The following is a 62,067-nucleotide window of genomic DNA, read 5'->3' as shown; positions in this document are numbered from 1 at the left end:
CTTTGACTACTAAGATTCTTTAGATATATATGTACATAAAGATACATACAAAATGAGCCCAGGCCCATGCTGAACCACCTGACCCATTTGTCTATGTTCCCACAAGGCCCACCAGCCACAATGCCCATGCCAAACTCCCTTGTATAAAATGAATAATCTTTCAAAGAAAGTTATAAACCATGGCTTACAAACTACTTGTTTTTATAACTTCATTGATTTTCTTTCATTGTCTTGTTACATGCTCCCCTAATTTTATCGCGTTTTCGGTCAAGGTTAGAAGTCAACCAAGAAGATTGTTGGGCTCTTCTAGCAATTCGGGCCCATTAGGTGCGGCAATGAACGAGTATGTGACCGGCTCGGTGGAAGCTAGTTTAAGGAAACGCCCACCAACTGCTCCAAACCCGACACAAAACTAGTGATCGATCGATGTTGAGATTTGAGAAAGTGTAATCATAATTTTGTCTTTGATTCTAGTCATAGTTATCTTTTTAGTTATGATAGGAAGGTGAGTATAATGTATAAAGTCTTGATTGGAACTAATATTATTCCTCACAATGTGATTTTGCTAATGCTAAATACACCTGTTGAAACTAACCTACTGTCATTTTAACAACCGAAACTTTCGGTTATAGTGAAAATTCACTTTTAATAATCTGTCAATGAGCTGGTGGTGAAGTGATAAAGGAGAGACATGGGTTTCCAAGAGACCTAGGTACGATTCCTGCGCCCCCCCCCCCCCCCCCCCCCCCCCCCCCGCAATTAGTTTCGGCGACACCGGGTGATGATGGGGGAGACTAAGCAATTAGGCGGCGATCTGAACAGTTTTTACCTCACAACATTGTCGTGCCTTCGGGCGAGCGTTCACTGGCTTCAGCCCTAGGTGATGGTTTTTTCCTGGTTCGGAGGCGAGTGTATCTCGTTGTGATAAATTTCGTCAGTAGCTCATTTTATAGGATTCGTTGGCCGTTTATAACCTTAATAATAATATTGAAAATTTGAGTTTTATATTTATGAATTAATAATCTTTATTGTGTGTGCTTTTTCTGCAACTTCTGAAACTTTCTCCATACCAGGCATAACTTTAAGCCAAGGTTTTATAAAGTGTAGAAATGGACAAATCATGTAAAGCTATGCATCTCATTCATTGCTTGAAGTATAAGTAACTATATTTTTTAAAAAGAGTGTTTACAGTAAATGGATGGTTTCTTTATTGGGAAAATCACTAAATATTAAAAAAAAACTAGATTTTTTGACGTCGCGCGTTTCGGCGAAATCGAGCAAATAATAATGTAAAACAAATGTGTTTTGAAAATAAAGCATGTTATTTAGAAAATCAAACCATTAGAACAGTTTAGTTTATCATTGTACTGTTTTATGAAACAAAAAAAATACATTTTATTTTGAATACAACTTCGTTTTTAACAAAACTTATAACGGAATGTCAAGTGAAAAAATCAAGCACGACTACGTACTTAAGTTTTTAGAAAAAAGTTATAAATGTAAATTATTAAAAAAATATTTAATTATTTGATAAATTAATATATGTTCTAATAAAAGAAAAAAAGAATTATTAAAAAATGGTAAAGGAAATATATGGTTTTAAAAAAGGAAAAATAAAATAAAATATGTTATTAAAAGTAAATATAATAATAAAACAATTATAATATATTAAATAAAAAATAATAAAAAATATATATTATTTTAAAAATAAACGGTAAAGGAAATATATGGTTTTAAAAAAGAAAAAATAAAATAAAATATGTTATTAAAAGTAAATATTATAATAAACAATTATAATATATTAAATAAAAAATAATAAAAAGCTATCGATTATTTTAAAAATAAAGTTACTATTTATCGTCCCTCGTTAACTCTATATATATATATATATATATATATATATATATATATATATATATATATATATATATATATATATATATATATAATGGCATTGTCTTATTTACTTCATATTAATAAGTTTGGCTTAAAAAATTAATGCGAATGGGGACCAATGGTACAATAAAAACCAATAGGATTAAATATTTTGTGCACGGAAAAAAAATTATAATAATTATTAAATAAAAAAAAATCAACTTTTTCTACGTAGGGCCGATCCTGAGAATTCCGGTGCCCTGTTTGAGCCCAGAAAAAACGTGTCCCTTAGACCTGAACGAAATGTATAATGTAAATAAGTTTTTTAAACAATGATTAAAGTTATAGCAATAAACAATGCAATTATCAAAATGACATAATCATATTGTTTGAATGATTGAATAACATATAGTATTTAATCGATGATAGCATTCTTGATAGCTAACCGGTTTGTGACTTGACCGTTTCTTCAACTCGTTTTCTGTTTTTACGTTTTTGAACAAAACCCCAATTTCTAACAAAGTTTCTAAATTCTAACAATTAACGTTCACCTAATTCTAACAGAACACTCAAAATAATTGACAATTAATGACTAAGGCCAAATAATCATGTGTATACTCAGTGCTGTAGAGCCTTGCGAGTTATGAGACTGTGAGTCAGTAAGTCAGAGTTGTGTGGAAGACGACGTTTGCGTCGGCCCTGGGTTGTTTGTGGAAGACGTTTGAGCCTGTGATGCTCGCAATCACCAATTAGAGAGAAGAGTGGGACGGTGGTGGCCTTGTGTAATTTTAGTGTTTCAAGTTTGATGTTTGCCGCCCAAAGAAAATATGTTATTATGGATTAGGATCAAATACAAAGGCTCCTAATTGTAAGAAGGGTACAAAGGTTTCTAAAAAAACGCATTACAAAAAAAAAAAAAAAAAAAACTAAACAACCCCCACCCCCTTCACCCACCCCGAATTTTATTTTTATTTTTTTTCGAGAGGGGGGTGGGGGGTTTAGGTTTTTGGGTGGTGGAGGGGTGGGGTGGGTGTTTAGGTTTTGGGTGGTGGTGTAGTGGGTTTAGGTTTTAGCTTATTGGACACTTGTCACTCTATAAATTCTTCTTACACTTCTTAAATTAGGAGTATTTGTAGAATAACTTAACCCATGTTATTTTTATTTTGAAAATCATGTTGTTATTATTATTATTATTATTATTATTATTATTATTATTATTATTATTATTATTATTATTATTATTATTTTTAAAATCAAATGGATATTCAGCTAAACCTAATGGGCTAAGTTATAAAAATTAAGATTGATTTTTAAATGGACCAAACGTATAACTTGATGTTTTTTTTTAAATATGTGCCCCTCGGAAAACACGTGTCTTGCCCGGTCTTCTCTGCACCACCAACTCTTGAGCTGATTTTTAAATATTCTACGGACAACACATCTCCTATGCTGACTTGGACAACTCTTGAGCTGATAAGACATCTCTAGCACCGACAAATGACCTAAAGTCGTCACCACTACACCACCAACAACTTTGTCTCTCGTTGTAGAATAGGTTTGTGGAATACTCATTCAACAACTACATTAGTGGAGAGTTTATAACAACACAAGATATGCGAATAAAGAGCGATTTCGTTTGTTTTTAAACGGTTTCGGCTTGTTAATCAGTTTTAACCGAATATTGAACACCCATAAATCATGAATTTAATCGTCACTCAAATGAACTCAGTAATTCTACGCCTGTGTTTTCTCTCTACTACTTTTACAAACAGTTGAAAGTACCAGACTACGCCTGTGTTTTCTCTCTACTACTTTTACAAACAGTAGTTGAAAGTACCGCATGCAAAAAAGAAAGATCACTCTATGTCACAAATTTACAATAATAAAGTGTCTATAAAAGTAGGGAACCAGCCACAAAAATGTCTAGATGTTTTACCTACACATAAAAAGTATGGCCAAGACAATGAGACTTGAGAGTACAAATCTATAGATAGTGAAACAAATGAGTGTGGAAATCTATTTTAAATTATTTGTAACAAATTTTTATGTAGGTAAAAAATAATACTTTTTACCATACATTTATAAACGTATCGCTACAAACTCATGTATAGCAACACTTCTTTTCAGTGTCACTCTTACCTACCAAGTTGCACTTTCAATATAGGGTATGTTTGGCAAAAGTAGCTGGTGGCTGTTGCTGAAAGTTGGAAGCTGGTGGCTGGAAGCTAGTAGCTGTAGCTGGTAGTTAGTAGCTGTAGCTTTTTATATATATTTGGTGTTTGGTAGAGTAGCTGGAGCTTTTAATAAAATGCATAAAATTACCAAAATGGACATAACTAAAAATTTAGAAAGTTGGTGCATTAAAAAGTTTCTTATTTTGAGAGGTTAAAATAGTCTTTTTTCCCTAAAAACTTGTAACTTCTTCTAAACGCTACTAGTAGTAGCGTTTAACCAAAAGCTTCAAGCTCCTAACCTAAAAGCTTAAAGCTCCTTCAACCAAACAAGACTTTTTATTAAGTAGAAGTTTTTTCTTAAAAGCTTAAAGCTAGAAGCTCCTAAAAGCTTCATGCTAAACATACCCATAGTGTCATGAAACATATAACATTGTTGGTGACCATCGTATTTGACAAATTTAAGAATAGGGTTGGTCATGTGTGGAAAAACATCTAGACTGGTCCGAAGTGAATCGGACTAAGAGCGAAGCTTATGATATATTCAAACTCTGGTGGCAAATCTAGAAAAAAATTCAGGGGTATCTTAATATTTGTTAAAGAGTATACGATACATAAAATGGTGAAGAAAAATAAGTTTTTGCACTAATTTTGCACTTCATCGACAAAGTTGAGGGATAGCCCGGGCTATCCTTAATTACATGCTAGCTCCACCCATGCAAACTGTGTCAGCCTTGGTTGATGCTATTTTGGGTCGGCCAAGTCTCCAATTTGGTCTCAAATAAGTGTTTTCATGACTTGTATGGTATGCTTGATATTTGTCACACCCCGATTTCCACGTGTATCACCGGTGGGCTCGGTGGGGGATTACCGTGACGTAGTTGGCAACAATATAGTCAAACCACACAATTATATAAATGCACAGTGGAAGCTTAAAGATAAATATATACTTCAACCTCTGGTTGTAATATCAAATGTATTACAGAAGTCGAATGTATCCACAGCGGATCAAAATAATAAAATATTGTTCATTCAGATACGGCATCGAGTTTGCGAGACTATTCGTGATGCTTAGGAAGCTAATACCAGCCAATTTCGTATAGTACCTGCACTTAATCTTTTTGGGGAAAATACGTCAGTTTACACTGGTAAATACATTCAACTGACACATTTGAAAATGTTTATTAAAATTGATTTGAATGCACAAGGCACAAACTCTTTTATAACTTGGGAAAATTATTAAAATCTTGTGAACGTATTACATGTTCTTTTATGCGTTCAGTAGCCCGGATCGTGTCGGGTTAAAGATTAATAGACACACCACATTGCGTAAAACCGTAGTATAGAAACCAACGGCTACGTCTTTTAATTAAATGTCGACAATATATACCGGGTGTACGCCTACACCGGGATGTCGATGGTCGTGGCCATTTCGTAAAATGATGCCAAGGATATCCGGGACAACGGTCATTAACCCCCCAAAGGCTTTTAAGAAACAAAACTGTTTAAATGAGCCGATCACATTATACAAATTAACCACCTCAGCGATGGAAGATATGATGCTCAATCAAGCGGTATTATTATACCGTATCCCAAGCCCGTATAGGGAAAATAAGTTAAAAGTATTTACCTTTCAAGTATATTCCTTAATTTGATTAAATCACCGATAGCTTTTACTGGGGCTCCTAATCTGGAACGAAGGTTTTAATCAACCTCTTAGAATCCTAACGGGTCTCATATTAGCCGTAGCCTAGACCGGTTGGTTCCGATATATAGGTATGGTTTAATCGCGTGAAAGGCGAAAACCGAGAATGGAGTGTGATTATGCCCCATCAAGTTCAGAGACTTGTTTTATATAGGTTTAAGGTTCACACTCTGGATTTTGGGGTTCAAATAATATAATTTGACCCGTATCGGCTAATTTATGAAAACTAGTTCCATAAGCCGAACCGTGCGCGCAATAGGCGAAACGGTTAACCATGAGAGTCTTACGCTTATTTCCTAAGTCAATATGCCTTAAAGAGGTTGTGGTATCAGTAGGATACCTTCCGTGATGCCCGTAACGAGTTTAAGTTTATATTATGCCCCGTAGGGGTTTTTCGGTCATTTTAAAGACTTTTAAAGGGCTTTTCGAGTTCTACAGGAAATCTGAGTTTCCCGAACAGTTTATAAAGTCTAAAATACTTTATTTATTATTTAAAATCAATGGCAACTGGAATCGGGTCAAAAGACCTCGTAGAACTCAAGTTTTGGCCGAAAAGGGTATATTCGGTATTTACCGAACCGTAGCCATAACCGCAGGTTATGAGCAAGGTAAAAATTATTAAAAATCTTTAAAATTCCAAAAATATTATTTTACTACAGTGGGTAAAAGTTTTGGAGACGAAATCTTGGTTTAGATGGGTGTTATGCTAATTGCGCCGTTTATTACAAAAGTTTCTTATAATTGCGCTATTTAGCATAACTCTCATTCTAGACCTCGGATTGACGTGAAACTTTAAGGACATGCTTATAATTTAGTAAGCAAGGTTATGGTCCGTTCACGTATCCGAAATACTCATTTTATTTTAAAAAGGCCGTTACGGTCAACTTTTAGGCGATTAACGGAAATGCGTAAAAGACTCGGACAATTCATGAACCGATCACAGAGGTCTATACCATCATGTAACCTGGTCCTAAGAGAGTCCTAAGGCATATCTATACCTTACTAAAACGGGTCAGAACTGAAGTCAAAGCAAAAGTCAAACTTTTGCGACATTCGGCTCCGAACCGGGTCAATATAGCAAATGGTCGATTCAAACGAGCGTAAACAAGTTTATATACTTAATATCATGTTTTATGAGTGCCAAAACAGGTTCCATAGCATATACATTACAGATTATGTATAAAACGGCAAAATAGCTTTCTGTTGACTTTTTAAGTGCACGTTTGACCCGACATTTGACATAGTTAGAGTGGTGATCAGAGGGAACCCTTTTAGGGGTTTATTACCCACATAAATACCAACTCATAACTACTTTTGATCCGACAATTCACTGGGCCATTTGTGAATTATCGCTATAACAACCGTTAGTTACGACGGTTTGGTTTATAAGCTAAATCTATGGAAAAACAAGACCACAATGGATGTGAACGACTTACAGAAGTTGTGTCTTGCTTAGAGAGCAGAGAAGAATGCTTGAGAGCTTCTTAGAATGATCAGTTGTGTGTATTTGAGTTGTGTGATTGTTATGAACACAACATGGCTATTTATAGTGAAAAATGAGCTCCAAGATCATTCCACATTGGTCTATACTGATCATGGATGATGGGCAGGTGTCCCATAGAGCTATGGGTCGAGTAGGGGTGCCCATGCCTCATTTATTGATGTTTGATCGTTCACAAGCTCAAAAGGCATGCAATTACAAACTTTCTGCATCTGGGCGTCCAATGCGGCCCGCATGGAGGATCCATGCATGTTTTAATGCGGGCCGCCTGAGATTCAAACTTCAGGCGCGTAAAGGAGGTGGCTCGCGGCCCGCCTCCACTTAACCCAAAACACAACGCGGGTCGCGAGAGGCTTGATTTTCAGGTTTTTAAAATCTTTTATAATCATTACGAAATCCTGGTAATTAATAACGAAATCTTTCGTAATTATTAACCTGACCTTTCGGGTTTGAAGGGGTAACTTTGCGGTTTGGCCCTCGATTATTTACAACTAAGGGCCTCGTGTTATTTACCCGCGTTGTTAAGTCCCCGGTTAGTTTATTAATTATTCAGAAAGCCTTAACTTTCACTGTTGACGCTCTTAACCCTTCTCATATGAATTCGATCATAACTTTCTCGTTTTAAAACGGAACTTCGCGGAATTTATACAGTATATTCTAGTGAGCGTATAATACTGTTACAAAGCCTCGGGAGCGTTAAAGGGTCACTCAGAGGTATAATTAAACATGTTGACACAGTTAACCCCTGTAGCTTGTAATCTCTCACTTTCTTCCGCGTTTCGCTTCCGTACGATCCATGATTCATTCGTTTGAAGGTACAAGCACCACTTAGGGTTACTATACAGTATATTTACCCTTGTTTGACATTTATAACCCTCGAATTTATATACATTCAAGGTTTGTCAATATTGGTCCTTTATTTAATATCAATGCCACGTGTAATCAAATGACACGTGTTAACACATCATTGGACACAAAAATTCAAGGTGTTACATCCTCACCCCCTTAAAATAAATCTCGACCCGAGATTTACTCAAATAAATAGGGGTACTTTTCTTTCATTGTGGCTTCGACTTCCCACGTATATTCGGGACCTCTACGAGCATCCCATTTGACCTTTACAATCGGTACGTGCTTTCTTCGAAGCTTCTTAACCTGTCGATCTTCAATCGACAAAGGTTTTTCTACAAACTTTAAGCTCTCATCTATATGCACATCTGTGTGTGGAATCACCAATGATTCGTCGGCGAAGCACTTTTTGAGATTGCAGATGTGGAACACATTGTGAATTCCATTGAGCTCTTCAGGCAAGTTCAACTTATAGGCAACTGACCCGACACGTTCAATGACCTCAAAAGGTCCTATGTACCTCGGACTCAGCTTGCCCTTCTTGCCGAAACGCATCACCCCTTTCCAGGGCGACACTTTAAGCAATACCTTTTCACCTACATCAAAGTGAAGGTCCATACGCTTTGGATCAGCGTAGCTTTTCTGCCTATCACGGGCAGCCTTGAGACGTTCCCGTATCTGGACAATCTTGTCCGTTGTCTGGAAAACTATCTCTGGTCACGATAATTGGACCTCTCCCACTTCCGCCCAACAAACAGGCGATCTACATTTCCTACCGTATAATGCCTCGAAAGGCGCAGCCTTTATGCTGGTATGGTAGCTATTATTGTAGGAGAATTCGATTAGGGGTAGGTTCTTATCCCAGTTACCACCTAAATCGATTGCACATGCACGAAGCATGTCTTCTAGCGTTTGGATAGTACGCTCACTTTGACCGTCCGTCTGTGGATGGTAAGCCGTACTAAAGTTTAAACGCGTGCCCAAAGATTGCTGGAAACTCTTCCAGAAATGTGACGTGTATCTAGTATCCCTGTCGGAGATAATAGTCACAGGTATGCCGTGTAAGGCTACAATCTTATCAACATACAGTTGGGCTAACATATCGGAGCTATACGTCTCCTTGATGGGTAGAAAATGAGCTGATTTAGTTAGCCTATCGACTATAACCCATATTGTATCGTTTCCTTTCCTGGTTTTTGGTAACTTGGTTATGAAGTCCATAGTTACGCATTCCCACTTCCACTCGGGAAGCTCAGGCTGTTGTAGCAAGCCAGACGGCTTTTGGTGCTCGGCTTTGACTTGAGCACAAGTCAAGCACTTTGCTACGTGGGCGGCTACAGACTTTTTCAAGCCTATCCACCAATAGTTTGCCTTTAAGTCTTGATACATTTTATCTGCACCAGGATGGACCGAATATTTGGAACTATGGGCTTCCTGGAGGATAACATCTCGTAGTCCCCCATACATCGGAACCCATATACGTCCGTTCAGTCTAAGGATTCCATCCTTGCTAAGAGTCAACTGCTCCTCAGTTACTCCTAACTTTTCATTAGGATAATTAGCTTCCAACACAGCCTCTCGTTGTGCAGCTAATATCCTTTCAATTAAATTGTTCTTGACCTCAATGCTCTTGGCATTGATTCGAATAGGTTTTACCCTTTCTTTTCTGCTCAGGGCATCGGCGACTACATTCGCCTTGCCGGGATGGTACCTGATCTCGCAATCATAGTCATTCAAGGTTTCCATCCAACGACGCTGCCTCATGTTCAACTCTTTCTGATTGAACAGGTGCTGGAGGCTTTTGTGATCAGAATAAATCACAAATTTAATACCATAAAGGTAATGCCTCCACAATTTCAGTGCAAATACAACGGCACCCAACTCCAAATCATGGGTGGTGTAATTTTTTTCGTGCACCTTTAATTGCCTTGAAGCATAGGCAATCACCTTGCCCTTCTGCATAAGCACACACCCCATGCCTGTGTGTGATGCATCGCAGTAAACTACGAATTCATCTGTACCTTCAGGTAGTGTCAACACAGGTGCGTTGCTTAGCTTCTGCTTCAGAACTTCGAAGGACTCTTGCTGCTTTGGGCCCCAAATAAATTTTTCTTTCTTCTTGGTTAAGGAAGTCAGGGGCGCAGCAATCCTTGAAAAATTCTCAATAAATCTCCTGTAGTATCCTGCTAATCCCAGGAAACTACGAATTTCGGTAGGCGTCTTTGGCTCTTGCCAGTTCATGACTGCCTCTACCTTAGCGGGATCCACTTGGATACCACGCTCACTTACAACGTGACCTAAAAACTGAACCTCTCGTAGCCAGAATTCACATTTCGAGAATTTGGCGTAGAGTTTCTCACGCTGTAGTAATTCGAGAATGCAACGGAGGTGCTTCTCGTGGTCAGCTTGGCTTTTGGAATATATAAGAATATCGTCGATGAAGACGATGACAAATTTGTCCAAATACGGCTTGCAGACGCGATTCATGAGATCCATGAACGTAGCCGGTGCATTTGTGAGCCCAAAAGGCATCACTAGGAACTCGTAATGACCATAGCGAGTCCTAAATGCTGTCTTATGTACATCTTCATCTCTGACCCTTAGCTGATGATAGCCCGACCTCAAGTCGATTTTTGAGAAGTAGCTTGCTCCTTGCAGCTGATCGAACAGATCGTCGATCCTTGGCAAAGGATATCTATTCTTTATGGTAACTTTGTTTAGCTCTCGGTAATCGATGCACAAACGCATCGATCCGTCCTTCTTCTTTACGAACAGGACAGGTGCTCCCCAGGGAGACGAACTAGGTCTGATAAAACCTTTTCCCAACAGTTCATCCAACTGGGTTCTTAGTTCCTTCATTTCAGTAGGAGCTAGCCTGTAAGGTGCTCTAGCTATAGGAGCTGCTCCTGGTATGATATCTATTCTGAATTCCACTTGTCTATCTGGTGGTAGACCAGGTAGTTCTTCGGGGAAAACCTCAGGATATTCAGAAATGACAGGAAGATCCTCTATCTTCGGCTTAGGCTCTTCAATTATCACCTGAGCCATGTAAATGACACAGCCTCTGTTCAAACACCTAGAAGCTTTGAGCATAGATACATCTTCGGGCAATCCGTACTGTGTATCTCCTCGAATGGTAAGCGATTCACCATTCGGAGTTTTTAACACTATATGCCTTTTGCCGCAAATGATTTGGGCCTGATTACGGGATAACCAGTCCATGCCTAGAACAATGTCGAAACCCGCTAGTTTGAAGGGAAGTAGAGATAGAGGAAAAGAATGGTTCTTAATGGACATTTCACATCCCTCTAGAACAGTGGAGACGGTTTCTATCGTGCCGTCTGCTAACTCTACCTCGTATTTCACATCTAGGGTTTTGATAGGCATATTTAATAGTTGGAAAATTTTTTGGTCTACAAAGGATTTATCGGCGCCTGAATCGAAAAGTACTCTTGCAAATATATTATTTACGAGAAAAGTACCTGTAAGCACATTGTCGTTCAGCACAGCCTCCTTTGCATCCATGCGGAAGACTCTCGCATTTGTCTTTTTGGTCTCCTCCGCCTTCCTGGCATTCTTAGGGCAGTTGCTCTTGATATGCCCCTTTTCATTGCAACCGTAGCAGTTGCGTCCTTGATTTTCTTACAATCTACAGTCTTATGATCCTTGGACTTGCATAGTCCACAGGAAAAAGCCTTTGGCTGAGACTGTGAATTCGACCCAAACCTACATTTCCCAGAGTGGGGTTTCTTGCAGATTTTGCAATTGGGTCTTTCACCAGTTTGCCCATCTTTCTTCGTCTCCGACCCTCTTTTGCCATCACCGTTTCCACGGTGCTTCTTTCCTGACCTTCGTGAGGTATCATCCTCACGTTTCCTCTTCTCAACCTCCTTGCTCCTTAGCGTCCTCAGACGGACAGCATCTAAAGTGAGAGAAAGGAGAGGTCAGTAACTGACCTGAAGGTCGTCGGCCGAGAGGCCTTCACGCTAGCCTTTATCGCAGGCTCCAAGCCCCCAATGAAACGGGCGATTCTTCTAGACTCTGGTGTCACAAGGTACGGAACCAGGCGAGACATCGTATTGAAGCTCGTCAAATAAGCCTGGCAGTCCAGGTTCGTCATCACCAGTGACACAAAGTCAACCTCGATCTTCTCAACCTCATGCTGAGGGCAGTAGTTTTCCTTAATGAGAGCAATAAATTCCTCCCATATCATCTTGTACAGAGCAGACTTACCCGATGCTTGTACCAACGCTCTCCACCATGCCAGGGCCTCGCCCTTAAATGACTGGGACACAAACTTCACCACATCCTTCTCCGCACACCCACTGATGTCCACAATAGTGTCCATCTCGTCCAGCCAGGTGATACAATCGACATCACCCTTTTCCCCTGTGAATTCCCGGGGCTTACAAGACACGAAGTACTTGTAGGTGCAGCCCTTGGCACCGGACGCATCAGTATATTCTCGTTCACGACGAATACTATTCTCAGCGGACGAGTGGTTATCATCATCTTTCTTGGGTTTGGAGAGTGGTTTGGATTGTGACTTTGGTTTGGAGGGTGGTTTTGATACGGTTCTGCCTTGGGACTCAGTATATTGACGATCCAGAGCTGCCTGAACAGCATTGTCAATTAGAGCCTTTAACTGTGCGCCTGTCAAATGCACTGGCGCATTGTCGTAGTCATCTTCATTAGTATGGCTATTCTCTCCATTGGGATCCGTCATTGTAAATTGAATCTGTTACAGAAGATAACAAAATTTTATTCAGGAGATTATTATATAATTGTCTTTTATGACAATTTGTCAACCATGGTAACAGAGACCATATTTGGTTAACTTATTACTCATTTAATCTTAGGATTTGAATATATCCTATTTTAGCTATATCAATAATATTGGCGGCATAAAGCCTAATCACGAGGATGTTTTATAATATTAGCCGAGATTTCAGAGAATCAAAGGCATAGAGGTTTGAACCGTAGTTCTCTTACCCCTTTCTGGCAGGGAGTCATAGACCACCACTGTCTTTTGTCTTTATAAGACAATTATTACGGCCCATAGGCACTACACCACTAATGGATGTTTTAATAAGGTTGGCCCGTAGGCACTACATCACAAATGGATGTTTAATATGATTGGCCCGTAGGCACTACATCACTAATGGATGTTTAAATAAGGTTGGCCCGTAGGCACTACATCACTAATGGATGTTTTAATAAGATTGATCACCTTCATTGGTGATTTAACCCACGATTTTTAAATCATTTAGTTGGGTTTGAAATCCTTAAAGGATTATTGTATGAGAATGACGCGTGTGATTTTAACGAATCACATCTGCCATGAATGTCAACATGCTTGCAGAGGTTAACATGGAATCTGAATCTTTTAATTAAGTCCTACCATCTTGGCCGGATCTTAAAAGACACCAGGCTAGGTTTCACTCTTAAGATTCCTTATTTAGGCAGATCAATTTAAAAGGAATGGTTTTGATTTATTTCATACATATTAAAACAAAACTCATAACATACATTCCATAATCTCAAATACAATCACATATTGCCCTAAATGGGTCTTTCAAATAGTACATACCTCCATAGAGGTTTAAAATAAGTGACAAGTCCACGCAGGGACTAACATAAAATAAGTGTCCATGCAAGGACTAAAAGATAAGCCCACGTAGGGACGGAAATACGATAAGTGTCCACGCAGGGACTTATTTCAAAGTAGAGATTACATTAGTACAACTATTAAGGGCTAGTGGTCACGTTTCTTCTTTTTGCCCTTTAGTAGGTTCGCCAAGCCTTTGAGAAATCCTCGGTGGCTCTTTTTCTCTTCCTCGAACTCTCTCTCCACACGATCTAGTCGATGGAGTATCTCTTCCTGTTCAGAAGGAGAGAAACGTGGTTGTGGCGCTTGTTGCGGAACTGGAGGTCTGGGAGGTATTGGATACCCATGAGCTGAGTAGTCCGGTGCTCCCATGTTCCCATGAGCTCCGTCAGGGTAGCGTGCATTATATCTAGCCGACACCACATATGGGTCGCGCTCATAATTGTAGTTGTAATGTGCTTGCGACGGTTCGAACGGGTTGTAAGCCGTTGGACCCGTGTAAGCAGGTATGGGTTGGTCGTACCCAAATGGTGGTGAATTTGGTGCAGCTGGTGCGGAGTTCGCCTCCTGTATAGGACTTGAAGGTCCTTCTTCTTGTAGTGGCGGATAGTGGCTACTACTAGAGTGTCGAGGGGTGCTGAAGTGGATACCCCCTCCTCCTCGTGTGGACATACGAGCATTCGTCCTCCTACGCCTTGGCGGATCAGGCATTACTGGTTGTGCCGGTGGCGGAGGTGGTGGCGTAACTGCCACAAAGCGTGAATCCTCAGAGGGATCCTGTGGATGTCGCGGTTGTTGTGATGTCTGTTGAGGTGGTGATGCGTGTTGGTGTGTATATAATTTTGATGAGTATTTAAGCCCCTTTTTACACTTTTAGCCAAGTTTTAAATTTATAAAACACGATATTTACTAACACTAAACACACATATGGGCAAGTGCACCCATCGTGGACGTAGTATAGTGTTGGTAAGATACCGAGGTCGTCCAAGGACACAAGAGCTTTTAGTACCGGTTTATCCTCAACGTCTAATCAAATCAAAAAGGTTAGAAAAATGTTTTTAAACTAAGAAAATAAAAACTAACTAAATGCTGAAAAATAAAAATAAAATAAAAACAGATAGACAAGATGAATCACTTGGATCCGACATGTGTATTAGTATAACCTTTGATTATTTTTGCACTTTTACACTTGTTTAAGAGATTATCTTAGTTATTGTAGTAGGCCCCTCTTTTGAAGGCGACGTTACCCTCAACCCAGTAGTTTGAGTCAGCAAGGATACAATCCTAAAGGGTCGGATTATTGAAAGATAATGAATTAAGTTATTAATGCAAATTGTGGTAGGCCCCGCTTTTGGCGGTGACGTTACCCTCGGCTAAGTAGTCTGAGTCAGCAGGGATACAGTCCTAAATAGCCGGGTTATAGTATTAATAGTAGTTAACTTATGAGGGGGTCAAAGAGTTTGGATCCCCGCCATCCAATACCTATGGGCATTGAAGGAGATCCTACTAAATTTGACCCAGGTCCCAAGCAGGACCTCTAAACGCTGAACAAGGTCAAGACACATGACAGGCTTAAAGGAACTTCTGAAGAATTTTTGTTTTATTGATGGTGATTACGTGTCATTCACTGGAGATGAAAAGGGAGGGAAGATCGTTGGAATAGGAGATGTTGTATTTGAAGCACTTACTTTGGAAAATGTCAACTATGTTCTAGAATTGTGCTACAATCTCATGAGCGTATCACAAGTCAGTGATAAAGGAATAGCGGTGCTTTTCAACGACATGGAATGTTTGTTTCTCAAGCCTGAATATGTCGTTCCTGCAGAAATGATCATGCTCACTGTTACATGACAAAACAAGACATACGTGCTCAACATGAAAAATGCCATGACAAATGATAAAACCCGATTCAACCAGCTGGTAACCTGGTTGGAAATGGTTGATTTCCTTGAGTGGAAATGAATCTTGTGATCCAAAATCATTTGTAAATACTCTATCTTTTGTCAATATTAAAAAAAACGTTTGTTGAAAGAAAAACAAGTATCGTGAAGCGTCGCCCACCAAAAAGATTTTCTGACTTTTAAAATTTTATTTTCAGGCAACGGACTTTCGAAAATAAAGATTTTAGGGGGGGGTATTCCAGAAAATCCAATATTAGATGCTTGTGTCTGACTCCTGTTAGAAGAAATGATAGAAAATCGCTAACACTTTGTCATTTCTTGCAAAGCAGAAAACAAAAAGAAATCGGGGTACCAAGCAACGACGTGTCGGTAGATTCAGCAACACCGACGAGTAAACTGCTGTTAGGGAGCAAAACATAATGTCTACACAAGAATTCTGGCTTTTCTCAGGCATTACGCATCTCAGTGGGTAACACGTTGCGGCATATGGCTTAATGGTCTTGAATCTTGCGTTGACAGATTGCCAAAGTCTGAGATTTCGGGTCTTTATATTGGTATTTCATTCGGATGATATTATAGTTGTTCTTCTGCTGCATCCAGATACATGCTGACCTAGACGCTATGATATTCTCTCAATAATAAGTGCCTTAAAAAAAGGCCAAACTGATGCGTGTCAGTGTGTATATATTTTTGATGTATATTTAAGCCCTTTTTACACTTTTAGCCAAGTTTTAAATTTATAAAACACGATATTCACTAACACTAAACACACATATGGGCAAGTGCACCCATCGTGGACGTAGTATAGTGTTGGTAAGATACCGAGGTCGTCCAAGGACACAAGAGCTTTTAATACCGGTTTATCCTCAACGTCTAATCAAATCAAAAAGGTTAGAAAAATGTTTTAAACTAAGAAAAATAAAAACTAACTAAATGCTGAAAATAAAAATAAAATAAAAACAGATAGACAAGATGAATCACTTGGATCCGACACGTGTATTAGTATAACCTTTGATTATTTTCGCACTTTTGCACTTGTTTAAGAGATTATCTTAGTTATTGTAGTAGGCCCCTCTTTTGAAGGCGACGTTACCCTCAACCCAGTAGTTTGAGTCAGCAAGGATACAATCCTAAAGGGTCGGATTATTGAAAGATAATGAATTAAGTTATTAATGCAAATTATGGTAGGCCCCGCTTTTGGCGGCGACGTTACCCTCGGCTAAGTAGTCTGAGTCAGCAGGGATACAGTCCTAAATAGCCGGGTTATAGTATTAATAGTAGTTAACTTATGAGGGGGTCAAAGAGTTTGGATCCCCGCCATCCAATACCTATGGGCATTGAAGGAGATCCTACTAAATTTGACCCAGGTCCCAAGCAGGACCTCTAAACGCTGAACAAGGGCAAGACCCTTACCAAACCGTTCCCTTAACCCCCGACCAGGTAGCCAACATACCTCCATATAGACCGTGGAGATATGAATGGTGAAAATCTTTTATTTTATATAGACAGTAAAATAACGCCAAGACACCACGGACAAACGATAAGGAAAGATCACCTTCAACATAAGTAACTAGTTATTAAAGTCATTAATACAAAACCAAATAAAAAGTGCAAAAGATTAAAAATAAAAAGTATTATACTAAACACTTGTCTTCACCAAGTGATGTAAGAGACTTAGGCAAACATGGCCTTGAATGTCAAGAACTCTTACGATCAATCTTGGATCCCCGAGACGACTCACACACTCTACGATGGACAATGGATGATGGTGGTGGATGATGGTGTTATGGTGGTGGTGGGTGGTGGATGAGGTGTGAGAGAGGTGGTGTGCCAAGGGATGAGAGAGAATGAATCCAAGCTCCTCTATTTATAGGCTGAACAGAAGGCTGGACACGGCCCCGTGTCCGCTGGACACGGCCCCGTGCCCGCCTGACACTCTCTCTCTTCATTAATTGTAATTGCGAATTACAATTAATGCGCCTGCTGTACTTTCACCACGCCCCCGTGCCCGCTGGACACGGCCCCGTGGTGGGCAATGGAAGCTTCTACTGGTTTGTCTTTTCTGCTGCTTCCTGGGCACGCCCCCGTGTTCGCTGGACACGGGGCGTGTTCAGACTCTGTTTCTTCTCCTTTGCTTTGGGAGGTGCCGTTGAGGGTCCGGGCAGTCTACTTTTGTTCCTTTTCTTGTATTTATGGTAGAATTAGTTGTCTTTTTGCTTCTTTTGTGATTTTGAGCTCATTTCATCCTGAAAATACAAAAGGAAGACAAAAACACTCTTTTTCCAACATTAGTACTTAAAAAGGGTTAGTTTTATGCCTTAATTGATGTGATTTATATGTTGCATTTTACACACATCAAATACCCCCACACTTGAACTTTTGCTTGTCCTCAAGCAAAACTCTTTAAATGTGGCTTACACTCCCAAATGGAATAGGTAGAAGAGAAGTTTTTTAGCTTGTCCTAGAGTGTCGGGAATCCAAGGTTTTTATAGGTTTTATTTTTATTTATTTACAATCCTATTCGTTATGATTTATTTTGAACTTTTCATAAGATAAATTACTTATTTGGGCATAGCATGCCTTATTAAAATTCCATTTATATACAAGTTCACATACCTCACGGGAGATCACTCAACACTCGGCTGAAGGTGTATATTTTAGTGAATCACTCGAGAGCGGCACGGAACTTACGCCTTCCATAGGCTTGCCAAGCAATCAATCCTCCTCCTTTTTAACTTTTTACCTTTGTAAATATCAAGAGGACTTTTGGGTGAAGGGTTAGGCTTGGGTAAAAGGTGGGTGGTTGGGTTAGTGGTTAGTAAAAAGGGCGAAAATCGTAAAAAGCGTCGGTTTTCGTAAAATACCTTGTTTTTATTTTGAAGTATTTCTCCAAACAAGCTTTTTTTATAGCTTTTGTTTGTTTTTGACTTCATCATCATTTTTTTTTCAAGGAAAGGCGAGTTTACGAAAAACCGAGCTTGTTACTAAAATAAAGGGTGAAAAATAAAAAGGTTTTTGGTGGGTAAAAAGGGTTTTTGGGGTAATGAAATGAAAGGTTTAGGCTCAAAGGGGCTATCTAGGGGGATTTTGGGTAGGTAAAAAAAATGAAAAATAATGGTTTTGAAAGAAAAATGGTTAGTCCTAATGCCTCCATCATTTACTTACTTGGGTTTAAGTTGGTAAGGACCGGGAATGTATCGTCGTGGCAAGTTCTAGATTTGTAAGAACCGAGCGGCTATTCACACAAGAAATGAAAAATGAGCATTTAGTCTAAATATCTATATTTTTATGCTCAATAAAGGCTCAAAACTCACTTTTGTGGGAATGGGTTTTTAATGTGACCAAGTATATATAATCAAAATTTTAACTAGACTTGTTATGCCCTTTCATAATTTTCTTATGTTGGTTCTTTTTTTATCACGACGCTATCGGTTGTAAACTTGTAAAAAATATAACCTTTTTAGAACTTGTTATTCCCAACTTAAACTAAGACAAGTAAATAAAAAAAATGAAAAAGTTTTTGAAAAAAATTGGGGTGTTTAGCGGTTCCAATAGAGTTTTGTGTAAGGCTTGTGTTTAGGATTTTGCAAAATTTCAAGGTTTTAGCATCCCCCCCACACTTAAATTACACATTGTCCTCAATGTGTCCAAAAATAAAGTTTTTGGTTGATTAGAATGTGTAAAAGTGGGTTTAAAAGCAAAGTTTTGTGTTACTGGCATCCTGGACATGGCCCCGTGTTGACCGGGCACGGCCCCGTGGTCAAGTGCCAGTAACAAAAATTAGAGAATTGAAACAGAAGCCTGGACACGGGGGCGTGTCCGCTGAACACGGCCCGTGTCCAGTTACCTGAACTGGGTGATTTTCTGCAGGGGGCTCAACACGGGGCCGTGTTGGTTGGGCACGGCCCGTGTTGAGCCTTCTGTGATGGAGATTTTTGTCGGGTTGCTCTGTTCTTTGTGCATGGTTTCATTTTTCTCGTTCCCTTTTTCATCCATTACCACCATGAGTGTGTTTTATACTCAAGACAACCATCAATCATAAAAACCATCATAACATTACTAATCATAGAGGGACATTACATAAAGATAAAGATAAAAATTACATAAATATTAAACTTATGGAGTTCTAGCCCTATGTTTTATTTTAATTTAGCAAAATTTCCAAGAAGCTACTAATCTTGGTTAGATAAGGCTTTGTAGAACTCCTACTTCCGGGTGTGGTTCTCCTCATATGTCGGCAAGCCACTCCTCTACCTCCCTTGGAAGGAGAAAAGAGGGCTCGTTCGCATTAGTTTGAGGAGTTTCAACTTCCGCTGGAACTTCTTGTGGGTTTTCCATGGGAGGTTCTGCGGGAAAGTCTCCCCACCCGGTAGGGTTGTTAACACCGAGTGCCAAGTTCCAATCTTGTTGTGGAAGGACTGGTTCCATAGGAGGTGCTACCAAAATGGTCGTACCACGAGCAGGTTCTGTTGGATCAGTATCTTCATCCATATGGTCTTCGGAGAAGTGATCTTGTGGCCCTAATGGAACAAAGCCTGAAGGTTCCTGTATATAGTCAGCTGGATTAAACTGACCTATGAAGTATGGAGTAGGGTCGTCGTAATTTCGGTGCGATACCGAACGTTGTAGAGGTATGAAGGAAGGTTGTGGGTTGTTGGGATCATTCTCTGAGTTTGGCCCAAAGGAGTGCCGGTATGATGGCGTCGAGCTGTGCGAGGTGGAATGCCTCGCAGGTTCGTAAAGATCTCTTCGTCGTTGTGGTTCTTCGCTCCTTGTCATTGAAGGAGGTCTTGTACCTGACGGTCCAGCTTCGTGATCGTGATGCGTCACGATATCTCCTCTGCCTCTTCTTCCCCTTCCTCTTCCTCGAAATATAACAGGTGGCATTTTTCCTGCTTTATAAAACTTTAAATACCAATAATAAAAGAAAAAGACAAAATTGGAATAACAATTCGAATTTGTCCTAAGTTCTTGTCTAGACTCAAGTATGTGCAATTGTGTCACTGAGATTAAACACATTGCCAAACGTGTTTAATTCACTCAATGTTGGCTCTGATACCAACCTGTCACACCCCGATTTCCACGTGTATCACCGGTGGGCCCGGTGGGGGATTACCGTGACGTAGTTGGCAACAATATAGTCAAACCACACAATTATATAAATGCACAGCAGAAGCTTAAAGATAAATATATACTTCAACCTCTGGTTGTAATATCAAATGTATTACAGAAGTCGAATGTATCCACAGCGGATCAAAATAATAAAATATTGTTCATTCAGATACGGCATCGAGTTTGCGAGACTATTCGTGATGCTTAGGAAGCTAATACCAGCCAATTTCGTATAGTACCTGCACTTAATCTTTTTGGGGAAAATACGTCAGTTTACACTGGTAAATACATTCAACTGACACATTTGAAAATGTTTATTAAAATTGATTTGAATGCACAAGGCACAAACTCTTTTATAACTTGGGAAAATTATTAAAATCTTGTGAACGTATTACATGTTCTTTTATGCGTTCAGTAGCCCGGATCGTGCCGGGTTAAAGATTAATAGACACACCACATTGCGTAAAACCGTAGTATAGAAACCAACGGCTACGTCTTTTAATTAAATGTCGACAATATATACGGGTGTACGCCTACACCGGGATGTCGATGGTCGTGGCCATTTCGTAAAATGATGCCAAGGATATCCGGGACAACGGTCATTAACCCCCCAAAGGCTTTTAAGAAACAAAACTGTTTAAATGAGCCGATCACATTATACAAATTAACCACCTCAGCGATGGAAGATATGATGCTCAATCAAGCGGTATTATTATACCGTATCCCAAGCCCGTATAGGGAAAATAAGTTAAAAGTATTTACCTTTGCAAGTATATTCCTTAATTTGATTAAATCACCGATAGCTTTTACTGGGGCTCCTAATCTGGAACGAAGGTTTTAATCAACCTCTTAGAATCCTAACGGGTCTCATATTAGCCGTAGCCTAGACCGGTTGGTTCCGATATATAGGTATGGTTTAATCGCGTGAAAGGCGAAAACCGAGAATGGAGTGTGATTATGCCCCATCAAGTTCAGAGACTTGTTTTATATAGGTTTAAGGTTCACACTCTGGATTTTGGGGTTCAAATAATATAATTTGACCCGTATCGGCTAATTTATGAAAACTAGTTCCATAAGCCGAACCGTGCGCGCAATAGGCGAAACGGTTAACCATGAGAGTCTTACGCTTATTTCCTAAGTCAATATGCCTTAAAGAGGTTGTGGTATCAGTAGGATACCTTCCGTGATGCCCGTAACGAGTTTAAGTTTATATTATGCCCCGTAGGGGTTTTTCGGTCATTTTAAAGACTTTTAAAGGGCTTTTCGAGTTCTACAGGAAATCTGAGTTTCCCGAACAGTTTATAAAGTCTAAAATACTTTATTTATTATTTAAAATCAATGGCAACTGGAATCGGGTCAAAAGACCTCGTAGAACTCAAGTTTTGGCCGAAAAGGGTATATTCGGTATTTACCAAACTGTAGCCATAACCGCATGTTATGAGCAAGGTAAAAATTATTAAAAATCTTTAAAATTCCAAAAATATTATTTTACTACAGTGGGTAAAAGTTTTGGAGACGAAATCTTGGTTTAGATGGGTGTTATGCTAATTGCGCCGTTTATTACAAAAGTTTCTTATAATTGCGCTATTTAGCATAACTCTCATTCTAGACCTCGGATTGACGTGAAACTTTAAGGACATGCTTATAATTTAGTAAGCAAGGTTATGGTCCGTTCACGTGTCCGAAATACTCGTTTTATTTTAAAAAGGCTGTTACGGTCAACTTTTAGGCGATTAACGGAAATGCGTAAAAGACTCGGACAATTCATGAACCGATCACAGAGGTCTATACCATCATGTAACCTGGTCCTAAGAGAGTCCTAAGGCATATCTATACCTTACTAAAACGGGTCAGAACTGAAGTCAAAGCAAAAGTCAAACTTTTACGACATTCGGCTCCGAACCGGGTCAATATAGCAAATGGTCGATTCAAACGAGCATAAACAAGTTTATATACTTAATATCATGTTTTACGAGTGCCAAAACAAGTTTCATAGCATATACATTACAGATTATGTATAAAACGGCAAAATAGCTTTCTGTTGACTTTTTAAGTGCACGTTTGACCCGACATTTGACATAGTTAGAGTGGTGATCAGAGGGAACCCTTTTAGGGGTTTATTACCCACATAAATACCAACTCATAACTACTTTTGATCCGACAATTCACTAGACCATTTATGAATTATCGCTATAACAACCGTTAGTTACGACGGTTTGGTTTATAAGCTAAATCTATGGAAAAACAAGACCACAATGGATGTGAACGACTTACAGAAGTTGTGTCTTGCTTAGAGAGCAGAGAAGAATGCTTGAGAGCTTCTTAGAATGATCAGTTGTGTGTATTTGAGTTGTGTGATTGTTATGAACACAACATGGCTATTTATAGTGAAAAATGAGCTCCAAGATCATTCCACATTGGTCTATACTGATCATGGATGATGGGCAGGTGTCCCATAGAGCTATGGGTCGAGTAGGGGTGCCCATGCCTCATTTATTGATGTTTGATCGTTCACAAGCTCAAAAGGCATGCAATTACAAACTTTCTGCATCTGGGCGTCCAATGCGGCCCGCATGGAGGATCCATGCATGTTTTAATGCGGGCCGCCTGAGATTCAAACTTCAGGCGCGTAAAGGAGGTGGCTCGCGGCCCGCCTCCACTTAACCCAAAACACAACGCGGGTCGCGAGAGGCTTGATTTTCAGGTTTTTAAAATCTTTTATAATCATTACGAAATCCTGGTAATTAATAACGAAATCTTTCGTAATTATTAACCTGACCTTTCGGGTTTGAAGGGGTAACTTTGCGGTTTGGCCCTCGATTATTTACAACTAAGGGCCTCGTGTTATTTACCTGCGTTGTTAAGTCCCCGGTTAGTTTATTAATTATTCAGAAAGCCTTAACTTTCACTGTTGACGCTCTTAACCCTTCTCATACGAATTCGATCATAACTTTCTCGTTTTAAAACAGAACTTCGCGGAATTTATACAGTATATTCTAGTGAGCGTATAATACTGTTACAAAGCCTCGGGAGCGTTAAAGGGTCACTCAGAGGTATAATTAAACATGTTGACACAGTTAACCCCTGTAGCTTGTAATCTCTCACTTTCTTCCGCGTTTCGCTTCCGTACGATCCATGATTCATTCGTTTGAAGGTACAAGCACCACTTAGGGTTACTATACAGTATATTTACCCTTGTTTGACATTTATAACCCTCGAATTTATATACATTCAAGGTTTGTCAATATTGGTCCTTTATTTAATATCAATGCCACGTGTAATCAAATGACACGTGTTAACACATCATTGGACACAAAAATTCGAGGTGTTACAATATTCATGTCGTACGCGTACTATTGCAACATAAATCTACGCTATTGGGTTACGTATCTAAAACATTGCAAGGGGTTGAGACGTTTACGTTTTGAAATAGTCTCAGTTGTTAGTGTTGTGTTGCTTCTTGTCTTCCCGAGCCAAAAACAAGGTTGTAAACACCATAAAAAATGTTAGAAGAGTAGAAGACACATAAACAAACAATATATGTAGTATGTACGTGACGACGGGCCAATGGATTGCTCCATTTACCCGGTTTGGGCTGATGCCACAAAAGCCCAACACATAAGGCCCACAGATGAATTTACTTCTCCATTAAGGCTTTCCCCATATGAATACGAGCGGGAAATAAGAATTTAGAAAAGAAAAGGAGCATTTAATGTCCGATGTAAATGGCATCTTGGCTGGCACGGTACTTCTCCAGCCGTAAACATTAAATGAGGCTATCATCTCGCCGCTGGGGGTCAGACACGTGTCTGAGCCCCCCGAAGACTATCAGAAACCGTTGGATCACCTTAACCAATATCCCACATGCAAGATAAGGTTACTTGCTTATATAAGAAGAGGAAAATGGTAACAAGAAGGTATGAACACATTTAACACACTCTCATTTACTCTCCTTTCATTGGTTCCGACCAATATTCTTACACATTAAACACACTCAAGCATTTATTAGATTTACACCTTGGAGGAACTATTCCGGTGATCATACTCATCGGAATAAACTCCTTTCATTCTCCGGCAAGTTTACTTACTCTTACGCCAGAGCTTGGTCACGGATCCCCCTCCCGGGGTCCCCCGTGGCGAGGCTAACGGTTTATTCTTTTGTAGCAACGAAGACAGAGGCATCTTGACATCAGCGAAGATCCATTTAGCGTCAACCGGGATTTGGGTATTCGACATTGGCGCCATCCGTGGGACACCAGTCTGACCGGTGTTTCCACACTAAACTCCGACGTTAAGGATAGCCCTTTTCACAAGCAGCAGTATGTCAACCCCACCCAACACACGTACCATCCAGACGGCACAAAGTGATCATGATAAGGTCACAGTAGAAGATATAACTCATGAAGAAGGAAATGAGAATCAAGTGGAAAATCTGGAAAGAGAGGAACCTATCACTCCAGATTTCGTAGCCATGCACAGGGAGAAGTTAAAAAAGTGTCTTGAAGATTTGGAGAGGCAAGAGAAGCTTAACAGCCTTATGGCTAGATTTTCCTTTGATACACCTTCCAAGCAGGAAGGGACGGACCCTCAAAACAGGGGCATCGGTGATGACCCACTAGAAACGTTCATGACAGCTCTTCGACAGATGTCCTCGGAGGAAAGGGAGGATCTCATCACGGGAAAGAAACCGAAAGGAAAAGAGAAAGAAAAGGAAAACCAAAATGATGATGGCTTGGATCAACCCTACCTCCCACGAGACTTAGCTGAAGTCTCAAAATTCCCACGAGACTTAGCTGAAGTCTGACGCCCTTAGTAAGCTGGCCTCAATAGCATTCGACCACCTAGCAAGAGAAGTCAAAATGGAAGTCCTGACTTCCCCCTCCCTCGGCGCAGAAGAGGTGGCTGCAGTTGAAAATACACAAGAAACATGGATGACACCAATTATAAAGTTCCTCAGAGACGGAACCCTACCTGAGAGGGATTAGGCAGCCAGAAAGGTGAGGGTCAAGGCCCTGCAATATGAGCTGATTGATGGGGAGCTGTATCGAAGATCATACCTGGGCCCGTCCCTGAAATGTGTTGACATAGAAGAGGCTGAGTATGTGATTAGGGAAATACATGAAGGGATTTGCGGAATGCATTCGGGGCCAAGGACGGTAGTAGCAAAGGCAATGAATGCAGGGTTCTATTGGCCTCAAATGTATGAGACAACTTCCAAAGAAATCAAGAAATATGACAACTGCCAGGTACAAGCACCTATGACCCATCGACATAAGCATCCAATGATACCCGTCTCAACATCCTGGCCCTTCCAGAAGTGGGCCATTGACATAATAGGGCCGTTTTCGGAGGGTCCAGGAGGGGTCAAATATGTGGTAGTCGCCATCGATTATTTTACTAAGTGGATAGAAGCAAGACCCTTAGCAAAAATAACCGGGGAACAGATGAGGCGATTTGTACTAGACAACATCATTTGTAGATACGGGGTCCCAAAAGAGCTGGTAAGTGACAACGGCGTCCAATTTGCGGGAAGGCCCTTCAGACCCTGGTGTGAACAGATGCACATACAGCAGGTATTTACCTCCATCACCCACGCTCAAAGCAATGGATTGGTAGAAAGAGCCAATCAAAGCATTATCAAGGGAATGAAAGCGAGACTCGGGAGGAAGCAAAAAGGATGGCTGTAGGAACTACCATTTGTATTATGGGCATATAGGACCACTCCTAAAGATTGCAACGGGGAGACTCCTTTCAGCCTAACTTACGGGACGGAAGCTGTTATCCCGGCTGAAATAGGATCCCCAACTGCCCGAATGAAGCTCAGGGAGGAGGAGAACGAGCAGGACCTCCGGATGAACCTAAACCTTTTGGAGGAAAGTAGAGAGGTGGCAGCAATCAGTGAGGCCAAATACAAGAAGCAGCTGGAAAGTTATTACAACGCCAAGATGAAAAAGCTCAGCCTCGTCCCAGGGGATTTGGTTCTAAGAGCAAACGAAGCCAGCCTACAGGAGAACACCGGAAAACTAGACCCCAATTGGGAAGGACCCTACCGAGTTGTATGGGCAAACGACAAGGGAAGCTGCAAATTGGAAACACTCCAAGGCAAGGAGGTCCCCAGAACATGGAACCTCATGCAACTTAGGAAGTACCACATATGAGGGGTAAACCCCCGGAAAAACGGCCAAGGAGCCACTTTTGTAATATTTAACTATTAATCTGGGGCTTGCCCCCAAGGACAGATCTTTTGTAACAACTTATGCTGGGAAGTTTAATCCCCAAATGTATGAAAAATGGCCAACTAGCCTGTCCTCTTTTGACAAAATAACAGGTATTATATCTAGGCAGACGTGCCCAAAAACACTATAAAACCTAACTAAATAAATGAGCACACGTGTACAAGGTATATCAAACATGCCAAAAGCCCGGCCATGGGGCAAAATTGGGTCTAGCTAACCCAAAGAAAGCGGACAAAACAAACCAAAAACATAATATCATATTATAAACTTGTCCGACTATTGGCCTCGAACAGACAATCCTGGTTTACCAGGCAAACCATAAGCACAACGCATCTCTGTAAATAAACTACAAAAAGAGACCATTCTTTATTCATTCGCAGAACAAATGTACAAGGAAAAGCCTTCATAACTTTGGCAAAAGCAGCTAAAATACAAGGCAATAAACACAACAAATTCAACCAAAAAAGACCAAAGCACAGCTTCCCGCAAAACAGCCCAAGGATCCTCAGGGAAGCACCAACTCGATCCTCGGCAAAGATTCCTGTAAGACAGAAAACACAACAAAGAGCAAGCAAGAGACGGGATAACAACATACAGTCATAAGTCATACGATTAGATACTAAGGAGAACCCCCACACAAAGGTTCCCCTTCCAAACATCAAAAAGTTTAAAGTGTTCCAGGGAAAGTAATTATCCGTATTACAACCACATCGAAAGAAGCAAATGTTTAGAAATTACCGAGGGGCATCCCCAGACAAAGACGGCGGAGACGAGGGACCAGCAGAGGAAAATAGGGCCTTCAATTCATCTATCGATATCATGGGATGCTCCAGGATCTTCTTAAGAATGGCCGGGGTCTTGCTCCCAAACTCCTCATCTAGCTTGGATAGTCTCTTCTTAGCCTTGGAGTTGTACAGCGGGGTCTCCTTCCTACCCAGACCCTGAGCAGAATAAGCATAGCCATCCTTCAGCCCAGCCTGGTAGCCAACGTCCCGGTAGGCCCTATATATCTCTTCCAAGCCACTCTTAAACTCCTCTGACTGAGAAACGGTAATAAGAAAAACCCCAAAGCCTTCAGTGATCAACCAGTGTTTCTCCTTAGCCAGCCGCTGGTTGTCATCAGAGGTTATCCCATAGTCGGCATACATGGTATTCAACTGCTCCTGGGAAACAGAGCCAACTTCCTTTAGATGATTTAACTCAGCAACCAGCTCTTCCTTCTCCTCCACCAACGTCGCCATCTCCTTCTCCCAAGCTTGTTCCTTTCGCTCCAGCAAGGCTCCAGCCCCCTGACCTGGAAACACCATAAAAAGTCTAAAACAGTTGTAAAATAAAAAAAAAGAAGGAAGGAGGAGGGAGAAGCTATGTACCTTCTCCTCCTGCAATTTTCTCTCAGCATCGACCACCTGGCACCTAAGTGCGGCAGCAATAGATTGGGAGGACTTGAGCTCAACCTTGAGTCCTTCATTCACCCTCCTTAAATCATCGATCCGCTGCAGCATGCCAGCACCCCTGAAAAAGCTCTCACAAAGAGACATGTTATACTGATCCTCAAAAAGATCATCCCTCAAAGCAGAGTTCACAAACTTATGGGAGGGAGGAACAACATGAGTAAGAAAGTCCCTAGCAGCCTCAGGAGTCCCTATCACTGAAGAATGAGATACTTTCCATTTGGGGACATATGTGAGAGGGATAACATCAGCAAACAAAGGAGCCAAAGAGGACCGATGAGCAGGACCTTCAAGGAGAGTGGGTTTACTGGTCCCCGTAGCATGAGAAGGTGAAAGTTCAAAAGGTGAAGAAAAACTAGCTATGCCCACCTCTGAAGTCTTATCCCGAACACGGGAAGAAGAGGGACCAGTGGGGATTTCTATGGGATCATGAGAACTTCCCTGCACAACAAGATGAAAAACATCAAAAACAAGACAGAGGGCAAATAGGCAGGAGAAAGAAGAGAGCAGGAGGAAAAAGAAACCTACAAACAAAGGTGCGTTCACAAGACTTGAAGACCTCAGGTGTTTGGACAAGGAACCCTTGATTCCAACAGGGGGAAGATCGGAAACAGCCTTCGACGAAGGAGGAAGCTTCTGTCCGCTAGCACTCCGGAGCCTTTGCCGGATATCACAGGGAGCAGGGGTTGGCCTAGGACTTGCGGCGTTCCTCTTACGAACTAAACGAACCTCCAGAGCTTCATCATCACTTTGATCAGAATGCCGAACAGGGGGGAGATCAGGGGAACTCTCCTCCCCATCGGAAAGGACCCCTCATCGCCTCCCACAGCGACAGAACCCCCAGCCTGGGCAGAACCCCCGGTAACCTGTATCTCCACATTCCAGCCAGGATCAACTTCATCACCAACTATAAACTTGACATCCCTGGAATCGCTTTGAAGCAACCTCCACAAAGTTAACTCTGCACAAGAAAAACACTAAAGATGATTGCACAAATACCAAGGCACAAAAGAAAACAACAGCAAATCCAGAATAAAAGACACCTTTTTTGCCAAAAAAGGCCTTGGGACGAACCGGGTAGGAAGGGCTCAACCCCCCCATGGCAAGAATCCCCTCGGAAAAGGTAAAGGCCCTCGTTGGGTTTTCGTACATCCGTTTCCACTGAACGGTTTCGGTAGCAGACAGGGTAGGAACAGCATCCTCAATAACGGCCTCAGCATCTCTTGGCAGTGGAGATTCCGGTATCATGGCAGCAGAGACAAAAATAAACCTACTCTTCCAATCCTTCGGGTAGGTAGAAGTTGGCATAAAGGAGTAACAGGGTTTCGACACGCTGTTCTGTCGCTTGGCAAAAGTAAACCAATCTCCGTCAGAGATTATTTTATAGAACATGCAGAACAAAGGGACAGAGGGCTCGCCGGAAACGGCTGCACAAGACAACTCGAAGTGCACCACTCTCATAAAACCTAAGGGATGCAACTGAGAGAAGTGAACCCCAAAGTGGCGAAGCAAAGCAACCTTGAAAGGTGAAAGAGGATACCGGACTCCACAAGAGGAAAATGCCAGTGTATAAAGAGGAATTCTGTCCGGCGTACATTCAGCCGATTCATTAGGGCCCGACAAGGAGGGAGAAAACTGCTCGGGAATGTTGTATGTCTCGACAAAGGACTTCAAGTCCTTCGCTGTCAAGACCGATCTTATCGCTGAACGGCCGGAGCGACTCATGACAGATAAAGAAAAATGGCGATCGGAGAAATGTTAAGAGAATGAGAAACAGAGGATGATAATGGAAACAGGACGAGAATTCAAGAAGGCTAAGAGGGTATTTAAAGAGATAATTGATAGTGGTGATAACCGTCACATCAACGCCCCTTCAAAATTCAAATAAGGGGGCACGTGTATTGATGGGATTAAACCCCGCCATTAATATTCGGCAGACTAGTAGGGGATAAATAATGATCACTTGAGATACGGGCCCACATGTTCTAGCCAAAGGATTACCTTTTGAAAAACAGGTATAGCTCAGCCCCGGATCATGAGCCTTGGGACTCAGAGCCAGGGACTAAAGATGACTTGACGACGGGCCAATGGATTGCTCCATTTACCCGGTTTGGGCTGATGCCACAAAAGCCCAATACATAAGGCCCACAGATGAATTTACTTCTCCATTAAGGCTTTCCCCATATGAATACGAGTGGGAAATAAGAATTTAGAAAAGAAAAGGAGCATTTAATGTCCGATGTAAATGGCATCTTGGCTGGCAAGGTACTTCTCCAGCCGTAAACATTAAATGAGGCTATCATCTCGCCGCTGGGGGGTCAGACACGTGTCTGAGCCCCCTGAAGACTATCAGAAACCGTTGGATCACCTTAACCAATATCCCACATGCAAGATAAGGTTACTTGCTTATATAAGAAGAGGAAAATGGTAACAAGAAGGTATGAACACATTTAACACACTCTCATTTACTCTCCTTTCATTGGTTCCGACCAATATTCTTACACATTAAACACACTCAAGCATTTATTAGATTCACACCTTGGGGGAACTATTCCGGTGTCGGAATAAACTCCTTTCGTTCTCCGGCAAGTTTACTTACTCTTACGCCGGAGCTTGGTCACGGATCCCCCTCCCGGGGTCCCCCGTGGCGAGGCTAACGGTTTATTCTTTTGTAGCAACGAATACAGAGGCATCTTGACGTCAGCGAAGATCCATTTAACGTCAACCGGGATTTGGGTATTCGACAGTACGTATGATCTCTATAAATGTATGTAAATAGTTTCCATCGGTGAATTTCAACAGGTCTGGACCGTCCGGGTTCAACAGTTTCACATAGAGGTGTACAAAAAACCGGTTTTAGGACCAAAACCGGGAAAAAAAACCGAAACCGATTTTTTTTTTTAAAAAACCGGTTTCAACCCGAACTGAACCGGCGGTTTGTATACCGGTTAGTACTCTTGATCTTTGAAATCGATTAAAAACTGAAACCGGTTTTTTGTCCTAAATCGGTTAAAAAACCAAACCGGTTTTCAAGAAACGGTTTAAAAAAACCGATTTAAAAAATAAAACCGATTTGTATTTTCACATCTGTTTTTTCACATCAAAAAATACAAAAATGTTGTTTGTTTAATTTTGGCAACCGTCCAATAATTTGGGGAACAAAAAAAACATCACATTTTGAAAAAAAATGTACTAAATACAAATTGACCAATAAAAGATAGTGTTGACCATAGATTTATTACATGTCTATTATATAAATTGATGAGTTTATAATAAAAACTAATAAGCCAATGAGATGGTGGTGGAGTGGTAAGGGAGAGACTTGGTGTTCTAAGCACTGTCGTGCCTTCGGGAGAGTGTTCACGGGCTTCGGCTCTAGGTGAGAGTTTTCTCCTGTTCGGAGGCGAGTGTAACCCGATGTGGTGAATTTCGCTAGTAACTCGTTTGGAGGATTCGTTAACCGTTAAAAAAATAAAAACTAATAAATAAAATATTTTTTAATTAAATAATAATTTATTTATTATTACATCAAATCTACCATAGTAAATATGCATACTTTTTCGGTTTTTCCAAGATTCACCAAATCTACCCCTATAACCTTGTCTTTAGATTTGGACTTAACTAACACCCCTTTCATTTTCCAAACTAAATTCCCATCTACACATTCATTAACCAATCAAACAACACAACACAACACAACACATATCTTCTTCCTCTTCTTCATCATTACACTTCAACACCTACTTTCCCAAAATCACCATCTTTCTTGATCTATTTTCCAAGACATGCTTCTTTATTAACTTCAAACACTCTATTCCCTCACATGGTTAGTAGTTCTTCATCATACATATTCTAGTATCTTGGATCTTGTTTTTCACTTCATGTTTTTCATCTTCATGGTTCTTTCTACTTCAAGTTGTTGAAATTTTCACTTGAAACTAACACTTGTTTTGGTTATCTTGACAGAAGTTGTTACTAGTTTTATAAGTTTTACAAGTTTCTTGATTGGTTAACATATGGGTAGGGGTAGGGGGAAAGGGAAGAAGTTGAGTTTAACATACAACAATGGTGATCCTGCAAATGAAGAAGATAAACAAAAGGGTAGGCTTGAAAAGCCATTAATGAATGAAGATGATGAAGATATTGAAAAGATTGAGGAAAATGATGATGATATAGATGATGAAAATGCAAGTTCTAATGTGAATGGGAATAATAAGAGGAAAAGAGACAAAGTGGGAAAGAAGAAGGGTGATTTGGTAAAAGAGGAAAGCGCGAGTGGGGCCGGGTCTAAAGGTTTTCGTCATGTCGGGAGTCGAAGGAAAAACAAACCTCATCGAGCAGCCGAAGTTGGTGTCGAATGCACGTGAAAAAAATGACCAATTTACCCTTCGTTTGAGGTCTATCGTCGGTTTTAAGTCATGTTATGTTTTCACTTTGATCTTTAGGAACCGGTTTCTTGCATCGGTTCTCGTGTATTATGTTCGTGGGACCGATGAAATATCCCTATATTATCTTGTTTAGTTTTTGTTTTTCTTTTTGGGTTTTGTTCCAAATATCTTGTGAATTTATGTATGATTTTAGCTATAGAGTTAAACTTGTTGGGTATGAAACTTGATTTGAAGGGACATTTTGTAAAATGTTTTGGTCAAATAATAATAACAGTTTTGCTTAAATGTTTAGTGATGGAGGTTGTTGTTGCTTAGGTGAGTAATGGTTGGTGTTGTTGAGATTTCATTCTCAACTGTGGTCCAAACCAGTGGGCTGTAGGCCCGGTTAGTGATGAGGACCAACTTGTAGTACTTTTTGTGGCCCAGCCCATCATAGCTGTGTTGAGGTAAAACGAATAAGTTATTGTCATCCATCCTGTTGCTAGAGATGCACAAAACTGGATTTTAGGCTAAACGGGTTCGGTTTTTGGATCGAGTCAAAGAAAGTCAAACCCAGAGTCTAAAACTTGTTTATACGGGGAGTTTTATCCCGTTTGGTTTGGTTTGGTTTTAACCGGTTTCAACGGAGAAACTCTCAAACCGATTTAGAACTGGTGGTTCGGTTTCACCCAAACCGGTTTATTTAGTTTTACAACCGGTTTCGGATCGAGGTCCGGGTTTCGAGATGCAACTCTACCTGTAGCTGAAATTGGACACAATAGGCATGTGCGAAGCTTCTAAGGAGTGGGAGGGGGCGGCTAAATTACAATTTTCGAGCAGTGTTACACGAAATGAACTTATTCCATATCAAAATAAAACAAAACTAAACCATGGATAATGACCTTATTACCACACAAACCATTACTCGAGCATAACTGACAAGGAGCCGAACTGAACCGAACCGAACCAAACCAAACCAATTAGATGGATATGCTGTTTGGAACACCTTTCCCGGTCACACCTCTATCAGAACACGGCTTCATGATTTGGTACGGAACCAACCCTGCACCACTTCGGTTTGTTAAAAGCGGATCATTGTTTCTCGAGTCTATAATGCTTTCCAGCTGGTTTAGCGTTTCTTGAAACTCCAAAAACGCTGCATTTATAGCAGGTTCCGCAGCCCATGCTGGCTCAATGGTTCCACCAATATACTCCTCATCCGGTGAATGACTAGATAAAACATCTAAAACCGCCATTACTTTCGTAGCTTGGATTTGGGATGGGAAACAACTCAATAACACATCCTCGGGACGTTTTATAAACGACTGCCATTCTTCGTCTGTGGGGTCTTCGTTAGGCATTTTAAGTCTCGCCATTGTTGGCCTGTTGGGGAAGTAACCAGCAAAGTCGTATTGACCAAAGTTGACCGCTGAATGGTGACCAGAACTCACCCACATGATGGTTGAAACGATTCCTATTAGATCGTCTTGGGTTTTGAGTTGTGGCCACCATGGTTCGTCTTTCTTGTCTCCATGACCAACTGTACGGATTTCATTCCACCATGCTTGCAGCTCTTCGTCAGATTCCACAAGATTTGCTTGCGGGTAGTAGTAGTTGACATAAGAAGCAGCCCATTGTTTGATGGCATCATAAATAAGTAGACCATCATTCGCAAATGGGTAATCCTCGATTGTTAGTTTCACACCGTGTGGTGCAGTTGAATCTTCAACCGCCATACCCCTGAACGATACCAAATCATAACATTAATTTCAGCTAGTTTCTAACTTCCTTCGTTACAGTTATAAGAGTAAAATGCGATTTTCATCCCTGAGTCTGGATCCAAAGGGTTTGAAATCTTGCCATTGTCATTTGGCTCGTTAACTCCATCCATTTTTCTCCGTTAAGTCAGAGGTATTTTCGTCTTTTTTGTTAACTTAAAGGGCTATTCGGTCTTTTGAATACTTTACATTATGCTAAATGCTTGTACATAAAGTGAAAAAGACCGAATTGCCCTTTAAGTTAATAGAGTTAAATGCCATTTTAGTCCCTGTGGTTTGGGCCATTTTGCCAGTTTAGTCCAAAGGTTTCATTTTTAATCTGTGGGTCCAAAAAGGTTTCACAGTTGGTCAGTTGCCATTTTAGTCACTTGGTTGACTTCATCCATTTTTTCTGTTAACGAGAAGGCCAATTCGGTCATTTTTTTATGTAATTCTGTTAACTAAAAGGGCAATTCTGTCATATAAAATGACCGAATTGGCCTTCTCGTTAACAGAAAAAATGGATGAAGTTAACCCAGTGGACTAAAATGGCAACTGTGAAACCTTTTTGGACCCACAAGTTAAAAATGAAACCTTTGGACTAAACCGGCAAAATGACCCAAACCACAGGGACTAAAATGGCATTTAACTCTTTAAGAGTTGTCCCTTTAATTGAGAAAAATGGATGGATTTAACAAGTCGGATGAAAATGACAAGATTTCAAACCTTTTGGATCCAGATGCAGACAAGGAAACCTTTGGACGAAAGTCGCAAAACTGGTCAAACCTCAGGGATGAAAATCACATTTTACTCTAGTTATTGTTGTTGTTTATATGCATATAAAGGTACCTGCTAATAAGGTCAGCTGGAAGAGCCTCGTGATCAAAACGCCATAGCTGATCATACGCATCAGAACAAATTTGCATACAATATCTTCCAGGAGAAAACGTTGACTCTATGACACCACCAGCATTAATGAGAGCTAATCGAGCGAGAGAATTGATTTGCATCGTGTAACGGAAACTAGGGAGAAGTAGTCGTTTAATAGGATGCATTTGGCTAAGATGGCGGTTGGTGGCAATTATGTAAGGCTCTGTAACACAATGTGTTCTTAGCCTGCACAGTAAAAAAAAAAAAAACAAATAAACAGTTTTAAGTTTTAACTCCGGTCAATGCATAATTGCATAAACATGTAACTTATTATACGAAAGGGGGAATCGACCAATGGCTAACAAGTTCGTGATAAGCCGAATCATGGGAAAGGACTTGGGCCTTGGCTAGCTTCCAGAGCCAGGCACCGGTCGCATTCCAAGTGGGTGTGTACACATGCTTCCACTGTGGTTTCGTACCAAATGGTGGGCGAGTCAACTCAATGGCTAGTGGGCGTAATGTTCCCTCGGGCGTAAGGAACATTAACGTTCTTGAAGCATAAAGAGTTGTCCCTTTAAGCTCTCGTGTTTTGTTTACGTAAGGTAGGAGCAAATCATGGTAATCCAACATAAACAGTTTCTTTTGTGCTAAAGCCTGCAAGAAAATAATACTTTTTTAAATAATTAATAAAGAGTAAAATTCCATTTTCGTCCCTGAGCCGGATGAAAATGGCAAGATTCCAAACCTTTTGCCTTTTGGATCTAGATGTGGAAAAAGAAAACCTTTGGAAGAAAGTCGCAAAACTGGCCAAACCTCAGGGACGAAAATGGCATTTTACTCTTAATAAAATTAGAGTGAATTTCAAGGATTGTCCTTTATCTTTATACCATTTTCAGATGTTGTCCTTTATGTTTAAAATTGACGAGTTTTGTCCTTTATGTTTTCATATCATACACGTTTTGTCCTTTAGGCCTAACCCAGTTAGTTTTTTCAGTTAAATTTGGTTATGTGCTTTGCACATGAGGGCATTTTTGTCAATTCAAAGGTTGCAGAAGCTTTGAGCTGTAAATCTGCCGTTTAATTTACCTTTGAATTGACAAAAATCCCTCATGTGCAAAGCATATGACCAAATTTAACTGAAAAAACTAACTGAGTTAGGCCTAAAGGACAAAACGTGTATGATATGAAAACATAAAGGACAAAACTCGTCAATTTTGAACATAAAGGACAGCGTCTGAAAATGGGTATAAAGATAAAGGACAATTTTTGAAATTCACTCATAAAATTATATAACCATAAGACACCAAACTAAGAGACACCATGTTATATTACCTCATCAAAACTCATGACACCTCCTATCTCTTTCTCTACAATCTCCTTGGTGATTGCGGATTTAGGTGGTCCGTAAACGTCAGGGTCCAACTTACTCGTCAATGGCCATTCCTAGTTATATAATCACACAACATATCATGACTGTTTACACAACATCTTTTCTCTGTGTTATAAACGATACTGGTTATCATTTGCATATATGAACATACCGTAACCAACTGTATGCTATAAGGGTTGAGACCAGCAAGCATTTGTCGGCAAAACTCCTCATCTCGGTACCAAGAGAACGTGTCCCCTATAACTAAAACCATTAGTACACACACACAAAAAAAAAAAAAAAAAAAAAAAAAAAAAAAAAAAACGCGCAAAATGGATAAACGCTTACTGTCAATGGTTTCAGGGGTCTGAAACTGGATAATAGCATGTGCAGCATCAACATCTCTTTTTACAAGTCTAGGAAAATCACTTGAAATCTTTTCATTGGCAGGAACATTAACACCTTGATTATAAAGCAAGTCTATGTCTGTGAATAACGGAAATCCCTTGTCTTTGTCTGTATAAACCGAGTCTAAAGCCGGTACAATTTCATGGAGCACATTGAACAAAAGCCTTGCTCCAAACTGTAAATCCTTTATCTCGGAAAAATCTTCATCGCTTGGTACATAGAAAGGGACCTTAGTTCTGGTCTCCGTCGACGGATCTGCATTCGAAAATGATTCACAACTTTTTGTTAAGGTTCAGTAAATTCCTTCTGTATTCAATAAAATTCTACATTGATTTTTAGCCAAATTTGTAATTCATAAACTAGAAAAAAAACACTAGAAATAGGGTCCTAATAAAGATACACCCTAAAGTATTATTTTGACACTCAGTATATGGGTCATATACAAGTATACGGCTCGTATACCAGTAAGAGAATGTCAGAGTGTGTTTAGTTGTGCAAGTATACAACTCGTATACATTTACATTGGTCATATATAAGGCTCGTATATATATTTATGGATCGTATATACGACTCATATACATGTATACTGGTCGTATATAAGGCTCGTATATATGTTTGAGGATCGTATATACGACTTGTATTATACTGGTCGTATATAAGGCTTGTACATGTGTTTATGGGTCGTATATTTGCACAGCCAAACATACTCTGACATTCCTCTAATAGTATACGACTAGTATACTTATATTGGTCAGGGTATCAAATTAAGATGCTAAGGGTGTGCATTTAGTTAGGGGTGTGCATGGTTCGGTTCAGTTATTAGCATTATCTGTAATCGTAACCAAAGTCATCGGTTAACGTTAATCGGTCCGATTTATTCGGTTAATTTGTCGGCTTTCGGTTTGGTTCGGTTAATTTTGGTTAATAACCAAACAAAACCAAACATTGGCTAAAATTTTTGTTTAGAAATGCATGTAATGGAGGGATAAATACATGAAATAGATATATAAATACATGAATTGGATGTGTAAATAAATAAAATGGAGGTATAAACACATGAATGGAAGTATAAAACATCATATTGATGTATAAAAGCTAGAAATATACGAAGATTTAAATGATTCAATTCGGTTCGGTTCATTTCGGTTAACCGATGGTACAAAAAATATCCGTTAACTGATTTTTGGTTAATTCGGTTTCGGTTAATAATTTCGGTTCGGTTTTGTCGGTTTTCAGTTCGGTTTTGGTTAACGATTCGGTTATTGAAATTCAGTAGATTCATAAAATAGTGTACTAACTAATAACTAGGGTTGCAAACGAGCCAGCTCGGCTCGAAAAAAGCTCGTACAAGCCAAGCTTAAACGAGCTCGAGCCTAGGGTACGGATGTTTCTCGCCAGTACGGCACCGCCTAGGGTACGAAAAAAGCTCGTACAAGCCAAGCTTAAACAGTCTATTTGCTGTACCTATAGTAGACATAGGGCGACCAGTACGGCACCGCCTAGGGTACGGATGTTTCTCGCCACCGAGCACCGGCCGTGCTAAACTTATCTCAGAATCCGGATCTCCGAGATCGTCGTATACATCATAATCGTAAATCCGATCGTACGGTTGACGTTCACCTTCGTGGTTACCTCGGAGCGATTCCAGATCTGCCGTTCGTAACGGCTTCAGTGCCTCTGGTGTTTCCGATGGAAGATAAGACTACACAAACAAAACTTACAGATTAGAAGATAGAACTCAACTTCGACAGTTATTAGCTAATTCTGACACCCGATCGTCGCCGTCGCCACCGTCACGGCGGCGAAACGACGGCGTGTGGGGGTGTTTTGAGATTTCAAAGCATATTAACTGGCGGGAGAAAATTTTCTTTATTTTCCTTATAGTTGTTTTGTTCAAAACTTTGGTCCTTTAACTAACTTTAAATGACATTTAAGCCCCTCAAATCATTTTTTTTGGGTCCGAATCGGTTTGATTTTGTTCAATGATAGTCAAAGTTAGTTTTTTAGGGTCTGAAACCGATATGGTTTGAAACCAGTTTTTTAGGGGGAAAGGATCGATTTAGTTCGGTTCGGTTTGGGTTAGATTGGTTTCTACGGAGCGGTTTCAAACTAGTTTTTTGAGCGGTTCGATTTAACAGTTTAGATTCGTGAACTGGTTTTTTTTTCGTCCTCCAGTCCACCTCTATTACCACAACAAATCTTTTTTTTTAATACAGATATTAACGATAATAAAATATAAACTTTATTTTTAAAAGGGATGTTATATTTGAGAGATGAGAAAGAAAAGAGTCGACCTTGTCTGTGAAAAATATTCTTTTCTCTGGGACATCGGATTTGGATTGAACCCAAGATTCACATGTGAAAGTAACAACGCCATCAAGAGCAATGGTCTTAAAGAACATCTTCTGGTCGTACTCATTTTCCACCAAGATAGCTCCTATTTCCCCAAAATCGTCAGGGACGTCAAAGTTGCATTTAAACGTGTACACGTTAATTTTAGAATGCAATGCATCGTATGTCGCATTCGCCGACACTATCTTCCGTTTTCCATTTGCTGTATCAAGTAATCAATAGTTTGTCACTTTTAACATGGCATGTTACATTAATAAAAAAAATTGGATATACGTACAATCAAGATCATTAGAAACTAGTTCCAACGAGAAAGACCCCGCTCGAAGATCAGAAACATTATCAGTATAACCCCCGGGTTTAAAATCACCAAGGACAGAGCTAATGGCTGGTTGGATGGTGATGACACCCGTGATGGTGGTGACATTGGTAACAAGGGGAATCGCTACGGCTCTAATGTTACCGAAACCTGAGGTGGATCGAGCACGAGTGGCGTTAAATGTCTTGGTGGATGTGTATTGGCGGGTGATAGTGGGGGAGTAGGTGGTGCCTCCTCTTATGAATGGCTTGTGGAGTGGCAATAGGTTGTGAAGTGAGTGAGATTGGTTGATTTGGGGCTTCAACATGTTTTTTTTTTCTAAGTTTTCTTATTTAATGGTCTCACACTTGTTTTGTGTGATTTGATAGCTGGAACAAGGATCTCTATTTATAGGCGTAGGGGATGTGATATGTGTATGGACGAAGAGTAAAAGGAATATTAGATCCCAAAACAAAGAAAAACAATATTAAAATTTGGTAAAGTTGTTATATGAAATTAATAGCTTTTTCTTCATATGGAAACTAGCTTAGAGGTAAACTGTCTACATCTTATCTTTCTTAGACCCTTACCTTAACTTTGCTATTAGTAAGATATATATGATGATGATTTTTTTCTTCATATGGAAACTACAAGAAGTGTTTATTTAACTATTTTTGCCTTGGAGATGAGTTTAATAATACTTTTAGGGGCTGTTTGTTTACCTCTTAATAGTTCAGACCTCTTACCAGTTTAGCACTTAATGGTTCAGACTGTTTGTTTTATGAGCAGATTCTGAATGGTTCAGACATTTGCCTCTAAATGGTTAAGATTTATACAGAGTTTGAATGGTTAAGACCTCTAATTTGAATTGGTCAGACATTTGCCTTTGAACGGTTAAACATTATATAGGCTCTTAATGGTTCAGACCTCTTACTCTTACTCTTACTGGTTCAGCACTTAACCATTCAATCAATTGGATTCAATCAAATTCCGAGTCAGGGGCTCTTATGCAACATCTGAATGGTTAAGTGCTGAACCAGTAAGATGTCTGAACCATTAAGTGCTAAACCAGTAAGAGGTCTGAACCATTAAGAGTCTGTATGATGCTTAATCGTTCAGAGACAAATGTTTGACTAATTCATATTAGAGGTCTTAACAATTCAGACTCTGTATAAATCTTAATCATTTAGAGGCAAATGTCTGAACCATTCAGACATTTGCTCGTGAAACAAACAGTCTGAACCATTAAGTGTTGAATCAGTAAGAGGTCTGAACCATTAAGAGACTCATTAAGACGTAAACAAACAACCCCTCAGTATTATTTAAACTGAGGGTAAAAAAATCGATTGGTTTATCCTATTAAAAATTTACAAAAGTAAATTTGTAAAGTACATATTATCATGTACAAAATAAAAAGGCGAAGAAAACTAAAAATAATAGGCATATTTTTATAACTGGTATTCTGTTCTATGATTAGAAAAATAGTCCGAGTACATACTTCACGATTTCACAGACATAAATAATGATAATCAATCTTCAAGATCTCACCAAATTCGATCTACCCTAAACACCCAATCTTCAAGATACGTTTCTTAATGATTTTACACACAAACAAATAAGTTGCATTAAAATAAAAATAATTAACAAAATGTACATGTGTCGTATCGAACCAACCGGAAAATATCGATATTAGTTTTTATAATTTTCAAACAATGTAAAAATGATCTTATTTTTGGGTTACTTACACTAGACAAATTTTGTGTAATGAAACCATTTTGAATAAAGGTTTTTTTGTATTGTAACTATACCAAGTACTGATATCGTAACGAATCAAGTTGATGCTGACCGAAAAATATCGATACCGGTATCGGTATTATCGGAGTCGATATCGGTCTTTGTTCAATGTAAATCTATTGTTGGTATCCTTTTGACTATATCACGACTTTACTTTTTTGGTTACATTAGACAAATTTTGTATAGTTAAACCATTGTAAATAACCTTTTTTTTGTAACACATGACAACATCTATACCGGTGCCGATATATATATAGAAACGGGATCAGGAGAAAACGCTCAAAAGTGTGAGAACGGTGAGAACGCTTCCTGGCCTAACACGTGTCACGCCGCTTAGAGAAAGGCGGAGGGGCTTTTTTGTCCTTTCATATTTCTTTTTTATTAACGCGTGTCTCTTCATCTTTCCATTTTTTTGGCGTTTATTAAATATGCGGCGTTTTTATTGTTTTTAGATCAGAACTATAGTAAATTTTTTGGCATTTTAAGTATTGTTTTGGCGTTTTTATTGATTTTTAGATTAGGATGCAGGCTTTTAATTTAAAAAACAACAGTAATTTTCTTGATTTTATTATATCAAGTGTTTTGTCATTTAGGATACAGGCCTATAATGTGACAGACAATTATGGCGTTTTGAAAAGATAAATAATTTTTCAATTTTCCATGTACTGGCATTAATATAACTATAATGTTTTTGGCAATAAATGATACCGTCTCTTTATTTTATTGTTTCTTTTCAATTTTCATCTGTTAATTAGTGTTGATTTTTCCAGTAATACTTTGTTTGCGTTTTTTACGTTTTATATAGCAACCTCATACTTTGGTAGCATTCGTTCTCACAGTTTTCAAACTATCGGGCGTTTTGGTGTTTGTAGATTTTGGCGTTTTATACTCAATATTTTTAAATAGCAGAGAATTAGATGATAAACAACAAAGAATTACATAACAAACAATAGAAAATGAAAAAAAATAAAAATTACAATCTAATTTCTCATTCAAATCTTCACTGTCATCTGCCTCTTCTACTTTAACCTTTTTGACGTTTTGAACCTGTTTTTGAATGCCTTATGTAGATCCTTATTTTCCTACATAACGGCCGTCTTTAGAAGATGCTTATTTTTGTGGCATCCTTTATGGTGGGTGGATATATACTTGTTTGATGACATGTTGAAGACCAACGCATTCTCTAATGTATTGATCCCTTCATGCTATCAATATATCCATCAAGAACAAAGTGACATGATGTCATATCAGTGTCATCGGTCTCTTTGTCTTGAATATTTGTCCATCTCATTCAGCAAAAGATTATAGAGATACCCAACTCAGAGAAAAATCCATTCAATGAAACTTCATTCAGATCAATACTCAGTATAGTAGAATCGAGGTGCTGCATCTGTGGCTTTTTTAAGTATTTTTTTTGGCGTTTTTAAAGTGAATGGTTTCTAGGGAATATGGCGTTTGTTTCTGGTTTTGTGATAAGTTGTTTGTGCAGAGAAGTCTCTATTTATAGAATGTTTTTGGCGCGTAGTTTAGGCGGGATTTTATTTATAATAAATGATATTAATAAAGTAGCCGTCTTTTCAGTTTTATTGTGTATTTTTACTGTTTTTTTGTTCAGCTTTTTCAGGTTTGGCGTTTTTGAATGGGTTTAAGTAGTTTTTGGCGTTTTCCCCATTTTTAGCTTCTTTTTAATTAATACTTCTGCAAGTTACTTTCGTTATAGTTTGGGAGTTTTTGGTGTTTTTACTCCATTTATGGCGTTTTCATATGCATTATGACTGTTTGGCATTTTAATTAAGATAATGTATTTTTTTATTATAAGTTGAAAAATACATAGCAAACAACATAAAAAGAAATTTAAAAAAATAAAAATAAAAACAATTCATCTTCCAAATCTTCACTGTTATCAGTCTCTTTCTTCTTTGAATCATGTTCGCTGGTGGTTTGGCTTAGCCATGCTTGTGTTTTTGTGGCCGTTTGGAAAGTCAAAATGACATGAGTTTTTTTTTTTTTTTTTTTTTTTAATATGTATCTTCAAACAACTCAGTAGTGTCATTCGTCTTTTCATGCCATTTAAATATTCATCAAGAACAAAACACAGAAAATGACATAAGTTTGACCCCATCATCTTTTTGTTTATGATTTGTCCATCTCATGTAGCAAAATGTTTTTTTTTGAGTCACAGCACCTCATGGAAGAATGCATTATCCGACACTTTGGTGTAGAACAATATTTTGAATATACAAGAAACGATATTTGGCATTTTTGGCGTTTTACTGAGGAAATAGTGTATCTGAAAGAACCGTCGATCTTTTGGAATCTTTTGATGTTTGTGTGTTTTGGTGTTTTCTAAGATAAATGGTATATAGTAGAAAATATGGCGTTTTTTGAGTAGTTGTGTTTGATGTTTTGGGAATTTTGGCGTTTGTAAGTTGAATGGTATATTGCAGAAAATATGGCGTTTCAGGTTCTGGAGGATGTGTTTTTATGTCTTGGATGTTTTTTGTTTATATAGCGATGTGATTTGGTCCGTATTGGCGTTTTATTTTTCATTATGGCGTTTTGTTATAGAGGTGTAAAGACGCTTTTACCCTTAATGAGGAGCGTCCAAGTAATAAAATTGATGTTATTTACGAAAACGCCACCGCGCCAATCTAGTCCATAGATTGTTTTAATCGGACGATCCATAAGCGTTCTCACCGTTCGCACACTTTCTACCGTTTTCTCCAAATCCCGACCCTATATATATATATATAGGGTTGAGTTCATTTCAGAACTCTAAATAAGTACAGAACTTTCAGAACTCCTAATAAACAATCATTTTATATATAAGTTTTTGTATTTGAGATCTTTTTATCATCTATTAAGTGTATTTCTTTGATTACATACATATTAAAAGTAGTTTACATATGTTTAATTTCCAAAATTATATATATGTGTCATAACTAATTACATATATGTAAAAAAACTAGTTTACATATGTGTAATTATAAAATTACATATAAAAAATGATATGTAAGTTTATAATTACACATATGTAAACTAGTTTTTTTTACATATATGTAATTAGTTATGACACATATATATAATTTTGGCAATTAAACATATATAAACTACTTTTAACATGTATGTAATCAAAGAAATACATATAATAGATGATAAAAAGATCCTAAATACAAAAACTTATATATAAAGTGATTGCTTATTAGGAGTTCAGAAAGTTCTGTAGTTATTTAAAGTTTTGAAATGAACTCAACCCTATATATATACATATATATATATATATATATATATATATATATATATATATAGGGGAAGGTTTATTGGGGAACACTAAAAAAGTTGGGAACAACGGGGAACCGACTCAAACGAACTCCGATTGGACTCATTCCAGCGGCGTTGGAACCGGCTTGTCGAACCCTAACTAAGATCTCTTAACCCTAAACCCTAACTCCTAAACTCTAAATCCTAAAGCTAAAAAATAAGGCTAAAACCTAAGCTAAACCGTAAAATCTAAACTATAAACCCTAGAAGCTAAACCCTAAAGGCTAAACCTAAAGCTAAACCCTAAAGCTAAACCTTAAAGCTAAACCCTAAAAGCCAAACCTTAATATAGGGTTTAGGGGTTATGATTTAGGGTTTAGGGTTAAGAGATCCTAGTTAGGGTTCGACGAGCCGGTTACAACGCCGCTAGATTGAGTCCAATCGGAGTTCGTTTGAATCGGTTCCCCACTTTTTTAGTGTTCCCAAATGAATCTCACACTATATATATATATATAGTATAAGATACAATATCCCTTAACGTACAATACGTATGATATTTTGAAATCACACGTTATAAAAAAGCATGTTCGAAATCGCATGTTGGTATTTTGATGAAATCGCATGTTGGTTTTTTTTAGCAATTTCGCATGTTGGTAAATATGATGAAATCGTATGTTGGTATATAAAGCAATTTCGCATGTTGGTTTTTCAGCACAAATCGCATGTTCAAAAGTGAATTTGCACCAGATGGGATGGCTGAGATGATCGCGTACATATTGTACGATAAGGGCCATTGTACGTTAACCTAACCCTATATATATATATATATATATATATATATATATATATATATAATTGCGCTAAAATAAGAACCACCTCGAGTTGTAAGAACCGCGAGAACCACACCATCCGGGTCGCCGTTTACCATGATTTTTTTTTACAACTAGATGTGTGTATTATAAACACAGCCGTAAAAAAAAAATTTTAAACGCCGCGGCCGAGGGGGTAGTTTTTTACACCACAAGTTTGGTGTAAAAAAAAAGAAAAAAGAAAAAAAAATAAAAACACCAAACTTGTGGTGTGAAAAACTACCCCCTCGGCCGCGGCGTTTAAATTTTTTTTTACGGCTGTGTTTATAATACACACATCTAGTTGTAAAAAAAAATCATGGTAAACGGCGACCCGGATGGTGTGGTTCTCGCGGTTCTTACAACTCGGGGTAGTTCTCGTTCTAGCAGCCCCCTATATATATATATATATATATATATATATATATATATATATATATTGTTTAGATACGTGTCAGTTTCAATATTTCGATAGATTTTTACTATACTGTTTGTACCAATGCCCTCCGAACAAGATCGGTACATGTACATATATTCATTATATGCTTTTTGGTTTCGACACGAGTTCGTTTCAATTTATTAAAAAAAAAAAATTCACTACCTATATTGAAGTAGTATCGCATTATAACCTAACTTCGTAACTCCTAACTTTATATTTATAACTTTTATTTACTTAACCCAATACCATCGTAAATATTATCTCATGTTTAATGTATAAACCGAATTTCTGTCGCATCACTCGAAAAATCCCAATAGTTATATGTAAATGTACTAAGAAATTTGTATATTATATTCTTTTTTTGGTATGAGATGAAGATAAGTGATAAGATTTTAACTTTTTATCTAATTAATGTTATTTCTTAATTTATTCAACACCTGTATACGTAAATACGTATTATATTTTTTTGGCCACGTGACAATATATATGCATGTATTGTTGGCCACATGGCTAACGTGTATGTATATTGATAACCAAACCAACGTGATTCTCATTGAATAATTTATGAATATTTCCTGATGTATAATATATAATAATTCAAACCAACCCTTTTAGCTAACTAGTGTTAGGTGCCGTACGTGTTGCGGGGCGCTAAACATAATATTTCTTAGTTTAATAATATGTACGTCTTTATTTCGGTCACTTATACATGCTACTTATAACACGATCTCAAAAAAAGATACACCGAGTGAACCAATTAAACGAAAACACTACCATAGTTTTGCCAAAAAATAACTAAAACGATGGCAAGCATGTAATTTAGAGTTGGGGGCAAAAAAATAACTTGTTAGGACCAATTAGCGAGTGCTAGATATTCACTTATAATCTCAATCATATAATTTTAAAAAGATAAGAACCAATATGGCAATATTTATGTATGTTGTTGGTACGAAATTATACCCGAAAATATACCCCAAACTTTCATTTTATAGGCTGCAAACTATCACAACTATAAACGTAATGGATTAGTTTGACGGTTAAAATAAGGTAGATAGACTTGGGGAATTTGCACACCAATTACTTTTACGTTGCTGTATCACAATTACTAGGGATGTAAACGAGCTGAGCTGTAGGCTCGGGTTTGGGTCGATTCGAGTCTTGTTTTAAAGCTCGAGCTTGACTCATAGATAGTTTATCAAGCATGAGATCAGCTTGGGCTCGACTCGTGTATTATTATTAATTAATTAATTTATACTAATTATGACTATTACTTTATAGGTTGGTTTAGAATCCTGTAAAAAAGATAAAATTTGTGAGAAGTATAAAAAAGAACATGATGAGAACACATGTAATCATTTAATTTATTAGGATAAGGGTAAATAAGTAATTTAATAAAAAAAACCTAATTAAAGATAAAATTAAAAAACTCACATGCAATGCACATGTAACCCCCCCCCCCCCCCGGTCGTTTTTAAACGTCAATAACTTTTTATACGTATTTTTTTTTTAAATTAAACCATAATAACGAGTGTTTTTTATCTTGAATATAAGCACCATATTGCTATACTTATATAGAAAAAAAATTACATTTCAATCGGATGTTTTAGTCCATGGTGTTTTCTCTATGTTGTTTTAATTGTATAGTGATACAAGGCATTGTGTTTTACAGTAAAACACCATTAACGTATATAAGACACCATAACATTGCAAAAAAAAAAGTTACGTATAAAAAGTTATTGACGTTTAAAAATGACGGGAGAATTTGCATGTGCATTGCATGTGGGTTTTTGAATTTAAAAATGTTAAATTTACTTTTATACCCTTAATATAGAAAATTAGTTATTTTAATAGTAAACAGTATTTACAATTTTGTCATTATAATCTCAATCATTAGATTATAGATGAAAAGGTGTAGATTCTTTCTTACGCTCTCAAAAAAAACACAATTTTTTTTACAATAACACTACACTTACTTTATATATAATATAGTTTTTTTTTTCTATCTTTTCATAAATAGTAATTATTGTTATTTGAATATATATTTAATATATTAACTAAAAATTATATAAATAGTGGGCTGGTTTAGTCTCGTGAGTCGGCTCGAACTCGATAAGCAAAGCTCAAGCTTGTTTACTAAACGAGCTTATTTAGGCTCGAGCTCGTTTAAGCTCGCCTCGTTTCGAGCCTTTTTATTCAAGCCGAGCTCGTTTGCACCGCTACACAAAACCAACAATTCAAGCATATACAAATGGTTCTATTCACATTTGTAGGGGTCCAACTAACGAACTCAAACATGATATGTATAACCTATTTTTATTTTGGCTTCCACTATTCTTACATCCCTATATTTTATTCCCACATCCATTTATTAATTATATTATTATTTCTATACATCGTTACAAGATACTCATAAAATCAAGAGTAAATTACAAAAATCGTCTTTTATGTTTACACTAAATTGCAAAGTATGTCCTTTGTCTTTAAAGTTTAAGGGATTCATACTTTATGTTTGCAAAACCTTACACACTATGTTCTTTAGCCTTAACTCAGTTAAATTTTAATGTTAAATCAAAGCATATTGGTCAATTTACTCACTTATTTAAATATATTTAATAAATAAAAAAATAAAATAAAACATTCATTCATAATATATAAAATATATATTCTCTCAACCATCTCTTTCTCTCTCTCTTAAATCTCCGTCTTTCTCTCTCTAACAACCTGTTCTCAAATATGAACCCTAGATTAACATAATCATCAAGCAGCAGCAAAATTACATGATGTTTTTTATGAAATTGTTGATAAACCTGCAAAATCTGAAAGATGATTTAGTCAAAATGTAGTCGACTTTGGTCACAGCGTCCAGTGTCACGGTGGTTGGTATGTCGTTCATTCCGTTAAAAAAATAAAAAAAATATAATAATAATAATAATAATAATAATAATAAAATAAGTAAATAAATCAGCTAACATTATTGGAGGTATAGATGGAGACAAATCTAAAAATAACATATCCCCGTTTAATTTCCCAAAGTTATATGGAGGTTTTTGTTTCATTACCGAATGGTAGGACTTTGGAACTTCAACGTGTAACATGTTATAATTGAGTCTCAAAATCATTGAAGTGATATTAAATAATTTTTTCTTTGTACGTATTCTCAAGTAAGAAGTAAGTAGTTATTTCCTGTCCATACTCTAGTGTTAATGGTATTTGTAATTTTCTATACAAAGGTAGTGTGGAGTAGGGCTATAAACGAATCGAATTGTTTATGTTCGTTCGTTAAGAAAATAAATGTGTTCATGAACGGTTTATGAACATCTATCAAACAGGATTTTATATTCGTGTTCATTCATTAAGGAAATAACGTGTTCACGAGCGGTTCGCGAACACAAACAAACACCAATAAAATTGACGAAAGCGACTGAGGCTAGAGGTGGATAGCGGAGGGAGCAGTATTGGAACTTGAAGCCATAATAGTGGAACAAAGTATGATAGTGTTCGTCTATGTGAATATTGAGGGAGGAAAGGGAAATGGTGTATGAACAAGGTGGGAATATGTTTTTCTATTTTAATTGTTAGAGTAATAAAATAAATAAAAGTTAAAGAATATAAAAACTTCAAATAAAATAAATAAAAGTACAAAAGTTTTTCATAAACAACATTAACGAACGAACATGAATGAACGTTCACGTACACGTTACTGAACGTTCATGAACACAACTGAACGAACGAGATCTCTGTTCATGTTCGTTTATTTAACTAATCAAACAAAATTTCTTGTTCATGTTCGTTCATTTATAAAACGAACGAAATTTTTTGTTCGTGTTCATTCATTTATACAACGAACGAACATAAACGAACTTCTCGCCGAACGGTTCACGAATTGTTCACTGAACGTTATTTTTCCTGTAACAAGAAACTTCCCACCGAACGTTCAGTTCATTTACAACCCTAGTTATTAGGCAATTTAGGTGTAAACAAATTATTGTTATTGAGAAATTAGTTATTTTTCCTCCATCAAGAAACTTGTATACTACAAATTACGAAATAAAAAGTATATTTACAGAAGTAGTATGTTTAGTAACACAAAAGGTGACCTTGTGTAACCGTAAAGCCATAGCATTCCCAATAAAATATCTAACATGCATTTTTTTTTTTGCCAATGATAGTAATATGTAATATTTTGTTGTTACATACTAACAGAAATATTAAGATACTAATATGTAATATTTTGTTGTTTCGCCAGTAATCCAAATTTACCGTTAAAAAAAACCCTAATTACGTAATTGAAGCATCTAATTGAACACTTATAAGAAACTAAATGCATTTGAAGTTTTGAACCACCACAAATATTTATGCACAATAAAGATGGAGTTAGTTTTATGAAATAAAAAGGTTTTGATTAATTTTGATTTGAGTTTAATCAAACCATTTAGTTTTGATAAATGATAACCATATTCAATATATAACTTGTAAAACAAAATTTCTTAATATTACTTTGTTTACCTATGTGTTACTTGATTTTTCTTCTCCAGAATTATCAACAATTCAGCAATTTCTTATCTTCTTTATCTCACTTTGCATAATCATCTGTTTATTTTTTTTATATAAAACAACATCAATTGTTGAACGTGCAGCCAAATGTTTTATATTTTTCTTTGTTTGTAACATAATCAAACACATAAGACTGAAGGGTATTGAGAGCCTCATCCCCAGGGGATGGTCCGCCACGTCACCACCACGTAAGCGGGGCCTAAAGGGGATGGACCTAGGGGGTGGGGGATGAACCCCTTTATATATATATATATATATATATATATATATATATATATATATATGTATAGCTGTGTGTGTGTAAGGAGAGAGAACACAGGCCCGTCGAGCACGTCGTTGGGGAGCCGGAGTCGCCAGGACGCGCCTATGGGGGGCGGTGTGGGGGTGCGGCCGGGCCTAAGCCGGGCCCCATACCCTCCAGTCTAATAAACACTACAATCAATCTCAAAAGATTCAGATATAAGGCATCATGATTACATTTTAGGCTCATTTCTGATAACACAAGAAGACACAATATAATATTATTCCATATTAAAATAAAACACAACTAAACTAGGCTCAGTTCTGTAGACTGACCGAAAATACAAGAACACACAAGATGAACTTATTCCATATCAAAATAACACACAACTAAACTAGGCTCGGTTCTGTAGACTGACCGATAACACACTTAATGAACTTATTCCATAGATTATTGCCTAAAAACCACACAAAGCCATTACTCGAGCATCACGAACCAGAACGAACCAAACCAACTAGATGGATATGCTGTTTGGAACACCTTTCCCGGTCACACCATTTTCAGAATACGGCTTCAGAAGTTGGTACGGAACCAACCCTGCACCACTTCGGTTCTTTAAAAGGGGATCACTGTTTCTCGAGTCTATAATCCCTTCCAGCTGGTTTAACCTTCCTTGAAACTCCTCAAACGCTGCCTTTATAGCAGGCTCCGCTTCCCACGCGGGCTCAATGTTTGCACCGATATACTCCTCATCCGGTGAATGACTTGATAAAACATCCAAAACCGACATCACTTGTGTAGCTTGGATTTGAGATGGGAAACAACTCAACAAGACATCCTCGGGCCGTTTTAAAAACGTCTGCCAGTCTTCGGCTGTGGGGTCTTCATCGGGCATTTTAGTTCTTGCAATTGTTGGCCTGTTGGGGAAGTAACCAGCAAAGTCGTATTGACCAAAGTTGACCGCTGAATGGTGACCAGAACACACCCACATGATGGTTGAAACGATTCTGATTAAATCGTCTTGGGTTTTGAGCTCCGGCCACCACGGTTCGTCTTTCTTGTCTCCGTGACCAACTGTACGGATGTCATTCCACCATGCTTGAAGCTCTTCGTCAGATTCCACAAGATTCGCTTGCGGGTAGTAGTAGTTGACATAAGAAGCAGCCCATTGTTTGATAGCATCGAAAATAAGTAGACCGTCATTCGCAAATGGGTAATCCTCGATCGCTAGTTTCACACCGTGTGGCGCGGTTGGATCTTCAACCGCCAAACCCCTGAACAATACAATACAAAACTATTAGTTGCAACAAATTTTCGATTTTCCTTCATCAATGTTATTGTTTTTATGCATACAAAAGGGTACCTGCTAATAAGGTCTGCTGGAAGTGCCTCATGATCAAATCGCCATAGCTGATCATACGCATCAGAACAAAGTTGCATACAGTATTTTCCAGGAGCAAACGTTGACTCTATGATACCGCCAGCGTTAATGAGAGCTAATCGAGCTAGAGCATTGATTTGCATAGTGTAGCGGAAATGCGGAACAAGTAGTCGGTTTATAGGATGCATTTGGCTAAGATGGCGATTCGTGGCAATTATGTAAGGCTCTGTAACACAGTGACTTCTTAACCAGTGGCTAACAAGTTGGTGATAAGCCGAATCATGGGAGAGGACATGAGCCTTGGCTAGCTTCCAGAGCCACGCACCGGTAGCATCCCAAGTGGGTGTGTACACTTGCTTCCACTGTGGTTTCCCGTCAGACGGTGGGCGAGTCAACTCAATGGCTACGGGGCGTAACGTTCCAGAAGACGTAAGGAACAATAACGTTCTTGAACCATAAAGGGTTGTCCCTTCAAGCTGTCGTACTTTATTCACATAAGGTAACAACAGATCATGGTAATCCAGCATGAAGAGTTTCTTTTGCGCTAAGGCCTGCAAGAACACAACACGATAACAAGTTCTTTAGATTATTAATAATTTAATATAAATTTATAACCATAAGGCACCAAACTAAAAGACATCATGTTGCATTACCTCATCAAAGGTCATGCAACCTCCGATCTCTTGTTGTACAATCTCCTTGGTGATTGCTGATTCAGGTGGTCCGTAAATTTCAGGGTCCAATTTACTCATCAATGGCCACTCCTAGTAAAATAATTACACGACATCATAGTTAAGATGTGATTTATATCATTTATAATATATTCTAACAATGACAACTTTTCACATGAACATACCGTAACCAACTGTATGCTACACGGGTTGAGACCAGCAAGCATTTGTCTGCAAAACTCCTCATCCCGGAACCAAGAGAACTTGTCCCCTGTGATTAAAGCCGTTAATACACATAAAAACAGGGGGCTGTTTGGCAACATCTTAATGGTTAAGTGCTGAACCAGTAAGAGGTCTGAACCATTAAGAGCCTGTATAATGCTTAACTGTTCAGAGGCAAATGTCTGACCAATTCAGATTAGAGGTCTTAACCATTCAGACTCTGTATAAATCTTAACCATTCAGACATCTGCTCGTGAAACAAACAGTCTGAACCATTAAGTGCTGAACTAGTAAGAGGTCTGAACCATTAAGAGCCTCATTAAGAGGTAAACAAACAGCCCCTTAAACTAACTAACCATGCACAACACAAGAACAAAAGAAGCAAAAGGATAGAACATAGAAGCTTACTATCAAGGGTTTCAGGGGTCTCAAACTTGATCACGGCTTTTGCAGTCTCCACACCTTTTACAAGTCTAGGCAAAGCACTTGCAATGCCACCCTCAACAGGAGGAACATTAACACCTTCGTTGAAAAGCAAGTCTATGTGTGTGAATAATGGAAACTTGTCTCTGCCTGAAAGAGCCGATTTTAGAATCGGTATAACTGCGTGCAACACAGAGTACAAAGTCCTTGCTCCAAACTGTACAGTCTTTATCTCTGAAAAATCTTCGTCGCATGGTATATAGAATGGGAGGATAGTTCTGGTCTCCGACAACGGATCTGTAATTCAAGATATAATGTTTACTTTCACATAATTCCTTCAGTAATCAACAAATATTTTAATCCAATTCTGACATTCATTCGTCTTAGATAGACTATCCAAACGATTTTCAGTCTAATCCTCAAACAAAGCATTAATGGATTAACCCTAGAAATAACATTTAAACTTTAATTTTGTACTGAAACTCAAATTCCAACAGTCATTCGTCTCAGATTAATAATCCAAACGATTTTCAATTATATATTAACCCTAGAAATAAAATACAACCTTCAATTTAGTATTAATATTCATACAGTTCAGTAAGTAGCAGTGTACCTTTGGTGGACATCGGGCGACCAGTACGGCACCGCCTAGGGTACGGATGTTGCTCGCCGCCGAGCACCGGCCGTGCTAAACTTATGCTCAGACCTGGAGCTCCGAGATCGTTGTAAACATCATAATCGTAAATCCGATCCTGTGATTTACGCTGTCCTTCGCCGTTACCTCGAAGCGATTCCAGATCTTCCGCTCGTAACGATTTCAGTGCTTCCGGTGTTTCCGATGGAAGATAAGACTACACAAACAAACCACACATATTATTATTAACTCAACGACGATGGTTATTAGCTGCTTCCGCCACCAGATTATCGTCAACGCGCCACCGCAGCAGCGCGTTGACTACGCAGCGGCACGCGCGGGAACGAGACGGTTATTAAAAAAAAAAAAATTCTACTTTCTTTTCCACACAGTTGTTTTGTACTAAACTTTGGTCCTTTGACTTTTTTAATTAGCATTTATGCCCCTCAAAAGTTGGGGTGGTAAACGGGTCTTATCTACATTTGGTTTAATTGTTATTCGCTTGGTTTATTTTTTTGAGGTCACAAGTTTAACTTTCACTAGCACCACTTTAAAGAATAATGGTGGTGGCAATGAAATTTAGAACTAGGTCTCTTAGAAGGTTGTCAGTTTGAAACCGAGCCGAATCGGGTTTTACAACGGTGGGTCTTTGGGCGGGCAGGTTTTCTCCGGAACTGGTGGCTTGGTGGCTCAGGTATGCATCCAACTCTAACCGTTATGGAGGAGAGGATGCATTTACTCGATTAAAGACATCCTAGAATGCTTATCCGATGATTTAGTTGGCCGTTGAAAGAAGTATTCTTCCGTTAATGTGAACATAATGTTTTACCCAATCTTTTTTTCCCATAAAAATACATTATTTACATTTAAACTACAAAGTCTTATGTCATTTTTCTTTAAAGTTCTAAACTATGACAAGGTTCTCATGACAAAATTTCTCACTCCTACTCAAAACAAGAAAAACTTTACGTGGACCACAAGATATCATGTTGTTTTAGATATTATATAAAGTACATCATAAGTAAAAAAATTTCAAAGTTAAATATACATAAATATAAAGAAGTTTAGGGTTAACCTTATTGGTGAAAAAGATTCTTTTCGCCTGAACGTCATTCTTAGATTGAACCCAAGATTCACATGTGAAAGTAACACCGTTATCAAGAACAATCTCCTTGAAGAACATCTTCTTGCTATACTCATTTTCTACCATGACAGCTCCTATTTCCCCAAAATCATTAGGGATGTTAAAGGTGCATTCATATGTGTACACATTAATGTCAAAATCCAATGCTTTGTATCTCGCATACGCCTTCACTGTCTTCCGCTTTCCTTTTGCTGTATCAAGTTATTAATTTTTTTTAAACTTTTGAAATGATATGTAACGTTATATAAATAAATAGAAAAATACATATACGTACAATCTAGGTCCTCAGAAACGAGCTCCAACAAGAAAGATCGTCCTAGGAGATCAGAGACACCATCAGCAACATCACCAATAATCACACCAGATAGGGCGGATCTAATGGTTGGTTTGATGGTGATGACACCCTTGACGGTGGTGGCCTTAGTAAGAAATGGAAGCACCGCGGCTTTAATGTTACCGACAGCTGAGGTGGATCGGGCAGGTGTGGCATTGCATTTCTTGGTGGACGTGTTTTGGCGGAGGATGGTGGGGGAGTAGGCTGAGGAGGACGAATTGTTGATGGCGTCACCATGAACAAAGGGCTTGTGGAGTGGTAGTAGATTGTTAAGAGAGCAAGATTGGTTGATTGTAGGCTTCAACATGATTTTCTTTTTTCTTTTTGCTTTACTAACCACTCTATAGCTCTTGTTGGTGTGATTTGAACTTGGAATAAGAATCTCTATTTATAGGATGAGTGTGGTATGGGTTGATGTGATATTATTCAAATGAAAGGTAAATGTGTTTGTTTTACATGTGTAGTAAATACTTTAGCAATTTGTATTTCCATTCTTCATAAATATATCTTACAATTCTTTATAAATGTATTAATTTAACTATGTAAATATTATATATAGTTACAAGATACTTATAAAATCAATTAAAATATATGATCATTATAAAAAGGTGTTTTATCTCATTATTAATACAAACAATGTAATAAAATATACTATTATATACCACTATACCAGTGTGGCCGGATGGTTACGGACGGGAGACATTTTAAATGTATTGAGTCTCCTCTATTTAAAAGTTCAAAATCCGCCTGCCCCTCTTCCGTACGTCAGCATCAAGAATCATTGCCACCACCCCTCTTCTTAGGGCACACGGTATTGGTTTAAGGACAAGAGGATGAGGATGAGGATTTGGAGATTCGGTACCTAGTAGAACACCACCCCTGGTTGTGCGGTACCAATACTTTTGATATTGAATCGAGATAGTGTTCATCCTCAATCTCAAATGGTTATATAATCGTTACACATTTAAAAAGAATAATAATTATAGTTAATACGATTAAATACGTATATGTATATATGCAAATGAATTATGGGTGAAGAATTTAAAAACAATTTATCTTTACATGCTTCCTTTATATACCCTAATAATCGCCATTACTTGATTTTACTCCTAAGAACAATATATTAAAGAGTCGTCGAAATTATATAAACCAGTCCAACCGAAGATGTTCTAGTTTGTTTTTTAAAGTGATTTGTAAGGTTCGGTTTCATTTTTACGAGCCACAAATCAATTGGTTTCCACCAAGTTGGTTCGCTTTAAACCAGTGAAAGTGAGGGCAGGGGCGGACCCAAGCTCACCCTAAGTGGGCGGGCGCACCCCCGGGGAAAAAAAAATAGGGCTAAATTCCGTTGAAAATTCCGTCCGCACCCTTTGGAATTTTTCGTCCGCACCCCTTGGAATTTTCGACCGCACCCTTTGAAATTTTTCGTCTGCACCCCTTAGGTAAAAAGTGTTATCAATTTATATTTTAAATTTTTTTAGTAAACTCTTATTTTTAAAAAAAATATACTACCTAAATTATATAACGTTTAATACCTAACCAACTAAACCCAAATGCCCATACCTTTACCCACTTATAATTCCTAACTAGCTAGCCCACTAAGTCTTAGCCCATTAACCAAACCCAACAATATTTCAAACTATAATAAAATAATTAAAGCCCAAAACCTTTAGAAATTCTATCTCGCGCTCTCTCTCTCTCTTGCGTCCCTGCACTGCCAACGAACAACATCACCCAGCAACAACAGTCCAGCAGCCGGCGACCACCGTAATCAGCCACCATACCACCGTCGTTCGACACCAAATCTAACCGGAATCCGAACACGGGTAAGTTTCTTTGTTATTTTGATGATTTTGGTTGATATTATAGGAGAAAAAAGGGTAATAAAGTTGTTAAATAGGTTTGAAATTTTGTGTGTTTTGACGTTGTTTATGGTTGTTTAGATGATTTTTAGGGTGATTATGTTGTTTATATATTTTTAGGGTGATTACAACTTACGTTATTATTTCTACGGCTTGAATAGTTGAAAATTAAAATTGAAAAATTATGTTATGGAGTGATGAACTTATGCTATATAGAGAAAGAATTGCTTAAGAAATTAGTTTTAGATGATGTTTTGGATAGATTTCAAAAATGAAAACCCGTAGGGCGTCGACGTTTTAATTATGTTTGTAACAAGGTTTGACATGTTTTTGATGATTATATAAATTTAGTTTGATGTTCGTTTGTTTTACATGACCCGACCCGATACGAACCGATTTTTTTACTTATATACCTAGGGGCCTAAAATTTTTAAAAATGTTCCGCACCCCCATGGAAAAATTCCTGGGTCCGCCACTGAGTGAGGGCTGTAAACGAACCGAACGAACACGAACAAGGCCATGTTCGTGTTCGTTCGTTAAGGAAATTAACATGTTCACGAACGCCTACCGAACAAACGTTTATGTTCGTGTTCGTTCGTTAAGGAAATTCAGTTGTTCACGAACAGTTCGTGAACACTGGTCTTGTACACAAACGAACACAAGCAAATAAAAACGAACGCAAACGAACATTTAACTTGCAAATAAAAAAAAATTAAAACATTGTTATCCTTAAACATTGTATATAACTAGATAAATGCAACCATTAAATGATAAATTAAAACACAAGAAGTCTACTACACCACCATACGATAAATCAAGTTTAACTAACTTACACATAATTATCTCAAAAAATGTTTTAGAATGTCCAAGTTTTAGCTAACAAAGAAACAAATAGGGTTTCAAGTTTTCAATATGTTTAGATAAATGGTTTATTATTTATTATTTTTTTTGATTTAATCAAACGAACTCGAACGAACGTAACCGAACATATTACCGAACGTTCACGAACGTAGTCGAACGAACGAGACCTGTGTTCGTGTTCGTTCGCTATGCTAATCGAACGAAATTTTTTGTTCGTGTTCGTTCGTAAAGCTAATCGAACGAACATAAACGAACTTCCCGCCGAACGGTTCACGAAATGTTCGCTAAACGTTCGGTTCGTTTACGGCCCTAAGTGAAACCAAGCATCATAAAAAAAGAAAAAAAAAACATTCTCTATTTTTGTATTAATTTCTATCATGGTAATGAATATTAATTTTTTTTTGTCTTTTGTATTTTTTTCATAGTTAAATTTAGGGTTTTTTTTTAACAAGTTTAGTTTTCTTTATTGGTTTAATTTTCACCTTTTTTTAAATGTCGTCGTTCGGCTGCTAATTAGTATGGTGTTTCAGGATCCCATTTAGTCCATCGGGTTTTTTTACCCCCTCAAGACTTTGTCTATTTTTTATGTCACATGAGTCACTTCGTATTATAAATTCATGTTTTTGTTTTAAGTTTTTTTTTTCCCAACTTTTGGTCGTTGTTCAGTTGCTACTTAGCAGGATTTTACACTCAGTCTCACAACGCTGATAGCACGGTTTTACCTCTCCACCCACAACGCTTGTAATACGGTTTTAGGCCCCTGCCCCGCAACGCGGGGGAGTTAAGACTATTTAACGTTATTGAAGATATAGATAAAAAACCATTAACATTATTGAAGATATAGATGATAAAAAACATTAACATTATTGAAGGTATAGATGGAGACAAATCTAAAGATAACGTATCCTCGTTTAAGTTCCCAAAGTTAATGAAGGTTTTTGTTTCCTTAACGAATGGTCCCCGTTTGGTGAGGTTGACAGTCGTGGAGGGAGTCTGGAACTTCAACGTGTTGTAATTGAGTCTCAAAATCATTGAAGTGAGATTATTATATATTTTCTTGTACATAACTTTAGTAACTTGTTATTTTTCGCCCATGCTCTAGCTATCTAATACTCTAATAGTATTGGTGATTGTCCCTATACGGCGGCTTAGGTGTAAAAAAGTTATTGTAAAAAAAAAAAACAGTTGTTTCCTCTCATTATATAGGATTAGTACGTTTAATAACACAATAGATAGCCTCATATAAACAAAAGATAAAGCCCTAACATTCCCAATAAGATATCATTAATAATAATATTTTGCTATTATACACAGATGTATTTTGAAAAACTTTTGTTAAAAAGGAAAAAGAAACTAATTTTTTTAGAGAAAAATGCCCGAATAGTCCCTGTGGTTTCGTCTTTTTTCACCTTTAGTCCCTAACTTTCTAAAATTACCTCAATAGTCCCCAACTTTTCATTTTTTGTTCCCGGATAGTCTCTGGGTCTAACTTAAGTTTATTTTCTCTGTTAAGTCACCCCATGTGCATATCACGTGAGGGGTATTTTGGTCAGTTTCTGTATTTATTTGCTCCTGCCTATTAAATAAGTCCTTTTTTTCCCACAAACCTAACTACCAACATTTCTCCTCATCAATGTTCTTCATCTTCATCACTGTTCATCTTCCTCAGCAACGAATCGACTCCATCATCCTCATGGTTCTCTGCAATTGTGGCAAAGATGCAATCATAGTTACGTCATGGACTGATCTCAACCCTGGTCGCCGATTCTACTCTTGTCCAACCATGGTAATGTATACTATTACCGATTTTAATACTCTAGGGCTTAAAAAGTTTGATCCTTTCTTCCTTCTCTATAGAATCCCAACTGTGGAAGATTCATAGGGTGGGTGGACCCACCAATGTGGGTCGTGCAGTTGCAATTATTCCAGGGCTTCTAAGACACAGAAACCAAGTTGATGCTGAGTTAGCCAAGATGCGGGAAAAGAATCGGCTGAAGAACAAGATCATTACGGTTCTTTTGATAGTTTTAGGGTTTGTGTTTTGGATGTATGTTAAGGCTTGAATGTATTGGATATTGTAATGTCTTAAATGTGAAGGATGTTGAAAATCTGATGTATGGATAACATTCAATGAGCACGTTGTTTGAAGTTGGTTGTTTTGAAGTAATTATGTCTTAAATGTTGGAAAAATGTGGTTGGTGAAATATGGTTAGCATTCAATGAGCAGGTTGTTTGAATTTGGTTGTTTGGAAGTAAGTATGTATTGTGCAAAGTGTATTGTGCAAAGTATATTGTGCAAAATGTATCGCGCAAAACATATTGGTCGAATCTTGTGCAAAGTGTATTGTGGAAAGTGTATTGTGCAAAATGTATCGCGCAAAACATATTGGTCAAATCTTGTGCGAAATGTGTTGTGTAAAGTGTATTGCGCGAAATGTATTGGTCGAATCTTGTGCGAAATGTACATTGCACAAACGAAATTGTGCATGACATGTTCCTACAAATGAACACAATAACCTGTACCTGTCCAAACTTCAAATAGCAGATATAACATTCAATAAACATAAGTGTCGAACATTTGGACCAGATATAACATTGCACAAACGTGAAAGTAAAACACAAAATACTAAACCACAAACTTTAAACGACTGACCATTAAACATCCAACCATACACGATAACCTACATTAATATCATCAAGATAACAAGTCTAAAATATGATGATAATTGTCATAGGTGTTTTAATAAGCTAAATAGACACAAAAGACTGCATGATTGTTTTAAGACAACCCAAAAACCATAACCCGACAACCCGAAAACCATAACCCTTAAACACTTAGACCTGCCTGACCAGCCTCAGTAGCCTGATTACCATCTTTCTTCTTCTTACCTTTCTTCCCTTTCTTCGGCTGGGTAACTTTTTTGGTCCTTCCACAAGTTCTTTGGTTGTGGCCCTTTACACTACACTTCTGGCACTTCACGGACTTCCATTTTCTTGTTAATTTGCCACCAACCACAACCTACTCGTTATCAGCTTCAGCAGCCCTGTTTCTCTTGTTTCTTGCTTGGGAAGCCCTTTCAACTTTATCCTGCAACTCCACAACATCCTTAATTCTTTTCTTCTTAGGTCTGCCGATAGGTGTGTGGTGCAGAGGTGGGGTTAGGTTGGTTGGAACCTGTGATTTTGGGCACAATTCTCTACCATTAATGGGACCAATGGTATGACTGTAAACCCTCTTCCATGTTTCAAGATAATAACGTTCATTAACCCATGATTCCGGGGGTCCAACCTCTTGACCATTCATTGCCATGTCCCAATTGACAGCCACAGCATGCCTACAAGGGATTCCCGAAACTTCCCATTCTCTACAAGTGCAAACCCTATCCACAACATACTGTTTATGTGTTGCGCACCATCCATGTCACACCCCGATTTCCACGTGTCTCACCGGTGGGCCCGGTGGGGGATTACCGTGACGTAGTTGGCAACAATATAGTCAAACCACACAATTATATGAATGCACAGCGGAAGCATAAAGATAAATATGTTTCAACCATCGTTCGTAATATCA

The 62,067-nt window shown here is 38.3% G+C and overlaps 2 protein-coding genes and 1 long non-coding RNA gene across 3 annotated transcripts; 1 reads left to right on the top strand and 2 right to left on the bottom strand.

The window, feature by feature from the left end:
- The first annotated feature begins 31,992 nt into the window (after positions 1-31,992).
- Positions 31,993-33,082, top strand: LOC110900514. The gene is made up of 2 exons (XR_004884173.1): positions 31,993-32,235; positions 32,376-33,082. It is a non-coding gene; the product is annotated as an uncharacterized LOC110900514 (long non-coding RNA).
- Positions 33,083-33,566: 484 nt separating this feature from the next.
- Positions 33,567-40,176, bottom strand: LOC110927159 (lipoxygenase 2, chloroplastic). Its single transcript, XM_022170773.2, has 9 exons — positions 39,810-40,176; positions 39,475-39,734; positions 38,645-38,882; positions 37,121-37,435; positions 36,945-37,030; positions 36,736-36,846; positions 35,756-36,057; positions 35,383-35,649; positions 33,567-34,516 (listed from the first exon to the last, which is right to left on the bottom strand). The coding sequence occupies exons 1-9, from the start codon at positions 40,153-40,155 to the stop codon at positions 33,757-33,759; spliced, it is 2,685 nt and encodes an 894-aa protein (XP_022026465.1). The 5' UTR covers positions 40,156-40,176; the 3' UTR covers positions 33,567-33,756.
- Positions 40,177-51,196: 11,020 nt separating this feature from the next.
- Positions 51,197-56,127, bottom strand: LOC110927161 (lipoxygenase 2, chloroplastic). The gene is made up of 8 exons (XM_022170774.2): positions 55,714-56,127; positions 55,371-55,630; positions 54,275-54,512; positions 53,647-53,958; positions 53,202-53,287; positions 52,999-53,109; positions 52,328-52,896; positions 51,197-52,238 (listed from the first exon to the last, which is right to left on the bottom strand). Exons 1-8 carry the CDS (start codon positions 56,078-56,080, stop codon positions 51,479-51,481), a joined length of 2,703 nt encoding a protein of 900 aa, XP_022026466.1. The 5' UTR covers positions 56,081-56,127; the 3' UTR covers positions 51,197-51,478.
- Positions 56,128-62,067: the final 5,940 nt, after the last annotated feature.

This window comes from Helianthus annuus, chromosome 2 (assembly GCF_002127325.2).
Source record: "Helianthus annuus cultivar XRQ/B chromosome 2, HanXRQr2.0-SUNRISE, whole genome shotgun sequence".
NCBI lineage: Eukaryota > Viridiplantae > Streptophyta > Magnoliopsida > Asterales > Asteraceae > Helianthus > Helianthus annuus.
This window is presented reverse-complemented; position numbering and strand designations above follow the sequence as displayed.

Bases quoted from the DNA above. Each gene is read 5' to 3' on its own strand.
- LOC110927159 (XM_022170773.2), bottom strand. From the start codon at position 40,155: ATGTTGAAGCCCCAAATCAACCAATCTCACTCACTTCACAACCTATTG. The intron at 37,436-38,644 runs GTACAGCAAATA...TTTCGAATGCAG, and splicing joins TCGCCCTATGTCTACTATAG to ATCCGTCGACGGAGACCAGA. The intron at 35,650-35,755 runs GTCGATTCCCCC...TTTACTGTGCAG, and splicing joins CACGAACTTGTTAGCCATTG to GCTAAGAACACATTGTGTTA.
- LOC110927161 (XM_022170774.2), bottom strand. From the start codon at position 56,080: ATGTTGAAGCCTACAATCAACCAATCTTGCTCTCTTAACAATCTACTA. The intron at 52,897-52,998 runs GTAATGCAACAT...GTGTTCTTGCAG, and splicing joins GTTGCATGACCTTTGATGAG to GCCTTAGCGCAAAAGAAACT. The intron at 52,239-52,327 runs GTACCCTTTTGT...TGTATTGTTCAG, and splicing joins CCAGCAGACCTTATTAGCAG to GGGTTTGGCGGTTGAAGATC.